The sequence below is a fragment of the Lissotriton helveticus genome, chromosome 5_1 (genome assembly GCF_964261635.1).
Source record: "Lissotriton helveticus chromosome 5_1, aLisHel1.1, whole genome shotgun sequence".
NCBI lineage: Eukaryota > Metazoa > Chordata > Amphibia > Caudata > Salamandridae > Lissotriton > Lissotriton helveticus.
Genome location: NC_136065.1, coordinates 110,839,640 through 110,911,728, shown reverse-complemented (window position 1 = coordinate 110,911,728; position 72,089 = coordinate 110,839,640).

Sequence of the window (72,089 nt, the reverse complement as noted above, 5' to 3'; positions counted from 1 at the left end):
ATCAATTTTTCTCCCTCAGCTTCCTTTTCTGGTATCCTCTGCTATAGACCCCCTGGTCCTAGAACTACTTTCTCTCAAAATATTCTCAAACTCCTAGAGCCCTTCCTTGATAAGCCCAACTTAAGCATCCTGGGCGACTTTAATTTCCATCTAGTGGATGTAGATGCCAAAGACACGACGTCACTAGTTGAAGGTCTCGCCGCATGTGGTCTGGGCCAACTGGTCAATGGCCCTACGCACTCTGCTGGCCATACGCTGGATGGCATATTTACTAATGACGCCAGATTAACGACTGGCACTCCCATCCCACTGTCCTGGTCTGACCATTGGGCAGTGTCATTCCTCATTAATACTAATTCTACGCCACCCAATCCTCCTAAGAGTAACCCATGGGAGACTAGAAGAAACTATAGAGAGATCAGTGATGCTACTCTTGCACCTTTCATGAATGCTTTCAGTTCTCTTACTTTGCCTGACCCCAACGTGGCGGCACTAGGTCTTTCCAACGCCCTAGCCAACGCTATAGACACCTTAGCTCCGGCAAAACAGCACTACTCAGCCCGAAAGAGTCCCTCGCATCCTTGGTTCTCCGACCGTCTTAGGCTTTTGCGTCAAAAGTGTAGACAACAGGAGAGGTCTTGGCATGCTCACCCGGAACCTCGGGGGAAAGCCCTACACACATCTCTGATGAGAGATTATAAGAAGGCTATTGCAGAGGAAAAAAAGAGGCACTTTACCAACTTGACTGCCTCTCTAAAATCATCGAGAGATCTGTTCAAGATAATTGACTCACTATCAGCTCCTAAAGTAGCCGATCCCACCACTGAAACGCGATAGTATAGCGAGCTTTTTTCATTCTAAAATTGCCAAGATTTATAACTCTCTTGAAGCTAGCAATATGGAGCTGGATGCCAATTTGGCACCCTCCTCTCCTCTGCTCTCCCCCGCCCATACTGAGGCCGCTGCAGCCAATCCAAAGCTGCGCTTCACCAGCTTCCCTTTTCTGACCCTTGAAGATCTTAACCACCTTCTTGATGCCACCAAGTCATGTTCGCCCTTGGATCCTTGTCCCCTAAAATCTTTGAAGACTTGCAGAGAGGTTGTCCTTCCACCTCTACTTGAGGTCATGAACAGGGCCGGACTGAGACCAGCAACCAGCCCTGGCAGGTTGCTTCTCCACCAGCCCTGGTAACGGGAGGGGAGGGAGTTGTTACCCGCAAAGCACTGCTACCGCTTTTCTTACAGAGGGCCGATTTTGCAGCGCTGCTACAAAACCGGCACTTTGTAAGAAAAGCAGCCCCCTGCGGCCACAAAACCGGCCCCCACCCCTCCAGCCCACCGGGGAAATGCCGGGTGCCCGCAAATGCTAGTCCAGCCCTGGTCATGAATATGGCTATCAGGGAGGGGATCTTCCCGTTATCTTGGAAAACCGCTGTTGTGAAACCTCTGCTCAAAAAGTTCTCTCTGGATCCGGGAGTTTTAAAAAACTACCGTCCTATTTCCCTACTCCCTGCCCCAGCCAAGATCCTTGAGGCCCACCTCAATTGAAATCTCTCCACTTTTATGGAGAGTTCTAAATTGCTGGATATTTCCCAACACGGGTTTCAGGCCGCACACAGCACAGAGTCTGCTCTCACAGTTGTGATGAATAACATCCGCTCTGAGGTTGATAAAGGACATTCCACTCTGTTGGTGCTGCTAGACCTCACAGCAGCTTTCGACACCCTGTCCCCGCCAATTCTGATTTCCAGGCTTGAGGAGATTGGGGTAGAGGGCACGGCTATCAGCTTACTCTCCTCCTTTTTACATCATAGAGAGCAGAGAGTCAAGATGGGCAACTTTCTCTCCTCCCCTCAGGCAGTGCAATGTGGGGTACCGCAGGGCTCTTCATTGAGCCCTCTATTATTCAACATCTATGTTACCCCGCTTGCCAAGGTGGTGAGGTCGTTCGGCTTTGATGTGCTATCATACGCCGACGATACTCAGATCCTGGTTTCCATCACTCAGTCAGCAAGCGAATCAGCCCTCAATTTCAGAGCATGAATGGAGGCAGTCTCCAAATGGATGGTGCGAAACTTCCTTAAATTAAACGGGGAAAAGACTGAGGTCATGATTTTTGGAGGAAACCAGAACCTGTGGTCGAAGGAGTAGTGGCCACCCTCTTTGGGGGAATATCTTCATCTTTCCCTCTCCGCCAGGAACCTCGGAGTGCTGACTCAGCTCTTTCATTTGACTCCCAGGTTAATAGAACGGTGCCCACCTGCTGCGCCATTATAAGAACTCTGAGGAAGATCGCCCCGTATCTGTCCCATGCAGCACGGAGACAAGCAACAGTTGCCTTGGTCTAATCGAGGCTTGATTACTGTAACGCCCTCTATAGTGGCATCAATAAGAGTTCCATCCATCGCCTCCAATTGGTGCAGAACGCTGCGGCCAGGATGGTCCTGAACATTCCTAGGTTAGCTTCGGTAACTCAGGATAGAAAGGAGCTCCATTGGCTCCTGATATCCTCCAGGATCTCTTTCAAACTCCTTTGTATGGCCCACAGAGCTGTACATGGTTCAGGCTCAGAGGGTATTAGGTCTCTTCTGTGTGTCTACACTCCCAGAAGAACCCTCCGCTCAGCCTCTAAGAATCTGCTCTCGGTCCCAAGATTTGCGAAGACAAGGTGGGGAGGGAGAGCCTTTTCCACCTTGGCCCCGAAACTTTGGAACTCCCTTCCTCCGGAACTTGCCAGCCATTCTTCCCTGTTGGTCTTTCGTAAATGTCTGAAGACTTAGCTCTTCTCCCAGGCGTACTAGTGGCCTTGCATTCGGTGGTTTGAGATCTTATGTCTGTTTGTTTCTCGCGCCTTGATGCCCTTTTGGGGCTAAGTTTGCGCGTTATAAAATTCTTTTCATTCATTCATTCATTCATTGTTTCTCACCCACCATGCCGTCTCAGTTTATAGCCAGCCATATGCAAATCATCCTTGACCCTGCTCCTATTGGAACAGTCCATCACGAACTGCCAGGCCTGGTCTTCACTGAATCAGAACAAAAGCAACCCTGGACCTGTTTTGCCCTTATAATGGGCTCATCAGGCAGTTATAGCTTAATTCCTGTGGCACAGTGAGCAAGGTACCCAGGTCTTGGCATACCCATCACACTTATGGCATCAACATACAAAGTGACAGGTGGAATGCTTGAATTAATCTCAACTGCAGGCCGCATCACAATCCATCATTTTCACCATATGCAAATTAGCATTGACCCTGCCCTATGGGAACAGTCCAGCCCTAACCTCCAGGCCAGGTCCTCCCTGAACTGGGACACAATCAACCCAGGACCCTTTTCGCCCTTATAACGGGCTCATCAGCCATTTGTAGCTTGAATCCACAGTGAGCAGGGGACTCACATCTTGGCATACCCGTCACACTTAGGACATCAAAAAATACAAAGTGATGGATGGAATGCTCAAATTAATCTCAGCCACTGGAAATGTCTCCGGGCCACATCCCAAGCCATCATTTTCACCCACCATGCCACCTCACAACTATGTATTGGGACATGGTCCTGAGCGATTGCCAATGTCTGAGATTGCTGTTGTTGCGATATCATCAGGTGGCAAGACATGATGTTGGAGAACATATGTAGTGATGAACTATTACGTAAAGTCGAGAAGTGAGTTCGGGGATGATGTATGAAGCAAGTGTGTGAACAGGCGTTGTCAGGTTTTTGGATGGTACAGGATGAGGTGAGGAGTTGATTTGTAGAGGTACACAATTGGTGCCTCCAATTATGCTAAGGGAAAGATTCATAGATTTTGGCCCTGTGGGTCATCAAGGCAATATTTAGATGAAAACAAGGGCGGATTGTAGGTGTTGATGGTCAAGAACAATGAGTAAGGGAAAATATTGATTCCCATATGAGTGAAAATAGTAGGAATATTTTACCTTTACCCATGACATGTGAGAAGCCATAGGTCAAGAACATTTCTCCTTTTGTTTTGGTTTTGGTGGATATTTCCTCAAGGTGGCCTGAGAGTAAAATCATAAATATTATAGAAACTAAGGGGGTCATTAGGATGGCGGGCAGACTTTGCATTCCCGCCATCCTCATGGGGATTGGGACCGCCCGCCATAAGGGCGGGGGTCCCGTAGGGGGTATTAGGATGCGCCCGCCACTGTGGCGGGCGCATCCTGCATTTTTAGCTGTCAGCACCGCCCGCCACAATGCCAAAAATGCACTTATGCATTTGCATAAACAAAGCGGCAGGCACCGTGCGGTGCCTGCCGCTTTGTTTATGCAAATGCAGGGGGGTACCACTGGTACCCCCCCGTTTGCAACCCCCACCTCTCCTTCACTCTGGGGGCCCCCAAAGCGAAGACCGCATGCCTTTCCGTGGCGGCGATGAAAGGCATCTGTTTTGGCCCATGTTAATGTGGCTGGCGTTGTCTAATAGACACCGCCACCGTATTAAACCTTTTCCGCCCCGGCCGCAAGGCGACCGGGGCGGAAAAGCAGCGGACCGTTTTTCCATCCGCCGATGTCCCCCCGCCATAGTAATATGGCGGGGGGGAAATTGGTGGCGGGCGGGTATGGATGTCTGGCGGATTGCCACCGCCCGCATGGCGGTGGCGATCCGCCAGACATCCTAATGGGCCCCTAAGAGTGAAATAGATTTTATGGAAGAGGTGTTTACCCTAGAGGGTTTCAATTTTAGTCTTCTCACTGATAATGGAGCCCAACTGGTCTAGCATTAGATACTTAAAAAGATTTGACCAAAAGAAGAATAGGGCACAGATCATCTGCATTGCCTAATCCTGTAGGGAATGGTCTTGTAGAACATTTTAACAAGACATTGAGGAACAAAATCCTGTTAGTCTAGGGGGCTGGAAGGAAGGGTAAGTAGAATCTGCAGAAGCTGATAATGGCAAATGAAGTAACTCAAGACAAAAGATTCCAACATGCGTCTTTCGCCAGGGTAGATGAAGTGGTCAAAGACAGAATATGTACGGTGGTCTATTTAGCGTTTTGAACAATGAGAGCTGTTTGATGTTTCCCAGAGGAAAATTAACAATGATATTTGAAAGGCGGCACTTGAACCCTGAATGAAAGTGAGTGACTGTTGGTCCTGGCCCTCTCGGCAGGGTCAACCCCAAAATGTTTTACCTTTACACCCCACTTTTTTGCTGAATTATTTTTTGTGCACTTTAACACTGCTAACAAGTACTTGGGCTCTCTCCTTTAACCCCTTCCAGGCTGATGACGAGCTCAGCTCGTCATGAGCGTAACCTGCCGTGCGCTCATGACGAGCTGAGCTCGTCATGTAACGCGGTATTTTTAAAATGACCACGCACAGCGGGAAAAGCCGCCGCAGCGATGCGGTCAACCATGGTAAGACTGACATGTTTGGCCTATTTAATTTACTTATAAGTCCCTTGCAGACTGGCATTACATATAAGCAGGGCCTGTAAATTAAATGCTACTAGTGGGCCTGCAGCTTCAATTGTACCACCCACTTAAGTAGCCCCTTGAAATATGAACCCAGATCTGCCATTGCAGCCTGAATGCAGGTTTAATCTGAAATTTTGACTTGCCAATATAATACTCTTGCTAAGCCTTAAACTCTTCTTTTATTACATATAAGTCACCTCTAAGTTAGTCCCTATGTAGCTCACAGGGAATGTTGCATTGTAATTAAAAGGATGGACATGTACTTTTAAGTTTTTCATGTCCTGGTAGAGAAAAGTTCCTAAAGTAATTTTTCGTTACCATGAGGCCTACTTGTTCAATAAGATAACATTGGTTTTCCTTATTACGTTTAACAAGTGCTCAGTTTTGATTTGGGACAGATAAGCATTTTCTGTTTGGTATCTATGAAACTGTAATAAAAAATCCCCTTTAATAGTAAAGTCAGATTTTAAATTACAATTTTGAAAATGCTACTGTTAAAAACTTGGTATTTTCCAGCCCTTAGCCATTTCGTGCCTGCAACCTTCCCTGGGTCACATGACTGGGTGTCACTGACAGTTAGACTTTGCGAATTCCTCCCAGACAGTCACAAAATAGAGAAATTAGGTGTGTTTGAATGGACCACCTGCTGGCAGGACGGGTGGGGTGGAGCTGGGCACAGCTCCACTTGCAACTGAGTAGGCTGTGCTATGCCTTCACACAAAGGGGTTATCATCTCCATTACGGGGCCGATTCTGATCCTGGATTTTTATTTTCCATACAAATAGGATTTGTATTTTTTTCCATACAAATTGTAAAAGTCCCTTCCAACCCGTGTAGTACGATTCGTACAGGAAAAATACATACAGATCGGCCCGATCCTTACAAATCGGATCGGGAAAAGCTATACGACACGGACTTGTAAAAAAGACCATACAATTTGTAAAAAGGCTGTCCAACTTGTCAAGTACGATTTGTATGGAAAATGACCTGTATACGGGGAATGACTCGTACCGGGCAACGAAGTGAACCCCTATACGCCTCGTACCCTGGTATGACTCGTTCTGGGGGTATGACTCATACCGGGGTACGGGTCGTATAGGGGTATGGGGTGTACAGGGGTCCAAAGAGCCGTACAGAGTGCCGTTTGTACGAATCGTACTTGCCGGGTTGTAAACTGCTGCCGGGAATACATGGGAACGTCGCGTACAGAGCAATCCGAATCGGAATCGCTTGTATATACAAGTTGTATGGTCTTTTTTACAATTTGTATGGAGTGCATCTATTTGTACGGATCGTACTTCCTAGGTTGTAGGGGCCTCCTTACAAGTACGAGTTGTATGGGGAAAACGCTCCATACCACGATTTGTACAGCGTTTTTCCAGGATTGGAATTGGCCCCATAGTCTCTGCAGTCAAATTAGCCAGGGCAAAAGAGTCAGGAAATTCCAAGCACTTAAAAAAGAAACCTCTAGAAACCAATCCCAACTTTAAAGAAGGTACTAGGTATAAAAATAGGGCCCCCAGACCCACTCTTCAGGAGCCTACGGACGGACTCTCAAAGCACTGCCTGTTGCTGTGGCCTGCTGTGTACTCCACAAAGCTGCTTTGCTGCACCTGAAAGGAATGCTTTGCTGCCTGGAGCCTGCTCGAACCCTCAGGGGTCAGTCCTGCTACTGAGCCCTGCATCTCCACCTGAAACCAGGACTACCCAAGTGACTCCAAGGGCTAGTTTGCTGGCTTCCTGTTCGGAGCTACAGGGACATAACAGGCTCCACCCATCTGAACAAGCACCAGGACAAGCTGGAGTGAGTTCCTGACTCCCAAATGGTGCCCCCGCAGGTCCAGGTCTCTTGTTGTGGCCTCAGTTGAGCTCTCCTGAAGTTTTTGGGCTCCTCACGAATGCGAACGGGCTGGTTGGTGCCAAAACTTTGCAGCTCCCGCCAGTTGCCAATGAGAAGTTCCAGCTCACAAACTCTTCTTTCTTCAACACCGAACACTCACAGTGACTGCCAAAGCGAAGCTCCAGCCCTGGTGTCTGCGGCGTCTGACAGGACCTTCACACTACTTCAACGGCCATTCAGGACCCTCTCCCTGCTCCGCATGGCTCTTGCCTCCCAGAACGGAACTCTTTGCGCTGGACTATGAATGTAACTCTTTCAGCGGAACTAACCTGGCCCTGAATCTGGTCTGCGCTCCATAACAGTTGTCCTGAACGTATGACGTTCACCCGCTCTCCCACTACCAGATAGCTACAAGTTGCGCTTTGTGCTCTTTGGCACTATTTTCACTTATATCTTGAAAAATCCAGAACTCCAGTTCTACTGATTTTGCTTTCAAATAATTTATTTTATTGTGCTCAAATTTTCTAAATTGGTGTTGGATTCTTCTTGTGCTGTGTTTTCACTTTTATACTCTTTGTGTGCTTCATATTTACTTTACATATTGCGTCCAAGCTAAGTCTGACTGCTTTTTTCTGCAGAGCTACCCAGAGTTAACCACAGGTTAATCTAGTGAATTTTTGTTGTGCACCCTGCTAGGGACTGTGGCTGTTGCTTGACCACGGCTCACACCCCAGCCAACCAACAACTCTATTTCTCACAGTGTCTCCTGTAGAAAATTTGCCTTTTATTTTTTGCTTTTTGCTGGATCCTATACTTTTGCTGCCCATGCACTTTATCCCTACTAACCACTGATAAAGTGTCTGTGATTTCCGCTTGAAACATAGTAAAATTGGCATACCTCTAAGTGGCATATTCAACTTTCCTATAAGACCCTAGTTCATAGTATAAAGTGTAACTGAGGCCTATAAGTTAAATGTCACTAGTGGGCTGCAGTACCCATTGTGTCACCCACTACAGTGACAGTGCAAACATGACTGCAGGTCTACCTTTTATAGCCTCTTTGGTATAGTTTTTAACTGCAAATTTGACCTGTCAAAATAACCCATTTTGACTCGTCAAAACCTTCTTTTTAAATGTTTATAAGTTACACCTCTGAAAGGTAAATATGTTCTTATAATGTAGCAAGGCTGGCTGCTCCATAGGAAAACACTGAGTTGTATTATTATGTTTAAAAATGCTAATTTCAGTTAAGAAACAGCTAGAAAAATAATTAAACAACTACTTTTAATAGTTATTAAAAATCCAATTCAATGGTGGAGACAGATTTCTGGTAAATACTGAGGAGAATGTACTTTTAGAAAATTACCTTTTTCGCTGCCTAAAGTCTCTGGAAACCCATTTGCATTTGCGCTCCCATTTCTGCCAGATAGTAATCATCTTTTGAATAGGTGTGACTGGGTGTGAAATGACTCCCAAGAGCAAACAATAGGTTGACCTGAATGGGCAGAGATGACCCCTCTAAGTGACAAAATATACATAGTGGGGCTGTGAGCATTCTTTTTTGACATTTTATTGTCAAATTTTACTTGAATTTCAATTCATTCTTGACATGTCTGCTGGGTCTTATATATAACCCTTGAGGCACACTTCAAAGGACAAAAATGGGATGCTAAACAATTTTGGTATATCACTGTCTGGTTGCTGAAAAACTCTGCTTCTTTTTGCCAGGCGTCCATGGAGGTATTGTTAGGGGTAATGTGACTGCCAGAAATTGGATTTTAGGGTTAGATGGGAAGTCAATAAGGTTATGACAATGCACCCATCAGACATACCTCCATTCCCCAGAGAGCAAGTTTAGTGTAGCGGAAGAAATCAACCATTTTTAAAATGCCCAAAGTGGATAGGACTGGCCCTGGGTACTTTTACTTCTTTGGTTATGGAATACCCAGGAGTCCTCACCATTCACTAGCTCATGCAAAACATAAATGTGAAACCTCCAGGCACACATGTTAAAACACTCCTGGAAAAATCAGAAGAAGACTAAACCTGCTGTCTGTGACTTGAGAAGAACCCTGAGAAACTGGACTTGCTCTCTCTTGTACCCTGGACAGAGAAGTAGACTTCAAAGGTCATAAGGCTGACCTCCTGTTAAAGCTACAGAGATTCAACAACCTACAAGAGGTACATTCTTAAACTACACACCTGGCCAGAGGAAAATGGACTGGACTAGAAACTGCTGTTTGGCCGTTGTTTGACACCTTGGGAGCCTCTAAGCGTTTCCCGGAGGGGTGTAGAAGTGTACTCCTATTATAGATTGGGGCTTACAGGACGAAAGTCAGAAGGTAAAATGGTAGACTAGGATGAACCTGATTGGTGTATCCATCCCATGCTTCATGCTGGTCAGTGTCCAATTGTGCCTAGGTCCATGTCTATCATGCCTATTGACTATCATTGGTACTTTATGCTTCTTGGAGCTATTCCTACTTAACATTTTGAATTGTGTACTTCTGGTTCCCTTAGTGGATTTTTGACATTTTGATGTAATTTTGTTTATTAAATTTGAGACTCTTTTTCAAATTTGGTTTGGGATTTTTGTTAGTGTTCATTTCGACTTTATTACTGTTTTGGACCTGCATAAATACTTTACACATTGTCCTAAGTTATAGGTGTCTGCTCTATGCCATAGCTACCAGGGGGCTGAGCTCAGGTTAATTTAGTGACTTTGAGGGTTCACCCTCACAAGGATTGTTATATTTCTTGAGGTGGTTAACCCCAAATAATAATCTCATTTATTATAAATTTGTGTTAGAGAAGTTATCTGTGACCAATGGTGGCATGAAAGTTTATAACCGCTTGAGTGCAATGAGACTCTTCAAAAGTGTAGGTACGAGGGACGATGGAAGAATATGTAACATGAACTGCCTCTACCACTATGTATAAGGAATCCTTCCAAAGTGAATATATCCCGCACGGTGGTCTAGTAGTGTTTGTGATGGTTTACCTTTGATCTTTGTGTTATGTTAAATTTTCCACGATTTTTGGATGGGAGTTTATTTTTCACGGGGAACATGGCTTTCTGCTCCTGGCATCTGGAGAGGTTGGCCTTTCGTGTGTCATGCAAGCACTGCTTTCCATGTTTTCATTCTGTACTCTCTGCAATTTGTGTTAGTTTGAACAACACTCTGAGTGGGACAGTTTTCCCCGAGGTTGTGTATTGGGTGCTTCATTAAAGAAGATGTCCACAGTGTCCTTTCTTTAGTAACAGATTCTTCAGTAATCCATGTAGCTTCTGGTTATGACTGTAGTTCTTATATAGTGATAAACCACTTACATATCCAGGCGCTTGAACTCATAAGTGAGGGGAGCAAGGTATAATTTGATGTATTATTTAGGTTATCTGCTAAAACTGAGTTCTAACTTTGATTTTTAAAAGGTTCAAGATGTATTCTAATTTCTGAAGTTATATGAGTATAGCATTCAGGGATTTCAGGGTGCATTCCTGTCACCTGTGAGGCATTGCATAATGCCGGTGCCTCTGAACTAACTTAGTGGTGATGAAAACCCGACTTTCCGTAGTGGCGCTCATGACTCAACTTTTGTAGGGCGAGTCACATTTTAACTTTTCTTTTCACTCAAATGTGACAGGCACAGCAGCTATTTCTGACAAAGGCACAGAGACATATTTCAAGATGCCTGTCCTAAAATATATGATGTCACTTTCTGTACCAATCCAAGATATATATGGTGACTAGATTTATGACGAAATGGATCATTCCAAGATGACCATTCCAAGATGGCACAAATTCCTGTTCCTGTTGGATCATAAAAAGGGCACCATTTCTGTCACTCAGTGCATCGGAATCCAGTCCGAGTCCTTCAGTAGTTCCATGCTCCTAGAAAGTCTTCCAGATTTCTATTCCTGTTGTTTTTCATGTCCTGTTTCTCCTATCCATATTTTATTGGTTCCTACTTCTGCTGCTACTGTCTGCTCCTGGTGTGTTTTTTATGCTGTTAAACTTTTTCCTCCAACAACTGTGATTAATTCTAGCAGACACTCACCCTTAACATATCATATTTTCCTTTGAAGGTGCAGTGGCTACTGGAAGCAGTTGCCCATACCTAAGGTAAGCTAGAGATAAGCCCCAGAAAAGCAGTTCATGTTCTGTCCTTGGCACTGATGTAGTGGAGATCCATTTTTGACAAATGGGTCAGCCCATATATATGGGTAGTATAACTGCAAAATGGTGGTACTGGCATATTGTATGTAATTATTGGCATAACGGGTTACCCATGAAAAAATGCTGGTATTGTCACACTGGAGGTAATTCGTAATATATAAGAGACACCTAAGTCAAATTTTGAAAAACAAATGGGGTGAACCCACGACAAGTATTACTCACCAGCACTTTCTGAAATCACCAGCCGCCACTGGTAGCATTCAATTTTTTACGTCATAGATTGAGAAGGGTTTTGCCTTCCATCGTCGGTTGGGTGTTGCTCGTCTCTTATTATTGTCTGAGTGTAATAAACACTCACTCAAGTAAAAACAGGTATTGATTGCGAGGATTAAAAAACCCTTTACTTAATCTCAAATCTAATCAGTATTCCACTATCAAACATATTGAAGAGAAGCAAAATTGTCTATTGAAGTGTCTATTAACTGAAGCAGGAAATTATTTATCTAGATTCTTGCTATAGTACGCCAAGGTACTGAGTGGGAGGCAGAGCATCTTACAGAGAATTGCATAGAAATAACACTGAACAAGCAACAAAACAAGGTTATAATAAACATAGGAGTTTTAGTCTTTGGAAAGATATGGGTCCACTCAATCAATGAATCAATCGTTCAAAGAAAGCTTAATTCTGCTACTTAAAAATGCCAAAAAAGCACAAACAACTAACCCTCTAGGGTTAGAGCTAATTGATAACCCTAATATAAAGGGAGCTAACAGAAAAAAATCCTCAATGAATGGCAGACCAAGCTTCTTGTAACAAAATATTGTAATTAATAGGAGGCAAACCCAATAACCTACAACAGAAGCGGTTTTCTCTTTGATGTAATTTTGCACTGAAGGAATAATCTGAAATACTGGTGCCATAGCACAAAACAGGAACACATTTGATTTTGTAAATCACTAATATCTGATCAAGTGGTATCCATCGCAGTTTAGAGGCCCAAAAAAGTTATTTTTCTGCCAGAAAGCTGACAAGAATTGTCTTACAGGGGAGGTCTTAAATGCAGGGCGATGGTTCATGAGAAGTCAACAGCGTGATAAAAGGACTCGTGTGATGCACTGAGATCTTTTTGCCTTGAGACCATACGTACTACTAAAAGGAGGACTGATGTGAGGGAAGCTGGTGATATTAAGGCAGTCCAGTCAGTAGTGTGTTTCTGTAGTCTAAACAAGAAATGACCAGAGTTTGAGCATCCACTTAAAGGTCTTGTTGTGTGATGGACAGCTTGAGACTCTGGAGAGGATTTAGGTGGAATATGGCTTTCTTGACCATGTCTGACATGTAGATGTTTGGTGTGAAGCCAATGCTCCTGAGTTTAGAAAATCACTTGACTGTAGGCTGCTGTCCTTTACTTGGGGAGTATTCACATCTGCCAATGTGTGAGGACACTGTGTACCCTGCCAGTGAAAATGATGCCATATTTTGAGTATTCCAGCATGGTGTGGTGGTGGGCATAGGTTCCCCAAAGTGGTTGTCTTGGTCTTGTGACAAACCATATTGGAAGCAGAAAACGTTGGTGAAGGCCCTGCCAAAATCCTTGTTACTTGGAAAATGTCTACCATTTTGGGGTCCCTGGCAATGTAATTGTCATTGCACAAATATCATTTCTCCCCATTAGGCCCGGGTTAAGAGAGAACATGGAATGTTGTGGACACAATATCTACCTTTCTGTGTAAGTATGACACATTTTTTATAGCAGACATTCTCAGGGCTAAATCTAACAGACACAATTGAGAATCGTGCACCCACATTCTGGTGGCTGCTTTGCCAACATTTATTGTGGTGACACCACTGCAGTATGCCTCATTCAGTATCTGAGGAGGAAGTGTTCCTCTGATGGATATGGAGACAGCTCCAAGTAGAACAAATCAGCCACCTGCAGAGTGGACAATGATTATGCCTTTTTTGGTGGAATTACTGTTAGTGCCCTCTTCTTAGTCAGTCTATTAGGTTTGATCTTGACACTTTGTCAAAACATCTAAAGAACTAGATAAAACTATTTTTTGACCTTGGACTAAAGATGTGGTCTTGATTCACAATGTTCTTTGAGCAACTACAGTCAACTTACGTGCCCAAAAGTGCATTTGGGTTTACAAATGTATATTCTGAGTTACAGAACCTGAATCTGGGTACATTTATTTGCACAGCCAGAACTAACTACCATGAATAATCCACCAGTAAATGGATTTTCTGAAGTAGTAAGTTTAGGGTAAGCAGTAGGCTTTAGATTCCTGTGAACTGACAGGTGTGGCCTTTGGGAACAAGTTGTACACCACACAAACTAATCTTTTTTCTGGTTACTTACAAACAGTCGCGGCCCGTGCAGGTAAGCACGGTGGGGCAGGGCGGCCGAGACTAGGGGTTTGGAAGTCGACATACAAAGGTATAGTGAAAGTAAAATAAATAAACAAATAAAACAATTTACCTTGCACTCACTGCATCCCTGACTCAGCAATACGGCGAGCACAAGGTAAGCGGTTTTATTTATTTTACATTCACTATCCCGTTGTATGCCGACTTCCACCCCCACAACCCCACCACACTTACCTGCACAGGCAGCGATTGCTTACAAATCATATTTCACTACCAATTTCTGCACTTCCATTTTTTAGGTTATGGTGTTCACAAAGAAATCTATAATGTACATAGTTTCCCATGCCAATTCCTGGAAATTTGTTCGAATCTATTAAGAGTCAGGAAACGTCGCAAACATATGATCAGCATCTTTCAGAGTTTTAAAATGAAATTAGTGAATTAGCTCCTAAACCACATAAGGGCAATGGGCTCCCTACTCTTAACTGCTAGTATGATCATGGAAATAATAAATAAGTTGAAGACAAATTTTGCCACAGTCCCTAATAGGATTTGCAACACTACTTGTAAGATTTCCTCTATGTTGTGAGCCGAGTTGGTGCATAATATATTCCAAGAACGGCGACCGATCAGAACCAATGACCTATCATCTTATTTCACTTATCATTTTTTATTCAAAGATTTCTGCTTGTTTGTAGCTGATGGTAGTTGAACATTGACAATATTCCCAAAAGAATCCTGAAAGATCTGGCATGGTTTAGGTCCACATTTTTGTACTCGATTAAGTTGTTCCTAAAGCCAGTACTAGAAATGGCCATCTGTTTTGAGGACGTCATATTTGCATTGGACATAGTGACTCAACTCAATACAAGAAAGATCTTCTTCCTCCTAATTATATGGAGGACGTCAACGAGCTTACAGAACACTCCAACTCCATGACGACAAAAAAGGTTGACTCCCTAGCCCGCCTAAACTCAAAAGGATACCGGACAAAGACAAAAACCTGTCGTTCAATGGTTCTCTCAATGAAGAAAGACGTAAACTGAGACTAACTGAATGGCAATGGAGACAACATCTCTCCTCCTCCCCTCACTTAAGACTGCTAAGAAAGTCCAAAACTCCTACAACAAAAGTATTCTAAAATCTAAAAAAGACTTCTTTTGGTCGGAACTTGACAACACCAAGAACAGACTGAGGAAACTATTCAAATATTAAAACAGCAATCAAACAAAAAGGCCAAATCAACACTCTAGACATCAAAATCACATCTAGGCAGCGAAGAATTCTCTTCCTTCTTAACAGCTGAAGCCACTTCCCTAGAGAAGGAACTCAAGATTGCAGCTGACAACCCCACTAGCCATTAAAATTCTCCAACCAATCATCCAACTCAACATACTCTATCAGAATCCAAACATAAAGCCCAGTGGTCCTCCTTCAAACTTTACAACTACGGAGACATCACCAAATTCTTATGGACTATAAAGCCGAACAACCACTACAAAGACCCCCTCCCGTCAAATTGCTTGTCATCTATCAACCATACTGTCATCCCCATTTGGACCAAGATAATCAATGCATCGCTTTCGCAAGGATCCATCCTGGAGTGCCTGAAAACCGGCCAAGTCATCCGACCAATAACCAACATTCCCATGCTAGCCAAAGTGATAGAAAAATGTGTTCAACAACAGCTTAACCAACACATTATAGAATTTGAGCTATTTGACAACTGCCAAGCAGGTTTCAGACCCGGGCACAGCACCGAAACAGCTATCCAACATATAGTAGATGACGCACTACTAGCATTAGACCATATTGAAACATGTTTGCTTGTGCTGCTTGACCTCTTGTCTGCATTCGACACTTGTCACCATGGCAAAATACTCGAGAGACTTGAGAACAGGATGGGTATATCGGGAATGGGCCTAAAATGGTTTAAATCCTTCTTAGATGACAGAACGCAAAGATTCCTGGTGAATCAAAATCTATCCAAACCATCCCCTAACCTATTAGGAGTACCACAAGGCTCAACACTATCCCATCACTATTTAATCTCTACATCAAACCCTTAACCAAAATACTACAACAGTCTAACATCTCCTACCACATGTATGCTGACAACACTCAGCTATATATTAAGATCACTTCCCATAAGAGATTAAAACAATGAACCAACCATTAAAAATATACCGTTCAATGGCTAACAAACAAACACCTTAAGCTAAACTCTCAAAAAAACAAATTCCTTCTTATCTCCTCCCAAAAAAACTCCACGGTGAGGAAGGATTGGACCAAGCTGAGCACTGCGCTAAACTGCACTCTGATCCTGGTGGACTTTACCAAGTCACCAGGAATCACTCTTGAAAAGAACCTTAATATGCAATCACACATCATCATGACAATGGCCGTTTTCACCTCAGCTATCTTAGACAAATTAAACCTTACATCGAACCTCTAGACCTCAAAACTGCAGTTCAGTCATTAGTCATCAAATAGGGATGTACTCAGGACAATCCAAAGTCTCAACAGCCCTGCTTAAATCCTGTCTTAATGCAGCCGCAAGAGTCTTAACAGGATCAAAAAATTTGACCACATCACCCCACATCTGAAAGCTCTCTACTGGCTGCCTTATGAAGCAGGAATCCATCTAAAGATGGCCTGCATCACTCATAAAGCGATCTATCACAAAATTCCCCTGTACCTAGCACAGAAAATTTCGATTTCTGGAGGAAGCAGACTCTCATGGAGCACCGGTACTCTTCTTCTAAAACCTCCACTACTCAATAGGAAATAAACATACAACATAGCCTTCTCCGGAGCTGCACCAAGAATATGGAACTCGCTCCCACCAAGCATCAGAAAAGTCTCATCTACTTCTATATTCAAAGAAGAAGCTAAGCACTTCCTAATGAGCAAATTCCTCCCTTAATCCTCAGCAGCCTGTTTCACTTCATGTCCTAGAAGCCCTGGACAATCCCTCTGCCTACTCAAGCCTCCTGAGTAACTCTCTCAGTAAACTCTTCCGTACCAGACTGCAGATGGAGCTCTTCACTCTATTACTAGGAGCATCGCGCTTATCCCTACTTGCACTGAGATTTCTGCTGGAGGACTGCAACATCTATAAATACCCAGAACAAGTACATATTTATTATAAGTTAATAACCTAAGCTCTTTTTAATTGTAACTGTGATTGTACAAATGTTTTTCCTTGTTTCACATTTTAATTGAGACAACTACAACTATTTATAGGTTTCAATTGTACTGTTTAAAACTACATTGCTGTGGAGAAGTGTGGCTCAATGGTTAGAGCGGCAGACCTTGATGCAGAGCTCTGGCCCGGGACCAGGGTTCGATTCCCGCCTCAGCGGTTATTGGGCTTAAATTCCTCGGACCTGATATTCTTGCCTCAGTGCCTATTCTAATCATGGGTCCCACTCTGCAACTCTGGGCAATAGCTTGCTTAATCTCCACAACGGCCCCAACAGCGCTGGGATGCCTGGCTTCACCCTGGGGATGCCCAGGAGTGGACATTTCACAGGGAAAAGCCAGGAAGGGTTCCACAGCGGTATGAGTACAAGCGCCGGGAGACCCCGGCCGGGGTAGCTGTACGCTATACAAGTACAACACATTTACATTTACATATATATATGTGACGCGCAGTAATACCCATTTCTGGGTCTTGTTTGCACCATATAAAACACTAAATAAATAAATGAGCTACTATGGTCTACGTTTAAAAAGAGTGATGGGCTTTGGCATATAATCATCATCAATGTTGTCCAAAGAAGTTATTGCCTTACTGGGAATGACCTTTTCACAGTTACATGTTTTGAAGAGATTAATAAGAATCAGATTGTGGTACTGAGAGTTTTAAGTGAGTCACAGAAAAAGCACAAACTTGTTAGCCGTAACTGCAGTAACTGATTTTATAAGACCGTCATCAAGTATAATGTGCTCCATACACTTGAGAACAACAACAAAATGGATTAGTTTGATAGGTAAACTTGCATTAATTTTGCTGTTCACCTTTTAGCTAGATTCATTGTCTTTTGTAATCTTGATGAATTGTTCCACCACACATCTGTTTTCCTCTACCTATGTGACATAGATGAATACATCAGACCACACTTATTTCGCAGTACAGCAGTTAAGCAGTGGGCTTTATCAAAGATGAAATAAAAACATTGGTGTAGATATGTGTGGATTTGTCGCACAGCAAATCGTAACACTTCAAAACATATATCAAGCAATATCAGAAACGTTAGTAAAACTATGTTGTGTGAGGGGGAAGTTGGAGGAGATATTGTGCATCAAATGTCATAAGATCATTTGCTTAAAATTGTGTTTATTAGCATTTTTTACATAGCATCAAGCTTACATATCGATGTTACGCCCCATTTATGGTGTAATAGATTGACAATATCTCACTACAACTCAACATTAAAACAACTGGTCAGTGCTTAAAGTGAGTCCACATGGATCAATTTACATTTCCCGCATTCAAGAAACAGATCTTTTATGTCATTAACAAAGTTCCTTTTACACAGTTCATTGTAGCACATTTAACATTGGAGAACATCATACCCATAGACATTTAAAGGCGAACAGTCGTATCATAAGATCATTTTTTACTCATTTTTTTACTAGTATAAAATTTAGTGTGTCACGACTTACTCTGTCACAAATCTATACATGTATAATAAATGTTATAAGTTATTTTTCAGTGATTTTAATTTTATAACATAAATGTTATATTAAGCCTTGAAAAAGTCCAATATTTTGGGTCAAATGTGTCGGCTAATCTATTCATGTACATACAATTGGAAGAGAAAAACGGATATATGATGGAACAATACATTAAGATTACAAACCACAATGAATAAAATGAAAAGTGCACAGTTTTTTTTATGACAACCAACCAATTACTTGTTATCTTACAATATGTATGGAACATATACACCTTAACAAGATACATGTCTTATGAAATCAATGACTTCAAAACGACAAAAACTTTTTGGGTTTTCCCAGGACTTTCTCCAAACTCTGCGACCCTGATTCTAATTAGGCTCTTCTGTGGTCTAAGCTGGCAGCGGTGGGCCTGCAGGCTTGACTCTAAAAGTTGGCACTGGGTCTAGACTCGTACACACTGGCACAGAGTAAGGCTGCCATGGTAGAGTTTAAACAGAGATTGTGGCAACAATGAACAAACTTAAGGAGGGTGATGTGCTCGCCTCCCTGCTATTGTCTTGTTAATTCATGACCTCCCTACTGCCCAGTGAAAGGCTAATGTCACTGTCCAAATCTCAATGTTGTGCCAACCAATGCATTGCTGTGTGCAGACAATCAAGCCATCTGAGACCACATCCATTGGCTTCCAATGGCCACTGGAAGGCTTTGAGCATTTTTGGAGGGTGAATTGTTTGAGCATCCCTACTAACAAAACAATGGTGATGCAAACTGGTCAAACTTGACTTTTACTTGGAAAAGTAATGTCCTAAAGCTAGAGGCGGTGACTATGTAATAATATTTAGGAGTGGTTATGAATGTTTTTAGTGGTTATAAATGTTTATATTGGTTATAAATGTTTATTTTTCCTGCAAGTGACCAATTCAAGCTGGTATTCTCTAAGGCGTGGGCAGCAACATACGGTCTTTGTCTATTTACTTTCTAAACAGAGGCTACTGCAGAAGTACCCCGTTGAAGGCTTGTCCAGCAGATGTTGCTCCATTTGCTACTTATGCACTCCTGGGACTTGTTATGGAGGCGCACCAGCTATTCAAGTCTTCCAAGGCTATGCAATGGTTCCACTGTGTTCCACCAGTAGTAGCAGGCCCGGACTGGCCGTTGCGGGCACCGGGCAATCCCCCGGTGCGCTTCAAGGATGGGGGCCGGTTTTGGGCCCCTTGGGGCTTTTTTTGTTACAGTTATAGCTGCAAAATCGGCCCTGTAACAAAATCGGCCGAAAAAAGAGCTCAGACCTCCCCCTAGGGGGGCTGAGCACTTTGCGGGCCGGTTTTGGTTCCCAGTCCGGCCCTGAGTAGTAGGAGTCGCGACTCTATGCGTTGACCTGGTCTTGTGCATCGCTTCTAAACAATGTGGCCTGCATAATGTTTACATCCTCACTAAGTAGGGCAGGCAGCTGCTCAGTTGATGCGGAATCCTTCAGGACTTACTAAAAGTGAAACAAGTTATGCTGAAGGGATACAAACGTATGACTCTGTGGTCCTGGAAGTACCAAAGAAGCGGCTGAAACTGGACCTGCCAACTTCCACAAGAGTCCTGCACGTCACCCAACTGCATAAAGTAACTCTAACCCTGAAAGCAGGAGACCCAGGAAGTCCCTTCTGTGCTACTTCCGGCAGCAGCTGTCCAGGTCCCTAGTGTGAAGCAGCTTTTGTTCCACCGTTTGAGACAATACATGCATTTATTCTTGTTTCGGAGTTATTGGCTTTCTGAAACACTGTTTAGGCCACAGATTTTATCTTAAATCATAGTATATGTTGTTCATTGACAACCACTATTGACAACCTTCTTAAACAGCAAAAAAAATCTCAGTTGCCCAAGGCGGTTCTGTTCTGCAGGTCCAAGCTGTATAGAAAATTAAATTGCCTTCTTAGAATAAATTATACAAATTTTACGGCTTTTCCCTTGTTTGATCAATGTTGCATGTAGTAAATTGATTTATGATAATTCATGGATGATTCAGCTACGGTATTCTGCTGCACCCGCTTTCAGGCCTTGCACTTTGGACAATCAGTATGTACTGTCCACAGTCAAACACAGTTTTTGTCTCCACCGAAAGCTATCAGAAACAACAGCTAAAACTTAAAATATCTTCCCAAGTGCCGTGTGTTGTTGCAGCACATGTGTAAGGGAAAGAAAATAAGAATTTATTCAGGATCTCCAGGGACTGTGACTGACCCAACTCTGAAGACAGCAAGCATTGGTAAAAATAAATCTTATTGCAAGTGTATGCAACAAAAATTAAAAAAGAGAACAAAATAAATCATTCGACCATCTAAACGTGGCTACTCTATGTCTGCAAAAAAAGCAATAAATGTAAAAATAGTTATTTAATTTTCAAAAACAGTACAAGTGCTTCCTAGTAGACAGGTGCACTTGGAACTGGTATAGAAACCCTTTTTATTTGTGATGTACATCACATGAAAATATGACTCTTCTTATTGGTGCAGGGAAAATACATAATTGGCTTTTAACTATATAACCTGAAGACATAGTTTAAACATGCAAGAGCAATCTAAAAAATATAGAGAAAAAAGTATATGCAAAGATCCACCAGTCGCTCTATACACATCTATTTAGGCAGATGTTCGTTCACATGTGATTGGGCAACGTGCTGTCACTCACAATGGAAAGGAGCCAATAGTACAAGTGGGCGGATTCAGTGCACCAGGCTGTATGCAGTGGTGGATGGAAGCAGAATGTGAATAACAGTGTTGGGGTAACCCCCCTTCTCCCCCCCACTGGCCACATGTGTTCCCTCAAGGGTGACCTGGAGTGGTTTTGTGGTTGGAGTGTAGCGCTTTGGCACAGCGGAGTGTGACTTCCTGCACTGGAATAGCACTAGGCGCTAGTGATCGAGCACTATTGGAATTACAGGCAGAACGTTAGTGAGATGCAGTGGAAAAGTCATCACATCTGACGGGCTGTACCCAGGCCTTTAAGTGGGATGAAAAAACTGGGGGGTCTCTCAAAGGGGTGTGGTCAATGTAATTAAGGGCGTGGCTTAAAAACAGGTAAGTTAAAAATCTGTGCTTAGCATTGTGTGCTTCCCAGCTTGTATGTTGCTGTTTATTTCATTGCATCCAGATATTTGATACAACAAAGAACATCATACCAACAACAAGTTAGGACTATTGGCTTTGTCAATGGTTGTTAGCTGCATAAGATAAATAAGCAGCAACTATGGCTTCTATATAATATTGAAAGGTTCCACTTAAAGGCAGCCCTGGTGACACCGCGACAATGTTGCTGCTCCTGAGTTTCAAAAAGAGAAGGGAAACCAAGAGAGAAAATCACTCTCTTTAAAGGATTTCCCTTCCCCTACAAGGCTCACCTGGCATGACGTCAATCAGTAACTTCTCCACTAGTGAGAAGTGAGCAGTGTGAGCAGGGCACATCGATGCCTGATCGATTTCCCAGACTGCAGTGCCTGTGTTCACTGCAGTCTGGGAAAAAAATGGACCGCCTGTACCAGGGCACAAAACAGAGCCCGATAGAGACCTGTTTCGAGGCCCCCTTTAAAAAACTGCAAGCACCGGTGAGACCCGGCCCACTTAAAGCCCTGGCTGTATCATACAATTCCATCAAGGTCCGGCTGCATCCTCCTTTCATGAGGCGGATGCAGTAAATGCTTGTCCGCCTGGGGAAAGTGCATTAGGCAAAGGCCTGCCATTGGAGAGAGCTCAGGAAACAAAGATCACCTCTGGGGAAGATTCAAAAGAATGGTTCTCCCATTCTGGAGGGTGCAGGAAGCACTCCCTTGCCAATGGGGACAATGCAAGAAGCACAGGCATTCCAGGTGTGATGTGAATGCTGTGAGAAGAACAGATCTGCTTAGTGCAGGGGTGTAGATGAGGTACAGGCCTTTTCCGTGGAGGATGGAGAAGGCACAGCCCTGCTCTACGGAGGATGCTCAGGTGTGAAGGAGTAGGCTGTTCTTTTGTACACTTTACATATAGAAGGGGAGAGGATCTAAGACTTCACTCTACCACCCGAACCCCCATTAATTCTCTTTTGAACATACAATGAGGGGTGGAGAGCACAAAACTACACATATAACGAAACAGAAAAACTCATCTGTTTAGAAAAACTGCCCTCACTCACATACCGAAGTATGTGACATGCTTCATCATTGGGCCTGCTTACAATACGCCCTGGTGTAGCCACACTCAGGGCGGAGCATAAGGGAGGGGTAAAATAATAAATCAAACACAACAAAACGTAAGACCACAAAACTCAACACTTAATACACGTAACATACAGAGTGATAGAACAGTGCATATCACCAAGTGGCTGGAACTAGTGATGTGACAGAAAGTGCAGTTAATAAGGACGTGATTTAAAACTGGTTTGAGGATACCAACCCAAACTTTATTCCAAGGTTCTCCCACCAGGCTTAAAAAAAGAGGGTTGGGTAGTGTCTAGAAGAGAAGGTGAGGTTTCTCAAGACATCCCTCCAGGTACTGCTAGTGTCAACATGTTTCGACCGACTTACTGTGCCTGAAAAGGTCACCCCGGTCTTCTTCAGGACTGATATCGTTCCCAGTACCACCTCTGGCCCCACCGTTTTTCGGTCAGTATGCCACAAAAAACACGAGCCGGTCTGACTAGATCCTGGCCCCTCTCGTCACGTGTGGAAAGTACTCCCAATATTATAGGAGGACATAAACAAGTTTATATATAAAACCGATTATCCGGCAGGAGGGTATCCCAGGAGCACAACTATTCCGTAGGCTTGCCCTGTCTCCTCTGCCTGTTGTCCGGATCACCGTGAAGACTGTGAAGTTCTTCTGTACAAACAGGCAGGCCCATCTGCAGGCCTCTCCACTTGAATGCTTTCATTTACAATTACTTTTCTGGAAAACATGATTACCTAGAGGTGAACGGCTCTAGACACTCCATTTACCATAAACATCCACAAAACTTAGCTCACTGCCACTAATCAAGCAATGTTTCATCATTGATCGTGATCTACAAACTTGTTTTTTTTTTAACTGTTTTTATTAACATTGCTCATACCAGTTGACATGTCAATCCATTGGTCACATTGCATCAGATAAACAAGCAGTGTACAGTGTAAAGAATAGCCAACATCAACAAACAGTTGGACACTCAAAGTAGGACCCCTATCCCAGGCCACCTCCCCCATTCCCCTGCATCTTCTCCAAGGCCCCCAGACCTTCTTCCATTTTTGGGGAACCCCCTACTTTTGGTGATCTACCAATTTTTTGGCTGCCTGGACCTAATTTTGGTCCCACTCTGACCCTGCCTGGAGTGACCCACTTACCTATGTTGTATTCTAGAACTTCTATGCATTGTTGTGTTCCTGTAAAGAGTTTGCAAAGAAGAATACTTCTCCTGTGAAATCAGGAAACTTCGCATCCATGAAAGTGGGTGAGGTTCCCTAACGGCGCTCGACTACTATAAGGCAAATATGACCTTTATTTCCCTTCAGCAATATGTTCTGTCTGAGAAGGGTGGGGAGACAGGCTGGAGTAAATTGGGTCCGTGGATTCTCCCCAGTGTTAATAAGTCCTCAAAAGCAGGATTTCTGGTGGGCGGGGCATGCGCCCCTCAGCAGATTGCTAATGGGCAGTGGCGGTTCCTCCTTTAGGGTGGAGGTGCATCACCCCGCCTGCTGTGAGCGCAGCAGCAAATATAAATTAATAAAATAGTCATTACCACTTTGTCATGAAGTGCCGTTTCTCAGTTGCCGGTGCCTTTGCGCCCTGCTTTGGCGTCCTCTGGTCCCGTTTGGTGTTTCCCATCTGGCTGACACGTATTTGAGCTGCCGCCCACGTCCGGGTTACGCGAGAGGTCAGATGCCTCAGGACTTCGTTTTCTTTTTAAACGAGTCATGTTCAGTTGCGTCCCGACCTCCGCAGGGTTACTTTGCCGCGCATGTGCTTGTTTGTTACTCTGTTCTTACACTGCCATGGAGCAGGGTGCTTCTAGCTGTGCTGCCCCTAGTTTGGATGCCCTGTGCCTCACTATCAATGAGGCTGTTGCTGCTGCTCGGGAGGCGGATGGCCCCCTGCCAAAGTTCCTTGTGGTGCTTTGAGTCAGCCTGGTCACTTGGCTGATGATGTCGGGACTGAAGAAGACGATTGTGTGCATGGTCGTTTTGTCCCGGGGGCAGAGCTGTCTGATTTGTTTAGCCATGTCCAGGGCAATATGGGTTTCACTCCTCCTGTGTTAGATGTCAAGGGCGACTTTTTTACTCAGTATCACCAGCCTGATCTTTTCCCTTACACGGCACAGTGCGCAAGGTACTTACCCATTAGTGGAAGAATGTTGATAAGTCCATTTTCATTCGGTTTTTGAGTAAGCGTTATCCGTTGGAGGGGTTTTCTGCTGAGTTCCCTCAGTCAGTCTAGGTTGACAATTTGATGGCTGACCTTTCCACGCAGGGCTTGGTTCTGTCGATTGATGCCCTTCCTTCTGACGCTGTTGATAAACGGGTGGAAGGGGCGGTGAAGCTTTCCTACGCCGCGTCCAACTTTGCTTTCTGGGCTGCGACCTGCTCCAACTATATGGTCCAGTCCCTGTTGAAGGATTTCCAGGACCGGCTCTTCTGTTGCAGGAAGGGTAAGATGCATCCTCTCTCTTGGCTCTGATGGAACTGCAAGTGCACTATTTATCTGACATTTCCTTTCATAATTTGTGTGCGTCAGCTTCTGGGGCTTCAATTGCTGCTCGTCGTCATATCTGGATGTGGTTTTGGAAGGCTGAGTCCTCTCAGAAGTCGGTCCTGCTTAAGTTACCGTTTGTGGGTTCAAAGGTGTTCGGGCCCCAGCTGGAGGACTAGGTCAAGCAGTCGGCAGAGAATCGTAAGCTTGTGAATCCTGTTCGCCCTCCTTCTCGGGGGAGTGGATTTGGATACCACCCTGCCTTTGGCGTTCCTTCCACCACGGGTGCTCCTCAGCCCTCTTGTGGCAGGTGTCATGTCTCTGTTCAGACAGACAACAAGGTTGTTCATGCTTATGTGAATCGGCAGGGAGGCATGTGCCGGTCTCTGCTTCTCCTTTCCAGGAGGATCAGTCTTTGGGCAGAGTGGAATCTCCTTTCTCTGATGGCAGTCTATCTTATGGGGAAGGATAATGGGCCTGCGGACTATCTGAGCAGGGTGTTTCCTTCCTCTGTGACCATGTGTCTGTCCCCTCTTCTGTTTGATCAGATTCTCCTCTGGTTCGGCCTTAGTTGGCTGGATCTACAGCCCTTCTTCCTCATTTTTGCTGCCTCGTTCCATCTCAATTGGCCTGGACAATCAATGCTTTCTCCATTCCATGGTCACTGGGTCTCCTGTTTGCCTTCCCGCCCTGTGCCTTGACTCCCGGGTCCTCTGGAAGATTCAGTTGGATTGGGCGGAGGTTCTTCTAGTGGTGCCGGAGTGGTCCCTGTGGCCTTGGTTTCCCCTTCTTCTGGACTTGTCGGTGTGCCCCCTTTGGCACTTTACCCTGTGTCCCTCCCTACTGCAGGTTCCTCTTCTCCGCATGTCCTCTCTGTGCCACCTCTGGCTGGGGGTTTGGCACTTGAGAGGTCCGGTTTGTTGGACCAGGGTTGTTCTGTCGAGGTGGCCCAAAGCATCCAATTGTCTCGTAGGCCTTCCACCATGAGGTCTTATGCCTGTCATTGGAAGAACTTCTCACCCTGGTGCCTGGGGAAGGGTCTGTCTTCCTCCTCCTGTGCTGCTATGCTGTAGTGTAGTTCCTATATTCCCAATAGGCTCTGCGCATTGGAATAATATATACTATAGATTAGACATAGGACTGAGGTCGACTAGGTCTCTATCGAATATATTAGACTTAATTGTGAGTGCCAGCTAGCTCAGAGATCACTAGAAACTTTCTTGAATAAACAAGAAGGGATAAGTTTCCGACAACCACTTAAAACATGACAACTTTGTTTCCCTAGATAAAAACGTATCTTCAGAGTCGCGGAAACAATAGATAGTTATTTCACTCAGTCAATCATGCATGCTTCGTTTCACCAGAGGTGCAGAGACATAGAGAGACGGGCGTTTTCAATAAAAGTATTTATTGAACAGTCTTCTTTCTCATGCAGAAGAAAGGAACTACTACAATCGTAATACTGGTTGCAAAGTACAATGCGTACAGGATGAAGAGTATTATAAAATAATACTGTAAAAGCATGGTATGGTTTCTAAGCCATAAAATACATAGAATACATACATTAATAAATAAAGACTAAAAGTACTCAACTGGTGCTTCTAAAATACGCCTACCCTGGTGTACCTAACCTAGGTCTAGTACAAGGGAAGAAGTAAGTGAGGTGTAGCTTAGTTTTAGTATTCTTTGCCAAGAATCTATCCAAGAATTCTCTAAGGGTCTAATCAGCTCCGTACCTTGGTTCAGAATGAAGGAGGTCTGGTATCTCTCTCTCAGGTCTCGATTTCCCAACAACCCGCAAGGGTAGCTTGGAAACACTGGAGCTGGATTTCTTGGAAAGAGAAAAGACAGCATCTCTCTCAGTGCGTCTGCTGGAGAGTCGGCTTCCTTCGGCACTTGCTTCAGCGAGCTGTGTCGTGTAGGTAGTTAGTCGAATTGCTCCAAACCACTATGTGTTTGCCTGGGCAAGTGCGGGCATATTTATACCTTGAAGGTGCCGAGTTTGACGTAAGGTTTGACATAATAATGTCATCAAAGATTCAGTTCTTTGAAAACTCCATGAGTTCTTGGATAAATCAATATTCAAGCAGGGGGAAGTCCCTGACTGCTGAAGGCGGGTTTTTCCAAGAAATCGTTGTGGATTTTCGGAACTAGTGGAAGTAGCCTTGCCGTATTTGGACTGCATAGGCTAAGTCTAAATATGGTTATGATTTCTATGCCTATATAAGGATAGGGTGATTTATACCTATATATGGGCATGAATCGGGAAAATTAAACTAGGGTCCTAAAACGCTGCACAACAATGCGGGCGCTGGACTTCTAACTTGATGGGTTTGTCCTGGGGCTAGCTGTCTCCACTCACCATGCTCAGTCTTCTGCCATTCTTGCCTTTAGGGTTTCTTCTGTGTCTTCTGTCTCCCCTTTGGTGGCCCGGCTTTTGCGGAGTTTTTTGATTCAGCGTCCTGTTTCTCGCTCTCCTGTCCCAGCCTGGGATCTTCCCATGGTTCTACAGGCCCCACTGCGAGCCTTTGCATTCTGTGGACCTTAAGATCCTTTCGGCAAAGGTTCTTTTTTGGTGGCTGTTTCTTCTTGGTGGCGGGTTGGTGAGCTTGGTGCTTTCATGGCTTCCCCCCCCTTTTTTATGTTTTTGCTCTGACGAGGTGATTCTTCGTACAAGTCAGTTTTTTCTGCCCAAGGTTTTGTCTTCTATCCACTGTCAGGAGGTTATTGTCCTTCCTGTTTCCTGTGGAGAAGTGTGGCTCAATGGTTAGAGCGGCAGACCTTGATGCAGAGCTCTGGCCCGGGACCAGGGTTCGATTCCCGCCTCAGCGGTTATTGGGCTTAAATTCCTCGGACCTGATATTCTTGCCTCAGTGCCTATTCTAATCATGGGTCCCACTCTGCAACTCTGGGCAATAGCTTGCTTAATCTCCACAACGGCCCCAACAGCGCTGGGATGCCTGGCTTCACCCTGGGGATGCCCAGGAGTGGACATTTCACAGGGAAAAGCCAGGAAGGGTTCCACAGCGGTATGAGTACAAGCGCCGGGAGACCCCGGCCGGGGTAGCTGTACGCTATACAAGTACAACACATTTACATTTACATATATATATGTGACGCGCAGTAATACCCATTTCTGGGTCTTGTTTGCACCATATAAAACACTAAATAAATAAATGAGCTACTATGGTCTACGTTTAAAAAGAGTGATGGGCTTTGGCATATAATCTGGAGTGGTTTTGTGGTTGGAGTGTAGCGCTTTGGCACAGCGGAGTGTGACTTCCTGCACTGGAATAGCACTAGGCGCTAGTGATCGAGCACTATTGGAATTACAGGCAGAACGTTAGTGAGATGCAGTGGAAAAGTCATCACATCTGACGGGCTGTACCCAGGCCTTTAAGTGGGATGAAAAAACTGGGGGGTCTCTCAAAGGGGTGTGGTCAATGTAATTAAGGGCGTGGCTTAAAAACAGGTAAGTTAAAAATCTGTGCTTAGCATTGTGTGCTTCCCAGCTTGTATGTTGCTGTTTATTTCATTGCATCCAGATATTTGATACAACAAAGAACATCATACCAACAACAAGTTAGGACTATTGGCTTTGTCAATGGTTGTTAGCTGCATAAGATAAATAAGCAGCAACTATGGCTTCTATATAATATTGAAAGGTTCCACTTAAAGGCAGCCCTGGTGACACCGCGACAATGTTGCTGCTCCTGAGTTTCAAAAAGAGAAGGGAAACCAAGAGAGAAAATCACTCTCTTTAAAGGATTTCCCTTCCCCTACAAGGCTCACCTGGCATGACGTCAATCAGTAACTTCTCCACTAGTGAGAAGTGAGCAGTGTGAGCAGGGCACATCGATGCCTGATCGATTTCCCAGACTGCAGTGCCTGTGTTCACTGCAGTCTGGGAAAAAAATGGACCGCCTGTACCAGGGCACAAAACAGAGCCCGATAGAGACCTGTTTCGAGGCCCCCTTTAAAAAACTGCAAGCACCGGTGAGACCCGGCCCACTTAAAGCCCTGGCTGTATCATACAATTCCATCAAGGTCCGGCTGCATCCTCCTTTCATGAGGCGGATGCAGTAAATGCTTGTCCGCCTGGGGAAAGTGCATTAGGCAAAGGCCTGCCATTGGAGAGAGCTCAGGAAACAAAGATCACCTCTGGGGAAGATTCAAAAGAATGGTTCTCCCATTCTGGAGGGTGCAGGAAGCACTCCCTTGCCAATGGGGACAATGCAAGAAGCACAGGCATTCCAGGTGTGATGTGAATGCTGTGAGAAGAACAGATCTGCTTAGTGCAGGGGTGTAGATGAGGTACAGGCCTTTTCCGTGGAGGATGGAGAAGGCACAGCCCTGCTCTACGGAGGATGCTCAGGTGTGAAGGAGTAGGCTGTTCTTTTGTACACTTTACATATAGAAGGGGAGAGGATCTAAGACTTCACTCTACCACCCGAACCCCCATTAATTCTCTTTTGAACATACAATGAGGGGTGGAGAGCACAAAACTACACATATAACGAAACAGAAAAACTCATCTGTTTAGAAAAACTGCCCTCACTCACATACCGAAGTATGTGACATGCTTCATCATTGGGCCTGCTTACAATACGCCCTGGTGTAGCCACACTCAGGGCGGAGCATAAGGGAGGGGTAAAATAATAAATCAAACACAACAAAACGTAAGACCACAAAACTCAACACTTAATACACGTAACATACAGAGTGATAGAACAGTGCATATCACCAAGTGGCTGGAACTAGTGATGTGACAGAAAGTGCAGTTAATAAGGACGTGATTTAAAACTGGTTTGAGGATACCAACCCAAACTTTATTCCAAGGTTCTCCCACCAGGCTTAAAAAAAGAGGGTTGGGTAGTGTCTAGAAGAGAAGGTGAGGTTTCTCAAGACATCCCTCCAGGTACTGCTAGTGTCAACATGTTTCGACCGACTTACTGTGCCTGAAAAGGTCACCCCGGTCTTCTTCAGGACTGATATCGTTCCCAGTACCACCTCTGGCCCCACCGTTTTTCGGTCAGTATGCCACAAAAAACACGAGCCGGTCTGACTAGATCCTGGCCCCTCTCGTCACGTGTGGAAAGTACTCCCAATATTATAGGAGGACATAAACAAGTTTATATATAAAACCGATTATCCGGCAGGAGGGTATCCCAGGAGCACAACTATTCCGTAGGCTTGCCCTGTCTCCTCTGCCTGTTGTCCGGATCACCGTGAAGACTGTGAAGTTCTTCTGTACAAACAGGCAGGCCCATCTGCAGGCCTCTCCACTTGAATGCTTTCATTTACAATTACTTTTCTGGAAAACATGATTACCTAGAGGTGAACGGCTCTAGACACTCCATTTACCATAAACATCCACAAAACTTAGCTCACTGCCACTAATCAAGCAATGTTTCATCATTGATCGTGATCTACAAACTTGTTTTTTTTTTAACTGTTTTTATTAACATTGCTCATACCAGTTGACATGTCAATCCATTGGTCACATTGCATCAGATAAACAAGCAGTGTACAGTGTAAAGAATAGCCAACATCAACAAACAGTTGGACACTCAAAGTAGGACCCCTATCCCAGGCCACCTCCCCCATTCCCCTGCATCTTCTCCAAGGCCCCCAGACCTTCTTCCATTTTTGGGGAACCCCCTACTTTTGGTGATCTACCAATTTTTTGGCTGCCTGGACCTAATTTTGGTCCCACTCTGACCCTGCCTGGAGTGACCCACTTACCTATGTTGTATTCTAGAACTTCTATGCATTGTTGTGTTCCTGTAAAGAGTTTGCAAAGAAGAATACTTCTCCTGTGAAATCAGGAAACTTCGCATCCATGAAAGTGGGTGAGGTTCCCTAACGGCGCTCGACTACTATAAGGCAAATATGACCTTTATTTCCCTTCAGCAATATGTTCTGTCTGAGAAGGGTGGGGAGACAGGCTGGAGTAAATTGGGTCCGTGGATTCTCCCCAGTGTTAATAAGTCCTCAAAAGCAGGATTTCTGGTGGGCGGGGCATGCGCCCCTCAGCAGATTGCTAATGGGCAGTGGCGGTTCCTCCTTTAGGGTGGAGGTGCATCACCCCGCCTGCTGTGAGCGCAGCAGCAAATATAAATTAATAAAATAGTCATTACCACTTTGTCATGAAGTGCCGTTTCTCAGTTGCCGGTGCCTTTGCGCCCTGCTTTGGCGTCCTCTGGTCCCGTTTGGTGTTTCCCATCTGGCTGACACGTATTTGAGCTGCCGCCCACGTCCGGGTTACGCGAGAGGTCAGATGCCTCAGGACTTCGTTTTCTTTTTAAACGAGTCATGTTCAGTTGCGTCCCGACCTCCGCAGGGTTACTTTGCCGCGCATGTGCTTGTTTGTTACTCTGTTCTTACACTGCCATGGAGCAGGGTGCTTCTAGCTGTGCTGCCCCTAGTTTGGATGCCCTGTGCCTCACTATCAATGAGGCTGTTGCTGCTGCTCGGGAGGCGGATGGCCCCCTGCCAAAGTTCCTTGTGGTGCTTTGAGTCAGCCTGGTCACTTGGCTGATGATGTCGGGACTGAAGAAGACGATTGTGTGCATGGTCGTTTTGTCCCGGGGGCAGAGCTGTCTGATTTGTTTAGCCATGTCCAGGGCAATATGGGTTTCACTCCTCCTGTGTTAGATGTCAAGGGCGACTTTTTTACTCAGTATCACCAGCCTGATCTTTTCCCTTACACGGCACAGTGCGCAAGGTACTTACCCATTAGTGGAAGAATGTTGATAAGTCCATTTTCATTCGGTTTTTGAGTAAGCGTTATCCGTTGGAGGGGTTTTCTGCTGAGTTCCCTCAGTCAGTCTAGGTTGACAATTTGATGGCTGACCTTTCCACGCAGGGCTTGGTTCTGTCGATTGATGCCCTTCCTTCTGACGCTGTTGATAAACGGGTGGAAGGGGCGGTGAAGCTTTCCTACGCCGCGTCCAACTTTGCTTTCTGGGCTGCGACCTGCTCCAACTATATGGTCCAGTCCCTGTTGAAGGATTTCCAGGACCGGCTCTTCTGTTGCAGGAAGGGTAAGATGCATCCTCTCTCTTGGCTCTGATGGAACTGCAAGTGCACTATTTATCTGACATTTCCTTTCATAATTTGTGTGCGTCAGCTTCTGGGGCTTCAATTGCTGCTCGTCGTCATATCTGGATGTGGTTTTGGAAGGCTGAGTCCTCTCAGAAGTCGGTCCTGCTTAAGTTACCGTTTGTGGGTTCAAAGGTGTTCGGGCCCCAGCTGGAGGACTAGGTCAAGCAGTCGGCAGAGAATCGTAAGCTTGTGAATCCTGTTCGCCCTCCTTCTCGGGGGAGTGGATTTGGATACCACCCTGCCTTTGGCGTTCCTTCCACCACGGGTGCTCCTCAGCCCTCTTGTGGCAGGTGTCATGTCTCTGTTCAGACAGACAACAAGGTTGTTCATGCTTATGTGAATCGGCAGGGAGGCATGTGCCGGTCTCTGCTTCTCCTTTCCAGGAGGATCAGTCTTTGGGCAGAGTGGAATCTCCTTTCTCTGATGGCAGTCTATCTTATGGGGAAGGATAATGGGCCTGCGGACTATCTGAGCAGGGTGTTTCCTTCCTCTGTGACCATGTGTCTGTCCCCTCTTCTGTTTGATCAGATTCTCCTCTGGTTCGGCCTTAGTTGGCTGGATCTACAGCCCTTCTTCCTCATTTTTGCTGCCTCGTTCCATCTCAATTGGCCTGGACAATCAATGCTTTCTCCATTCCATGGTCACTGGGTCTCCTGTTTGCCTTCCCGCCCTGTGCCTTGACTCCCGGGTCCTCTGGAAGATTCAGTTGGATTGGGCGGAGGTTCTTCTAGTGGTGCCGGAGTGGTCCCTGTGGCCTTGGTTTCCCCTTCTTCTGGACTTGTCGGTGTGCCCCCTTTGGCACTTTACCCTGTGTCCCTCCCTACTGCAGGTTCCTCTTCTCCGCATGTCCTCTCTGTGCCACCTCTGGCTGGGGGTTTGGCACTTGAGAGGTCCGGTTTGTTGGACCAGGGTTGTTCTGTCGAGGTGGCCCAAAGCATCCAATTGTCTCGTAGGCCTTCCACCATGAGGTCTTATGCCTGTCATTGGAAGAACTTCTCACCCTGGTGCCTGGGGAAGGGTCTGTCTTCCTCCTCCTGTGCTGCTATGCTGTAGTGTAGTTCCTATATTCCCAATAGGCTCTGCGCATTGGAATAATATATACTATAGATTAGACATAGGACTGAGGTCGACTAGGTCTCTATCGAATATATTAGACTTAATTGTGAGTGCCAGCTAGCTCAGAGATCACTAGAAACTTTCTTGAATAAACAAGAAGGGATAAGTTTCCGACAACCACTTAAAACATGACAACTTTGTTTCCCTAGATAAAAACGTATCTTCAGAGTCGCGGAAACAATAGATAGTTATTTCACTCAGTCAATCATGCATGCTTCGTTTCACCAGAGGTGCAGAGACATAGAGAGACGGGCGTTTTCAATAAAAGTATTTATTGAACAGTCTTCTTTCTCATGCAGAAGAAAGGAACTACTACAATCGTAATACTGGTTGCAAAGTACAATGCGTACAGGATGAAGAGTATTATAAAATAATACTGTAAAAGCATGGTATGGTTTCTAAGCCATAAAATACATAGAATACATACATTAATAAATAAAGACTAAAAGTACTCAACTGGTGCTTCTAAAATACGCCTACCCTGGTGTACCTAACCTAGGTCTAGTACAAGGGAAGAAGTAAGTGAGGTGTAGCTTAGTTTTAGTATTCTTTGCCAAGAATCTATCCAAGAATTCTCTAAGGGTCTAATCAGCTCCGTACCTTGGTTCAGAATGAAGGAGGTCTGGTATCTCTCTCTCAGGTCTCGATTTCCCAACAACCCGCAAGGGTAGCTTGGAAACACTGGAGCTGGATTTCTTGGAAAGAGAAAAGACAGCATCTCTCTCAGTGCGTCTGCTGGAGAGTCGGCTTCCTTCGGCACTTGCTTCAGCGAGCTGTGTCGTGTAGGTAGTTAGTCGAATTGCTCCAAACCACTATGTGTTTGCCTGGGCAAGTGCGGGCATATTTATACCTTGAAGGTGCCGAGTTTGACGTAAGGTTTGACATAATAATGTCATCAAAGATTCAGTTCTTTGAAAACTCCATGAGTTCTTGGATAAATCAATATTCAAGCAGGGGGAAGTCCCTGACTGCTGAAGGCGGGTTTTTCCAAGAAATCGTTGTGGATTTTCGGAACTAGTGGAAGTAGCCTTGCCGTATTTGGACTGCATAGGCTAAGTCTAAATATGGTTATGATTTCTATGCCTATATAAGGATAGGGTGATTTATACCTATATATGGGCATGAATCGGGAAAATTAAACTAGGGTCCTAAAACGCTGCACAACAATGCGGGCGCTGGACTTCTAACTTGATGGGTTTGTCCTGGGGCTAGCTGTCTCCACTCACCATGCTCAGTCTTCTGCCATTCTTGCCTTTAGGGTTTCTTCTGTGTCTTCTGTCTCCCCTTTGGTGGCCCGGCTTTTGCGGAGTTTTTTGATTCAGCGTCCTGTTTCTCGCTCTCCTGTCCCAGCCTGGGATCTTCCCATGGTTCTACAGGCCCCACTGCGAGCCTTTGCATTCTGTGGACCTTAAGATCCTTTCGGCAAAGGTTCTTTTTTGGTGGCTGTTTCTTCTTGGTGGCGGGTTGGTGAGCTTGGTGCTTTCATGGCTTCCCCCCCCTTTTTTATGTTTTTGCTCTGACGAGGTGATTCTTCGTACAAGTCAGTTTTTTCTGCCCAAGGTTTTGTCTTCTATCCACTGTCAGGAGGTTATTGTCCTTCCTGTTTTTTTTTCCGGACCCCTCCTCCCAGGTGGAGGTGGTTCTGCATTCTTTAGACGTGTTGAGGGCTCTCCGCATCTATCTGGATCGGACCAGTGCTTTTCGGAAGGTTGATTCCTTGTTTGTTATGTACGGGCTCCTGGGAAGGGGCTTCGCCCTTCCTTGCCCACCTTGACTCCCTTCTTCTGTCCAGGGTGGGTACTCCAGGTGTGTCTTCTCCTCCTGGGCCATGTTTAAGGGTGCCTCCTTGCATTACATGTGTAATGCTGGCACGTGGGCCTCTCCCCATACCTTTGTTTCACATTACCGTTTTCTGTTGGGGATGGCGGCCTCGGCAGCCTTTAGCGCTCATGTTTTGTCTGCTGTACATGGTTTGTGATTTGTACTGCTTTCTGATTAAATGGACCTGTTTGCCTCATTTCCTGGTCTTTTTTCTTACAATCACCGTGTGCTTGGGTATCGGCTCACTGTTAAGGAATGGGACGTGAAGATGTACGAGGAGGTAATGCCCAGTTATTCACCGGTAATCCTAATTACTCCCATTCCGGGTGTTCTCGTCCCATTCCTGAGACCTTCCCTCCCTCCCTGGGTTTTCTTTCTGGTAATTGTTTTGTTTCTGTGTTTCTTTGGTATTCTCAGGATGTTGTGTGACGCACTTTCCCCATTATGTTCGCCAGCTAGGTGGCTCCATATTGGGGGAAGTGTTAAAACTCTGCTAGGTATAGGGTTTCTGGGGAGCAGACAAGCTGCTCACTGTTAAGGAATGGGACGGGAAGACCAGGACTCAGAGTAATGAAGATTACCGGTGAGTAACCGGGCATTTTCTTACCTGGCAGTTTTTTTTTCACTTTTCACACCTCGTCGAGCTAGAGGAGTGTAAAAAAACTTCCCAAAGACCCGAACCTTTGAACTTCATGAATCGTAGCCTTAGCTCTTATTCAATTTGGAACGCACTAAACTGGCCCTGCAGTAAGCGGACAGTGCGATACTGCAGATAATTAAAAAATAAATGAAAAAAAATGTCAGAAAAAATTAATATTGCATAGAATTTTCGACCAGGGTTTATTTCCTCATGCTGTGCTACTGTTGGCAAAGGAAGCGTGCAAAATGTTTAATTAGAAAAAAGTGAAGCAGCCCAAAGTTCTTGTCTGGAGCCGGCCGTGCTAAAATCAGAGGCAGCTAGTCTTGATTCTACCTCAGACTCTTTCTATCACCTCCTTCGCATCCTTTCTCTTGATCTCATCTTTCTTTTTGCCCATTCCTCCTTATTCTCTTCATGACTGTCCTTCCTGTCTTCCTCTTCTTCTTTCTGCTTTTCTCTCTCCTGCTCTGGGTCAAAGTCTGATGAGGAGATATAAACCGCGGTCCTTAAAAATGAGGCCCGTTCCCGCCGACCACAGCCACCGGCACAAATTAACCACTACCTGTTTTTCGGGGCTATTCTCCGTGAAAGGCTGCGCCACATTTTGCTCCGACCACGGACAGGCCGGCGGAGGCAGCTGCCTCTTTCTTTCTTTATTAGAGGTGTTTTCTGTCGCAGTCGTCAATTTGTACCAATTTTGCAGCCCCTGCCGGCGCGCGGCAGTAAAAAGAAATATCATGGCAACAGATGCTCCTGTTTTATTGTAACACAGTTGTTTTCCTCTGCACTTGATAAAGTTTAAAATAAACAGTCTCTGGGGTGAATTACAGGCGTTAAAATTGGATTGGCATCTAAACAGCGCAGCAGTTGGCGCTGGTGAGTCTGGGGAGAAGTGACAGCAGGTTTTAGCTGGAGGGGACAACAGCTTTATTTCCCTCTAGGTCCTCCACAACCAAGCAGATGTCCTACAGTTATTGCTCTTCCTTCTAGTAATGTGTCGCCTCTCCCCTATCCTCTCAGGTATGTGCTCGGCGCTCCTGCAGATGTGCAGGTAGCTTTGGCCCCATTCTGCTTCACTGGTGCTTCGTAAATGAGCCGGTAGCGCCACCGTGCGGTGGAAGTTGGCTTTTCCTTTTAGTTGCCTCGTTCACTAACTGTTCATGTCCGCTCCTTCGCCCATCCATACGACTGGGGGTTTTATTATTTATTTATTTATGCATTTTTATATAGCGCGGACTTTACCCGAAGGCGTCAGAGCGCTTCACAATAGGAACAGAAATGAAACATCATGAGAAACATTACACAAGAACAGATTACAAAAGCATACGTTACGTTACATAAGGTAATAGTGACAATTGTGAGCAAACAAAATACATGAGGTAGTAAAAATTGTGAGCAACCAAAAATACATGAGGTAGTAAAAAGTGCACAAGAGGAAAAAGTGACAAGTGTGCAGTTACAAGAGAAAACAAAGTATAATTTGAGGTATAATACTGCAATAGGTGCTAGACACTCAGGCACAAAAACAAGCGTTACGTAGGTAAAGGTGGCACTTGTGCAAGTAGCAAAGACAAATATCTATGTAAGACAAAGTTTTATGATTGGCGTGTTACACAGTTGAGGAGCTCGAGCAAGTTATTCTACCAGCTTAGACTGTGGTAATTATTTATCGATGGAACTTACAGGAATGTGTTGCTTTTGAGTTGAAATGCATTTTTGACATCTCTGACGCAAACAACAAAACACTGCACAAGGAAAACACAAAAACAACAAAAACAATAACACTAAAAGTAGGATGTAACACAACCAGCAATATAACAACACAACGCAATAATTCAGCACAAAAGCGCAACAGAACAAAAAAAAATCACATCACCACTACCACAAAATGCAACTATATATATATACACACACGTTCTGGTAATACATTACAATCTTCACAGATCAGCTTTCACCGTATGATGTTAAAATATGTTTGCACCAATCATTTATTGGATTAGGACATGTGCTAGTGTCTGTCAAAACCGTTTTGTGATCTGGGCCATGTTGTTTTAGCGGCAGCACCTTTCTGTATTGTTTTTACATCATTGTAAAACCGTTTCTGTCTTTTTGCAGCAACAATTTCATGCGTTTAACAGGTGATACAAGTAACGAGTACCCCATCACCCCCATGTTACATTCTTAAAAATTGAAAATATGTCCAGTAATCTGGTTAGATTACATGTTTCTCTTCCACACCAGTGTGATAATTGCAAGAGGTTTGGCGCAGCGGGCAGTATGCCTGACTCTGGTCTACGCGGTTTACGGTTCGATCCCTGGTACCGGTGGAAGGTAAGGTCAGCACCATGTGACTCTGGGCAATAGCTTGCTTAATCTTCACGAGGGCCCCCACCCCCAGCGCCGGTACACTACTTTGGAGGTAGCTGTGTGCTTTACAAATACTGGTGCACCTCCATTTGTATTGGGAAAATTGGTATTAGTTTTGTCCAAATTGCAACCGAATACAGACCATGGACTTGATAAAATCCCGGGTGACCTGTTTAAAAGTGAGCACCAAATTTGGGCACCCTATCTTCTAACACTATTCAATGCAATCCAGTACGGTCTTCCTGCGCCACCAACGTGGGCAGGTGCCGAAATTGTCCCAATTTATGAAAAGGGATCCCCACTGGAACCATCAAATTACAGACCCATTAGGCTAATAGTTGTTTTGCAGAAACTATATGGGAGGTTACTGTTGGGGAGACTGCAAGAATGGATTTAAGATCAGGCCATACTAACTTCGCTTCAAGCTGGCTTTAGGGCCAAGATGTCCACGGTGGATCAAATGTTTAGGTAACAGCTGATCCACTGGAAGCATGTAATACTTGAACAGGGGAGCCTATACATTACGTTTGTTGACTTAAAGTCAACCTTCGATATGGTTGATCGAGGCCAGCTATGGAATATCCTGACAACCATGGGGGTTCCATCCTATCTTTGCCTACAATTGCAACGCCTCCATGAGGGTACTTATGCCAGAGTAAGGTATGGAAAAGATGCACAGCTGACGGACCCATTTCCGGTTGACAAGGGGGTCCGTCAGGGTTGTGTATTGGCGCCAACCCTTTTTCTCACTTTTCCTCAATGGTCTAGTGGAAGATCTTCTGCAAAGATCTTGATTCCCCAAAAGTAGGTTCCCGCAAATTTCCTGCATTGATGTTTGCGGATGATACCCTGCTCCTTTCAAAGTCACCTATGGGGATGCAGAGAGTACTAAGGGAACTCACTGACTTTTGCAAAAAGAGGAAACTCCAAGTCAACATCAGTAAAACAAAATATATGGTGTTTGGCGCTAAAGCATCTTCCTACCCCCATCCAGTTATGGATGATATTCCGCGGAAACGAGTCAACGTTTTTGAATATTTGGGATTGACCCTGAATGATAAAATGACCTGGGCTCCCCAAATTGAGAAGGCGAATCTAAGGCTCATTCAGACAATAGGTGAGCTGAGGAAAGTTCAAAAGAGTTGTTCACTAAAAGCAATTAGTCCTCAGTTGGAGAGCTATAAAGTTCAAGCCCGCTCAGCGGCCTTGTATGGGGCGGAACTTTGGGGTCACAGTAAAACCAACACACTAACTATGACTGAAAATAAATTCCTCAGAGGTATTATGGTTTTGCCAACTAACACCCCACTGGTCCCACTAAGAATGGACCTGGGTGTCCTCCCTGTGGCGGATCTTATTTCGAGTCGACCTCTGCTGTACTGGCGCCGGCTTTGGAGTACATCGGAGTTGGGCCACTACAGGGAGGAGCTCAGGTCGTTTCTACAGTTGCCAGGAGCGGTGGGTAAAATACCATGGTTGTCTTTTGTAAGAGATTCCTTTAAGGCAATTGGTAGAGAGGATCTCTGGGTAACCCCTGAGGAAGCATGTGTAATTACCCCAAAGAAAACCCTATCCAAACAATTGAAAGATTACAATCTGTGGCTTGTAAGCCAATTGTGTATCACTACAAGCTTGACCTGGGTGTTCTTGAACCATAAATCTTCCTACTGCTTTGAACAGGTTTTGGACGTAATACATCCACCCTCGGCAAGGAGGCTTTTCCTCCAATTCAGATATGGCACTCTTCCATTATTTGTAACAACTAACAAGTGGACTGAGGGGTCCTGCTACCTTTGCCCTGGTTGCCATCTGAGGGAAGAAACCGAAGCTCACGTGGTCTTTTTCTGCCCGGCCTATAAGCAGGCCAGGAAAAAATGGATTATACAATTATGCAGGAACCTCGGTATTAGGGAGTACTCTGCCACGCTAAGAATTTTAAAATCTGTAATGGATCCACTGTTTGTTATTACAATCTCCAAATTCCTTCAGGCAATATGGATTAAACGAGGGCGTCTTTTAGAAATCGATGTTTAACATCATGATTCTTTTACTTACTACTGTTCCTGGAGTGTTTTTATATTCTTAACATTACGTGTGATTCTGGGCAAATCACTTAATCTCCCCATGCCTAACAAAAAAGAAAAAAAAATGTATGTGTGTCCTAATGTAACCTAACTGGTGCTATGTAAAGCGCTCCGATACCCGATTCGGTTCGGGTCTAGTTCGCGCTATATAAAAACTTTGCAAAACGTGTGAGAATTTTCTTACTGGTTTTATATTAATTAATTTTTTTAAATAACTGAGATCTAAAATTTACTCTGCTTAAGCTTTCTGAAAACCATGGGCACTTTTTTGCACTGTAATCTAACTTGTAAAGTTACAACCGTAAATTAATATAGTGATGTAATTTAAATTGTATATTTTAACCTCTGTACTTTTATGACTTGAAAAGTCGAAATAAAGTTATTATGAATACTGGTATTTCATTTCATTTCATTCCCGGAAGTGAGCAGGAGCTCTGCCGCTGTTATCACACAATCCTGTGAATTTGCCAAACAGACTCGAGTGTCCACGGCAGGCGCTTTCAGGTGGGATACTTCTGCAGAAACAGCCGTCAGAAACTGTGTGTCGTCCACTTAGTCCCGAAAACTCTGGGAAAAGTTTAAAACATGTGAAAGAGTGGCTACTAGCACTGTTTATGTTGGAACAGTTGTTTCTGCAATGTTTCCGGGCATGTTTAACGTTGTCAATAAAGTTATTAATCATTTGGTTTGACCTCAGCAGAGGTGTGTATTCAATGGCTTATGAACGATGTGTTGATAGGAATTGATTCAGGAATGTTCTTTCAGAATGACATCTTAGTGTATGGCAAAGGCAAGCGTGCCATGAAGGTACCTTGAGACAAGTATTGTCGAAACTTAGGGAAAGATGGTTTACACTTAAAAAAGAAAAATGCAAGTTTGGAGTGGGTTCAGTTTCATACTAAGGGCATATGATATCAGGTGATGGTATAAGTCTGAAGTTGTATTTCGCCAATTCCATCATTGTGGTGCCTTCTCCTATCATTAAGGATCAGATTAAGTCATTTCTGGGCCTGGGAGGGTATTACTTCAAGTTTGTTCCAAACTTTGCCAGCGTTATTCAACCTACCAGACTCCAGTCAAAAAAGGTGTGCGCTTTGACTGGACTAAGGAGTGCAAGAAAGCATTTAAGCTTGTTAACCAAGGAACTGCCAAGATGCCTAGGACAGGTTGAGGTTTCCAGGAAAACCATTCTCACGATGGATGCCAGCTTGAGACATCTGTGCGTGGTCTTGTCTCAGGTAGTGGAAGGTGATGAAGAGGTGCTGGCCTTTGCCTCACTCTCTCTCCAAAGGTGCTGAGGAAAGATATTTAGTTATAGAACATGAGGCTTTGGCATGTATGTGGGTGATACACAATTTAAAGTTTTTTTTGTAGGGTTTACCATTCGTCCTTAGAACAGATCTATGGACCTGATTCACAGAACTAACTTAAGACAAAATCCTAAACTTACTAACATTTTGGTATTCACAGAAGGCACTTACTCATTCCGGTATTCACTGAAGTAATTTAGGAGTCCTAAAGATAGGAGTGCTAGCTTTACTATTCCTAAACTGAGAAAAATCCTAACTTTAAGACTTTCGGTATTCACAGAAGGCATTTAGGAGTCTTAAAGTTAGGAGTCTGAAGGATGGTTTAAGGAAGTTGATAATGGACTCTGTGGTGGGAGGTTGACATAGCCTTCGAGCTGCCGAGGAAGATACCAAGGCTTTTTGGAATTTCAGAGGGTAATTGAGTATTTTTATTGGGGGATAACTGTGGGGGTTGGTTAGTTCCACCAAGGGGATTGTGGAACAAAATGCTCAATTTTCTTAAGAAAATGAGGAGCTTGAGTGGGCTCGAATGTGATTGGACCGGAGGACGTCCTCCAATTTAGCGATACATAACTGAGTGAAGGCTGGTGGGCGGATGACAGAGTAAAGGAAGCAGATTGTTCACCTTGCACCATGAAAAGGAAGCATCTGATAGGCTGGTCCGCGCTTACAGAAATAGGAGATATAGAGTGATTTGGATTGGTGGATATGTGATGAAGACCACAGTGACAACAGCGATGAAACTATGTAAATTACAGGCTTGAGAGGGCTTGAATGTGATTGGACCTGAAAAGGTTATTTAAATGAAACGAAGCAGGAAGTGCATTGACAGAGGTATTTATCGAGCCGGCTGCAGTGAACGGGTTGTTATAGCGGAATATGGCTCAATTGGAGGTGAGAACGAGATAGTATGGCTTGCAGGTTCTACATAAGAGTAGGTTCATTAATGGGACATTGGAGTAATTGTATATTATTTTGTTCTATTTATCTTCACTTTAGATAATGTTTTGAAAACGAGGAAGGCATATATAGCTGAGGGACCACAATTCTTAAATTAATTGGGATACCGCAATATTAAGAGGTACGTTGGAGTAAAATCGAGGCCATCATACAAATGATAAACTGATCGTGATGTGTGAGTTGGGAATTATGAAATAATCACATTCATTTTTTTTTTTTAGATAAATTACAATCGATAAATAAGGAAGGAATATAATTAAAAATTTGCAAACATTCGTGACAAGAATTTTCAATTCTATTAAGGACTAGGAGGCGAGGATTATGCTATACTCAATTTCTTTACTGACATACAGCAGCCAATCACAGAACAGTAAAGAAACAAAAAAACTACATTTCCCATAAACCCAGGGTAACCATAGAGTACACCAATGGTATATAAACAGTCTTAGAGGTAACCACTTCCTCTTTCTTTGTCCAAAATTCATTAGGAAGAACAACTTGAACATCATAAATCCAGGAAGGATATCATCCAGAAGAACCAAAATCCGAACGAGGAGGCGAAGGAACTTCCCAAAACCACAGGAACAATAGCAGGCCAACGAGGAGAAGAAACTCGCAGCACACCTCCCACAAGGATGGAGCCGGAGGAACATCATTTGGGATCAGAGCCTGAAAAAAGACACAAAGCCGTAATACACATTCCGTGTAAGCATGAGCAAATAAAGGGTGGGTAGAGAAAAACAAAGTAGTCATCACAGTACAGTAGGAATAAGATCCATGAATCATTGCACAATAACACTATACGATATAGCAAATGCATATACAATGGGTGGGATAATCCTCGCCTCCTAGTCCTTAATAGAATTGAAAATTCTTGTCACGAATGTTTGCAAATTTTTAATTCTATTTCAGGACAGGAGGCTCCGATTATGCTTGTTTAAAGCTCCTCCACCACAACAGAAGCAACAGTAGTAACAGGCTTGAAGTAAAAAGTTTTAAATACTGAATCTGATGACCAGTCAGCAGCTTTCATAATATCGCATAAAGTGACACCCAAAGAGAAAGCTTTAGAGGCCATGGCCCCCCGAGCCGAATGAGCCCCAAACACAGAAACATCAATGCCCGCTTCACCCATGAGCCACCTTACCCACCGGGCCAACGTGGCCGGAGTAACGGGGCGAAAGGGCTTCTGCAAAGCAATCAACAATTGACCTTGCAAATCAGAGCGATGAAGAGAAGTACTCACCTCATAATCTTTAAGGCATTGGACAACACAAAGGTTAGGCCGAGCAGGAAAAGAAGGATAAGAAATGACCTCCGTATTAGTCTTAGTGCGCCTGGAAAGGCGAAAGGAAACCCCTTCGGGCGTGAAGCTACGTCCCGCAAGATCCAAAGCGCGGACATCAGAAATTCGTTTGCAGGAAAGCAAACACAACAACATAGTAAGCTTGGCCGAGAGTTGTTTACGAGATAATAAAGAATTAACCGGCCAAGCTTCCAGAAAACGTAAGACAACCGAAACATCCCATAAAGAGACATATTTAGGACGAGGGGGAGTAGCCATACGAATCCCCTTAAGAATTTTAGACACAAGAGGATGTTCACCAACAGGTTTCCCATCCACAGGAAGATGGCCCGCCGAAATAGCGGAACGGAAATTGTTGACTGTGCGGTAGGCCAAACCAGAAGAAGAAGACAGAGAAGCCAAAAAATTGACTATCAGAGAGACATCAGCCGATGTGGGATCAACTTGTCGTTGAGAACACCAATCACTCCAACGTTTCCAGGAGCTTCTGTAACGTTTGTGAGTATTAGGGGCCCAGGCGTTGCTGAGAAATCTGGTAGCGTCTGCAGAAAGGCCTGACACCGCCCAACGTTCCCCGAAATCCGCCATGCCAGGAGAAGGAGGGATCCGGACTGAACCAGGGGATGCGGATTCTGCAGTGGATCCAGCAGGAGATTCTTCTTCTGAGGAAGATGAAATGGAAAGTCGCACGCCATTTCTAGGAGAACTGGGAACCATGGCTGGGCCCTCCACAGAGGGGCAATCAGAATCAATTCCGCCCGAAATCGTGACACATACGCCAGAACTCTGGGGATCATCAAGAACGGGGGAAACGCATAACAAAGGGACGACGTCCACGGCTGGAGGAAAGCATCGGTGGCTAGAGCTTCCGGATCCGGTCTCCAACTGTAAAACCGGGGAAGTTGTGTGTTGAGACGTGACGCAAAAAGGTCGATCAGACACGGGCCCCAAGTGCGAAGAAGTTGGCGAAACACCCGAGGATGGAGTCTCCAGTCGCTGAAGTCCTTCAGGTACCTGGAGTTCCAGTCCGCCACAAGATTGCGAGAACCGGGAAGGTACTCCGCAATAACTGTGATCTTGTGCTGAAGGCAATAGTGCCAAAACTCCTTGGCAATCTCTGCCAGCAACCTCGATCGAGTCCCTCCCAGCTTGTTGATGTAACGTACTGCTGAGACATTGTCCATCCGGAGAAGGATACAGCAGTGGGACCGAAGAGGCGAAAGGCATTTGATCGCAAACGATCCTGCCAGCAACTCCAAACAATTTATGTGGAGTGAAAGTTCCTGCGGAGACCACCGTCCCCCCGTCGAGATCGGACCGCAACGAGCTCCCCAGCCCCAACGACTGGCATCCGATTCGATCACAATCTCCGGAGAGGAGCCGAAAAGAGCTCGGCCGTTCCAGGCCTCCATATGGTCCAACCACCATTGCATTTCCGACTTGGCCTCCTTCGAGAGAGGAATCAGGTCGGAATAACGGAGGCCCCGTTGAAGATGTTGAATCTTCAAACGCTGAAGGGCACGATAATGCAGCGGAGCTGGAAATATCGCTTGTAGGGAAGACGCTAAGAGACCGACAACTCGTGCTAACAACCTCAATGATACAGTCGGACTCGAGATAACGGAATTCAATTCCCGTTTGATGTATCGAATCTTCTGTTGGGGAAGCAGAAGTTGACAAGTGAGGGAGTTGACTTGGAACCCCAGGAAATCGATCACTTGAGTAGGTCGTAGCACGGACTTGGGAACATTTACCAGAAAACCGAGGGACTGAAGAAGGTCGATGGTCCAGTCCAGATGAGTCATCAGTTTGATAGGACAATCCGCCAGTAGGAGGATGTCGTCCAAATATATGATCAAGCGAACACCGCGGCTGCGGAGAGATTCCACCACAGGACGTAACAGTTTCGTGAAGCACCAAGGTGCTGACGAAAGGCCGAAGGGCAGAACTTGAAACTGATACCAAGTCCCCAGCCACTGAAACTGCAGAAAGCGGCGATGGGGACGGAAGATCGGAACGGAGAGGTAAGCATCTTTGAGGTCCAGACGAACCATCCAATCCCGTTCCCGCAGGAAATCCCGCAACAGATGGATGCCCTCCATCTTGAAGTGTCGATAAACTACTCCCGCATTGAATTCCTTCAGATTGAGGACCAACCTCGATCCCCCTCCCTTCTTCTCCACCAGGAAGATCGAACTGGCAAACCCTTGGGGATGGCGTACCGTCGGCACAATGGCTTCCTTCAACACCAGAGACTTGAGTTCCTCTGTGATGAACTCTTGACTTTGCTTGGAGAAATGAAGGGGAAAAGGAGGACGAGACTGATGTAAGGGCTGATAGAATTCTATTTTGAATCCCTGAACCGTTTCCAGTACCCAAGCATCGCCGGAGATTGCGCGCCAATTGGCTAGAAAACGGCGGATCCTGCCCCCCAGAACAACACTGCATGCAGGAAGAAGTCTCACCTGAAGTGGCGGAATCCTGATATCCACCGGAGTTGCCGTCCTTTGTGGTATTGTCCACGACCTTTCCTGGAAGGGTAGAAGTTGGAACGCTGGGCATAGCCTGAATTCTGCTGGCCACCCCTATGGGACTGGTACCCACGTTGATTGGGTTGGAATTGACCACGGCCGGACGAGCGTCCCCTGTTTCGTCCGGCCCTGTTGAAAACCGGACGCATGGCCCGTTTCAATGTTGACTGTGCCTTGTCAATACTGCTGAAAGTAGTGACAAAATGTGTGAGTTCCTTTAAGAAAGGCTGGCCGAAAAGAAGACCCTGAGCCGCAGCTCCTGCCTCAGAAGAAGAAAGTTCAGATAATTTTGGGTCCAACTTAAGTAGAATGGAACGCCGACGTTCACTCGAGAGTGCACAGTTGGCGTTACCCAACAGGCAAATGGCGCGCTGCGCCCATTCAATAAGTTCATCAGGATCAACAGTGGAGGAAACCTCTTTGGCTCGGAAACCCAGGTCCAACATTTTAGTGAGGGGGCCAAGAAGGTCCAAGACCTTGTCCTGGCAGGCCCGCCAGGAGCGATCCAGACCCTTTTTGGGGTCTTTAGAAAATTTCTTCATGTATGTTAACATGGTAGGGTCGACTTCAGGCGTGTCCGCCAGGTTATCTGCCAAATCGGGGCGCGGACACTCTGAGCGAAGACGCGCACGCACGTCTTTATCAAATGGATGGCGGATATGTTGTTGAACATACTCCGCCACAGCCGGGGAGGGGAGCCAGGCAGAGGAGTGAGGATGTATAATATCCTCAGGTTCAAAAGTCAAGACAGAAGGTTGAGAAGGAGCGTCAACAAAATGTTCTTTACATTTACGCTTTTTAGGCGGAGGAGGCAGCGCCTCTGAGGAGGATGAGGAAGCATCGTGGTCGTCACTCCCAACAACTACGGGAACAGTCTTCAACTTAGAGGAGGACAATGACCGTGCCAGTTTACGAAAGTCAGAAGAATGGGGATTACCAGGAGCTGACTTTTTGGAAGGCACCCAACCTTGCTTTTGGGCATAATGCGTTAAATGGCGCTTCAGGGGCGTAATGGCGCGAACCATCGCCTTGTTCATGGAATGCTGAACCCCTTTGTCCAGCGCCTCAACCAGGTCTTGTTCAAAAAATTCAGACCCGTCCTCCTCATAGTCACCTTCATCCTCATAGTAGTAGGAATCACTCATGATACACAGGGAAGTGTAAATATATATAGCCCACTAGGTGACTAGAAATCTGGTATGTCAGTGACACAGTCTGAGGGAGTGAAAAAACCTCACAGCAAGCCAGTACAAGCAGAAAAAACTGCGTGGAAACAACAATTAAAGCGTGGAGGGAGGCTTGCTGACAAAAAAAGAGAGTCACTCTTGGCAAAGCCTATGCAATTAATCAACCGGAACCTTATGACCAAGCTCCAGTGTCTGAAGGGGCCAGCTGAAAGGCAGTGGGCGTATTCGTCCTTCTGACGAGTTCAGGAGCCGGCGCTGCAATGTTTACAACACAGCGTGAGGGGAAAGGCAGCGTGACAAAGGTCGCGCATGCGCAGAGAAGCCGGCTGGCCAGACAGCAACGGAAACCGCTCGCGCTAGACGCGCGCGAGGCAGCACCACCCCAAAACTCCCTCCAGAATGAAATGCGGGACACGGGCAGCAAGCGCCCGACCCAGGGAGGTGACTCACGCTCCCCAACCGCGAGCGCCGCTCGAGCGAGGACACAAAACAAACGGCAGCAAGAGCGCGAGAGAAGCGCTTATCAAAGCGGTAAACAATGCAAATAAAGCGAAAACAGCATTAAAATGCACAATTTAACCAAGTAAGTAAAGAAGAATAACAATAATGCACTTAACTGGCTGCGGAGCAGCAAAGAAAGAGGAAGTGGTTACCTCTAAGACTGTTTATATACCATTGGTGTACTCTATGGTTACCCTGGGTTTATGGGAAATGTAGTTTTTTTGTTTCTTTACTGTTCTGTGATTGGCTGCTGTATGTCAGTAAAGAAATTGAGTATAGCATAATCGGAGCCTCCTGTCCTGAAATAGAATTACATTTGTCTTTATGAAGTCATTTGAGATCATACTTAGTTTATAGGTATGTGGTGATTACTCTTCTTGTCCTAGTATAATGGGAAGATTCAAATGTTGGGTTTATTTTGAGTTTTTAGCATAGAATGCTTTCTTAAATGGATTAGAAACATAGTTGGGGTGTCAATGAGGTAATTTGATCAATCACTTGCCATGTTTTACATAATTTTTTTAATTCAAAGGTTAGGAACTCAGAACTTGGGGGGGTCCATTTTGCGTTTTCTATTTCATAGACCGATTGGTCAAAGTATTCCCCAGTGAATTAATCAGATATGCTGACATCAGTTTAGTTTGTTATATAGGCAGGCTTCCTTTGGAGGGAGAATTAATAGATTATTAATTTGTACACATTGTGATGGTGAGGATAGCAGAAATGTATATAATTTTGTGTTATGTAATCTATGCAAATATTTTTACAGCCCTGATAACGTCCAACAACGGACGAAACGTGTAGGCTGATCGTGTTTTGAATTTTTGTTGATGGACTTTGATGAACTGTTGAAATCACTAACTTGATATAACGTATAATAAAAACCGGATTTGAACAAAGAAAGTCTGTTTGTAAATATTCACTACTGTAGAAGTCGCCGATGTCATACTAACAAAAGTCTGCGACTGCAACACAAAATATGCCGTAGATATGAAGGATATTAATGGGGGCATGACCGCTTAGTAAACTCAGTGTCGCGTTCTCTGTTTAGCTCATAAATCCCTAAAGGGGATTTCCAGCCATAAATCCCTAAAGGGGATTTCCAACTTAAAACAAAAACAAAAGCGGAATGGAAACCTGGAGTTTGTTTCCATGGGGTTCCAGGCAAGGCTTGCGTCGCCTCGAAACAATCACCAAGCCTGCATAGCGGTGCTGGCAGCATCGCGTGCTTTACGCGTTGCGAGGCTTCGTTCCTCACGACGAGCGGATGCAGGTAAAGGAAAGAGACAGCCTAAGTAGCCGTCCTTCCTTTATGTTGACATTTACTCCCACACAGCACATAACCAGGGAAACAGCACTGCTCGAGAGCTGCAACCACAACCGATTCTGATAGAGGACATCAGAAGCTTCGGCAGCTCCTCCGTTCTCTCATTTTTGTTTATAAAGGAGCTTTGCTTCCACCTAGTGGCAAAAGGGGCAAATTAACTGAAGAAGTTGTCTGTTCTTTTGCTTGAGAAATTGCTTTTATATTGTAAGCCTGACAACAGCACTTGTTGTTCTTAACAAACCATGTGTAGATTTTCCTGGGCACCCTAGGGACCCAAGACTTATAAATTCTAAGTTATGTACCATACCAATTATGGAGACCACCAACCCTCCAACCCATGAAGTATCTGAGCTCATGGGAGAATCCTTGAAAAGGTTTTTAGAGGAGGGACTTAGGTCCTCCGTGAGAGAGGGGGTCGACGCCGCATTAACTAAGAGGAAGAGGGCGACCCCTTTAGTTCTTTTTCCCTCTCAGATGGAGATTCTCCCTCTACCTCTGACCCCCAGAGAGGGGGCAAGGTTTCCTGTTAGAGGAAACATATTGAGAAGGCGTTCAACCATGCCAATGGCACCAGTAGTCTCTGCACTACAATAGAAAGTTGTGCACTTAGTAGAAAAGTTCTTCAAAGCAGCATGATGGGAAGGAGTGACCTTCATGGCACAAAAGATTCATGGTCCAGTTTTAACTCCTTGGCAGAGAACATTGACTATGATGATATGGAAATTGATGAATTTATATTTGATCCACAGGACAGCTATGATATCTTGGGAGGTCTAGACGAAGATCTGGAATAAGCCTCCACATCCCATGAGGTTAAGGATACCTTTGGACGTGAGATGTATGACCCCACTACAAATAAACATCCGCGTAGCGCGGAATGGTGGTCAATGGACCATGTGACAAAGTACCTTACTTATTGGGTAAGGAAGCAACTGGACAAGGAAACTCGCAATTTATTACACACTGAGTGTCCTAGACCCTCTACAGAGGATAACGTGTGCAATACCCCCAATCTGGACCCGGAACTTATAACCTTTCAGTTAAAATTCAGAAAGGACCCTAGAAAGTGTACCGAAAAATGTTTGAAACAATGTCACGATAAAGTCCTTGATAAATTGGGCCTGCTCACACATATTCTAGATATGGCAGAAGATGCCAGGGGCAAGATGGTTCAGTAAACATTGACCTTCTGAGGGGTTGGGCACAGCTTACGGTATGTATGCTGGGTAATGATAATGCTAACCTGGTTACGGAGAGACGGAAGGCAGTATTAATGAGGATATGGGGGATACGAAGGGTTTCCTTTTTAGAGAAAACGTTGTGAAATCACTAGGAAAATATGTTCCACCTCACACCTTTCAGTAAGGCCCAAACTAGCATGCTCAGAGTCTTTGGCTCACGGGCTATTTTTGGACGGACTGACAGGAGGGTACTGTATGTCAGCCACGGAACCTTTAGGTCCGAGTTTTACCCACAAGAACAAAGAGGCTTGGGTACCACTGGCAGAGGTCACTGCTAAAACTTGAACTTCTACCCCCAGAGAGGGAGAATATCAAGAAACATTGGAGGAAGGTCTAGGTCGTCAAAACAAGAATATCAAGGTGAGCAGTACTGCTTCTTCTCTTGTAGAGGTGGGGGGAAGGTTAAGATTATTCACAATTGAAAAAAAAATACAGGACTGTTGGGTGTTAGAAACTGTTGGAGGCTTCAGAATAGACTTTTGGTAGTATCCAGTTCAATTGATAAGACCCAAAGAGTTGGTTTTAGGATGCAGAGAAAATGTCTCTCATTGGCGCGGAATTGTCCCAGATGTTAAACAAAGGGGCATGAATTCAGGTCCCAGAACAGGGATTATTAGGGATCTTTCTGAGCACGATTAGTTTGGTAAAAAAGAAAGACAAAGGCTGGCCCCTGTTATAAACTGGACCTCAAAGATGCTTACTTCATGATACCCATGGACAGGGACAGCCAGAATTATCTTTGCTTCGCATGGAGGGGTGTTATTTATCAATTCCTCTGCTTACCCTTCAGGGTGTCCATCTGCTCTGAGGTGTTTCAGCAAGGATGATGTAAAGCATTATGTCCCAGGAAAGTTAGAGCTTCTGAAGCATCTGTCTTGGATGGAAGAGCTCCTTGAGAGCTTCGGTTTCATATTAAATAAAGAAGGAGGTGAGATCAGTTTTGTCCAAAGCATCAATACGTCTGGGAAATCTGGAGAGAGTACTGGGTCTTTTGTCATCTTCCATTCAGGCCATTTGCCCTGGCCTGCTACACTAATGGTGCCTATAGAGACTGAAAGCTATGGGCTTAAGGAAAGGCTTATGGTACGGGGATTCTCTCCCCCAATCAGAAGATGCTCAAGAAGATCTGGAATGATGGCTGAGGAATCTCGAAGCATGGAATGGCAAGGCCATTTTCGGGAATGTTCTAGACTTTGTTCTGGAATCAGATGCAAGTAACCAGGGTTCGGGAGCCCGGCTAGGCAATTCAGAAACTGGTGGAAAATGGTCCAAAGAGGAACAGCCACTCTACCTAAATTGTTTAGAGATGTTGGCTGGTCTGAATGCCTTAATGAGTTTCAGGGATTTGTTGGTAAATTCAAACATATTGATTCGATTACACAATTTCACAGCGGTTTAATACATAAACCAATTGGGAGTTGCAAGGTCGAAAGCCTTGGCAGAGTTGGGGAAACAAATTTGGTATTTTTGTTGGGAGCGCACAATTGTTTTAAGAGTGGAACAGATTCTAGGTCTTCAGAATGTAAGGACGGACTGGAATTCCACATTTCTTAGGGATTTCAGCGATTGGATGCTACAGCCAGAGGTTTTCGCACTGATACAAGACTTATGGGGGCCAATTCAGGTAGACGTATTTGCAAGCAGACTAACCTTCTAAGTACCATTGTCTTTCAGTTGGAGACCGGATCCAAAAGCACCAGCTGTGGATGCTTTTCTCCAGGACTGGGGCAAGAACAAGTGATATGACTTTCTCACATTTTCCATGATTCAGAGAGGGTTGTGGAAAGTAAGATAAGATCTTTTGGGGGTCTCAGGTATGGTTCCCGAGAGTGATCCAGCTTGTAGTAGATATTCAACACCTGGTCCTGGTATCTTTGGGTCTACTACAGGGTTCAGATAGATAGGAACACCTTTTGGTCTTAGAGAGGAAGATAAACCTTCTTGTTTGGAAGATTTCAGGGGATCAAGTAGATTACCAGGCCTTTCAGGAGTAGCTACAGTTTTACTGGATGAATAATGGGTCCCATGGACAAGAAAAAGATACAGGGGTTTTTGAAAAAAATTGTGTAGTTGGTGCGTGGAAAGGAATCTAGATCCGGTGGAAGTCCCTGTACAACAGGTAGCCAATTATATAGAGAAGCTTTTTAACTCTGGTCTTTCTTACAGGACGATCAATTGTTATAGATATGCAATTTCTTATGGTCATGCTCTGGTTAATAATTTGGCATTTGGTAGTAATCCTCTAATAAGAAGAGTGATGAAAGGTGAGAGACTAAAAAGACCCCCTAAGGCGCGTTATAAGTTGCTCTTGGATGTCAACTTGATTTTCAGGCTCTTTAGCTCTTGGCCAAACAATACTTACCTTTCCCTTAAACAAATATCAATAAAATTGGCTACCTTGTAATGTTTAATTTCCTTAAGAAGAGTCCCGGGCATCAAAGCACTGGAGTTGTCTAATTGATTCTACTCATCAGAGGGTGTACACTTTGACATTTGTAAAAGAACAAAGGCTACAACAGATTCAGTCTTCTACCCTTTTATTCAAGATTGTGAGAAATTGTGTGTGGTAAAATGTATGAAGGAGTACAAGAGCAAAGTCTCAGAGTTCATGTCACAGGACCAACTTATTTTATCCTATGTAAAACCTCATAAACCTGTATCTACAGCCACATTGGCCAGATGGGTACGCATAATTATGAGCAAAACTTGTGTAGACCTTTAAAGGTTTGGATCCCAATTTTCAAGAGGGGCCATCACTAGAAAAGTCTTTTGGGCAGGTGGTTCCCTGCCTTAAATACTTAAGACAGCCAACTGGTTGAAGGCCAATACTTTTGCAAAGTTTTATTTGAGAGCAGTGGAGTTTGAGTTTATGAGCTTATATAGCTCTTAAATCACCCCCTAAGGGGTATCTCAGCGCTCGCGGATTTGCACAAAAAGAAGTCACAGGGGGCTGATCTAGAACAGGGCGGTTTTTAAAGCCTTCCTAAATTTCAAGTGATCTGGGCATTGCCTTAAAGCTATGGGGAGTTGGTTCCATAAGGAGGGCGCTTGATTTGAAAAGGCCTTTCCTCCTGTCAATGCTTTCTTAACTCTGAGAATCTTGAGCAATGATTTCGAACCAGATCAAAGGTCCCTTTGGGGGGTGTATTGGTGGAGCCACTCCGCCAGGTAGGAAGGTCCATGTCCCCATATTGCCTTGTGCGTCAGACAGCAGATCTTGAACTTTACTCGTTTACGCACCGGTAACCAGTGAAGTTGTTGTAGAAGGGGGAGAGAAGCGGATCCGTAAGGGGCGTTTGAAACTAGACGTGCTGCTGTGTTTTGTACCATTTGGAGGCGGTTCAAAGAGGACTCGTTAGCCGCAATCATTAAGGCATTGCAATAATCTAACTTACTCAACACTAGGGTTGGATGAGGGTCTTTTGCAAGGAATCAGGGAGGTAAGGGAAGACTCTTCTCAGTAGGCCCAACACATGAAAGCATGAGCCAACAGTGTGTGTTACATGCTCTTTTATGGTTAAGGTCTGTTCAAGATGCACCCCTAGGTTCTTTGCCACTGATTTTGGTGCTGGAGCTGTTCCAAGCTCTATGGGCCACCAATCTGGTGTCCACAGTAGTGGAGCCTCTCTAAAGAGCATGATTTCAGTCTTTCTGGGTTCAGCTGTGGGAAGTTGCTTCTCATCCACTGTGAAATGGCCAGCATGCCGGAAGAGAAGGAAGCTTGGGCTGTCTGGGAGGTCTTATTGAAGGAGAAGGTAAGCTGGGTGTTATCTGCATAGGATATTGGGATAAACCCGTAGTTCCTCTTTAGTGAGGCCGAGAGGGCAATGTAGATGTTGAACATAGTTGGGCTTAAACATAGGCCCTGAGGTACTCCCTTGGTCAGTTCTTTCGTACTAGAACTGTATGTACTCAGATTAACAGCCTCGGTGCGATTAGAGAGGAAGCTAGCCATCCACTGCAATGCCACTCCTCCAATCTCGGCTTCCCTAAATCTCCTGAGCATAGTCTGGTGGTCGACCGTATCGAATGCGGCAGAAAGATCAAATAGCACCAGGAGGGTAGGTTGGCCATTATCTAGTGCAAGCCTGATGTTATCAGTGACGGCCACCAGGGCTGTTTCTGTGTTATGTTTTGGCTGGAAACCCGATTGAGATGGTAGCCTGCCAATTCGATATGGTCAGATAGATGTTTATTAACGTGTTTTTCCAGGACTTTGCTCAGAAAAGGGAGGAGGGAAATGGGGCGAAGATTTGAGAGGTCTTCCATGGAGGCTTTGGTGTTTTTTGGGGTTGGGAATGATCTGGGCCGCCTTTCATGTTAAAGGGAGGTGGTCTTCCTTCAACAATCGGTTCAAAAGGGAACAGATGGGGTCTGACAACAGTTTGGCAAGAGATGCTGTGATTCTTGCAGGTAGGATATCAAGAGGCGAACCTGATTTTACTTTACACATTAAAGTTTCTGTCTCTTTCTGGGATAAAAGGGGGAAATTCAACAATGATTTTACCCTTGTGCTGGGTGGTGTTATGTGTTTTTTTTTTTTAGGGTTTTATTGTTTATTGCACAGTTAATTAAAACCAATGTGATACAGTACACAATAAGAAAGTTAAAATGCTCATAAAAAAAAAAACATGCGTTTAAAATCGATTCTATACTATAGTGCAATCAGCATAAGCTATTTCGCATAAAAGGCAATTTTTTTTTTCCGGCCGCCCACATTAGGCCGTTCTGTGCTTCTCATCCGCTTTGTGGGCCTGTTAGTCTATTTGTGTTTTCCATAGAATTCATTATAATTTACAGCATAGATGATTCATCAATTTAAATTAAATCATATGTCCTGTTTGTAGGTTATTCATGGATCAGTTTTCGGTAGTTTTTTTTCCGCTGCTTTTAAAAATTTCACGAAACTACAGCTCAGCTGAGGGTCCTGTGCTGAGAAGCAGGTTAGCACTGCACTCCTTCGTGTGCGGACACCCTGTAGAATAAAATGGCGTTTCAGCAGGAGCTTCCTTTCTTCTTGCAGTTCTTTACATGAGCATAGTAGATGCATCATGTCTTCAGCCTCAATGCCGCATAGCCTGCATAGTGTTCCTGCTTTCAATCTCAGCCAGTGAGGGAGGTGTAAAATGCATGGTAGCAGGCCCAGTCTATATCTTAAAAAGGACAGTTAGATTTTTTTTGTATAACCTAAACCAAGATAAGACTGGGATGCTTGTGTCAGGTATGTGTTTAATACCATCCATGCGTGAGATCTTTTTGATAGGGTGGCTTTATCCTGGACCCATGACTGAAGCTTGATCGATTTCTTCACCAATGTATTAAGTGATTTGTGATCTGCAGGGGACGCCCAGAGTTCTGCCAGCCCGGTGTTCACTATGCTCTTTTCCAGATATTTTGCTGCTGGTGAGTTTTGAGTCTGCTCTAGCTCTTTCCATAAATATTCGTTCAGCGTTCCTTCAGTCGTTTTCCTTACTTTGTCCCATGAGCAGATATATGCCCCCTGTCATGCCAAAAGCTGTGACCGAATGCCAAACTCCAATCTGGTCTGTGCTGGGGAGGATCGCTTTGGAAGGCTGAAGATGATTCTATATGCCGACACGATTATACTGTCAAGTGTTGCGGCATCTCTGCCTCGGTGGGCCTCGCTCCCATAAGTTAGAGTTGGTAACAGTTTGGCCCGTATGACGTGTAGTAAAGGGGTCAAAGAAGGGCTGGAGAGGTTGTTATGTAGTGTTTTTAAGGCGATTGCCAGCGCGATACCTTTGCCTCTTATACTGGCCCTTTGTTCGCTAAATTGGCCACCACTGTCAAACTTCACACCTAGATATTTGTACGACGAGGTGTCTTTAATGCGAATGTTATTCCAGAACCACGAGAAGACTTTCTTGTTTTTTATTCTTGCTGATTGTCATTGTTTGCGTTTTCTCGAGGTTCACTGTTAAATCATTTAACTCGGAATATCGCTGGGTCGTATTTAAGAGATTTTGGAGCCCTACTCTTGTATGGCTTATTAGCACCAGGTCGTCTGCATATAAGAGGCATGGTAAGTTTAGGCCTCCTAATTTTGGCGAGTGTGAGTTGCAGTTGTTTAATAGGGGCACCAAGTCCGCCAGGAACAGGTTGAACAGTGTGGGGGCCAACACGCAGCCCTGTTTAAGGCCGTTGTTAGTTTGTATCCGCCTTGACAGCCTTGAGCCATCCCCCACCTTTATCTGAATCCAAGTGTCTGTATGTAAATTGATTAACAGCTCCAACAAACCTTTTGGGATACCCCAATTATTGAGTTTTATCCATAGTAGATTGCGGTTGATGTTGTCAAATGCGGCCTTATAGTCGATATAGCAGAGGTGCAGGGGCATTTTTTTCATCTCTGCCTTATCTATAAGCATACCCATTGTGAGTATGTTTGTTGTTGTCCCCACTGCTTTAACGAAGCCTGTTTGATTGACAAGTAGGAGAGACTTCCTCATGGCCCAAGCCTTTAGTTCTTCCAGTATTAGACCTGCAAAATACTTCGCATCATTATCGATTAGGGCAATCAGTGTCCCTGATCTCCCGAAAGAGGGGATCAAGTGCCGCTGCCCAATAGTCCATATCTTGTTTGAAGAGGACGGGCGGAATCCCGTTTGGACCCGGCGCACCTTCCCATCTTCCTTTCTTTATTTGCCGCTTTATTATGGGTTCCATTAATATATAATCTTCCTCCCCTACCGTGTCCTGGTCAATTGGGCACCTTTGTAAGCTATTGCCGACGTCATGGGCTCGTACAGGGAAAGGTTTACTCATATTCTGATTGGCCGACAAATCTCGGTTAAAGTGGTTTTCGAGATATACTGCTCAAGTTGCCTCTGTGATGTTTGATGTAAACTCCATTCTTGCAGGGTGCGTTAATGAGTTTATTGATTTCCAAAAGCTTGCACCGTCATTCTTTTTTATATCCTCATGGAGCTTTGCCCAGAGTTGTTCCTCTTTAGTTCTGTTTGCTTCCCACTTTAGTTTTTTTAATGAAGCTTTTAATTTGGAAAGTTGATGCAGCATCCCTTTGTTGTTATGGTCCTGCTGTACTGCTCTACTTAACTTAGAGATTGAGTGTTTAATTTCTTTTATTTTCCCTCTATATACTTGGGGAAGGGTGCCCAGCTTGTTCGTCCTTGTGCGTACTTTTGGCTTTGTTGCATATTGTCCCAGGGTAGTAGTAAACTGCACCCATTTCGCTACTTCATTGGGGCCTGTGCGCTCCATATAATGTTGTTTTGCCAGTCCAATCAAAAATTCACCCATTGCAGCCGAATATTTGATCTTTTTAAAATTTACGGTGTAGATCGACTCTTTAGGAGCCGTCGGACACTCGTAAATTGGTTTTGCAAGGTCCACAGTGATTTCCTGAGGACAATGATCACTATCTGTTTGGTTCCCTATCCGATAAGATATTATGAATTGGAAGAGTAAAAGTGACATGAAGGTATAATCTAGTGTACTATCCGCTGATCTTGAGTGAAAGGTTGAAGCTGGCGGATTATCCCCTGCAAACCTGCCATTTAGTGCCCTGATGTTAAAGTTTTCTAGTGCTTCGAGTACCTTCTTTCTCAGTTTTGATTGATTGGCTGTTTGTAGCTTGCCTTGTTGTGGCAGGACCCAGAATGTGTTTTGTGCCATGATGCCCTCCTCCTGTGTTGTTCCCATAAGATTGAGGTTGAAGTCCCCAGTGAGTACTAAGTTCGCTGTTTTTTCCCCCGTGATGCACTCTTCTATATATGCATATAACTCCTCCGCTGCTTTTTTCTTTTCTTTGGGGTGAATATAAGCATTGACCAGGATGCAGTTATTAATTGTTTTTCCTTGTCCTGCTGTCAGAGTCAGGTTAACTGCAAGTGCAGCTGTCGCAGAGGTCCCGATTTCTTTAGCCATCACAAAGCTAGTTGTAGACACATATGTTACCAAACCTCCTCTTAAGTGACCGTACTTGGTTAAGCTCTTTGCGCCGGAGAAAAAGCGTAGGTACCCCTGAAGGTGCGGGGGCTCGGCAAGCCAGGTTTCTTGTAGCGCAATTAGATCAAACGATCGAATATAAGCTATGAAGTCCGAGTCAAGCATTTTGGATACTTGGCCATTTATGTTCCAGGAACAGAAACGCAATTGACCCTGTGGGTGCTCCGTTGTTGTCCACTGCACTTGTCAATTGCTGTGGGTGGTGTTATGGTGTCTGCCGGCTATGAACAGCTTACCGCGGTGATCCTATTATAGATGGTGTCGATTTTCTGCAAAAAAAACAACTTATTTTATCACAGAGAGACTGAGAGAAGTTTTCTTCCAAATCACAGGCTTTGGGGCTAGTAAAAGCTTCCAGGATCTGGCTTTGGGGGTGTTCCCTGCCTGGCTTAGTTGTTGGGCTACATGAGCTTTTCGAGTCTGCTTAAAGTTTTTGTGGTAAAGTGTGAGGGCTAACCTGTATTTCTCTTTATCTTCCATGAGAGGGGTTCAGCGCCATCTTCTTTCCAGGTTTTTACATAAGCTTTTTTCATTATGAAGATTAGGAGTAAACCAGGCTGCCTGGGTTTTTCTGGATTTATTAGATCGTGTTTTCAGTGGGGCGATCTGTTCAATTGCAGCTAAAGCAGTTTTGCTGAAGTGGGCTAAACCCTCTTCAATATTACTAGGGGCAGAGTCCCCCGAAGCCTTAGAGAAGGTTTCTGGATTGATTTTATGCCATTGTCTATACAATGATTGAGTATGCGGGGCGAGCAGCTCTAATTCTATGGGTCCATGCACTCGAAAGTCAATAAGTGTGTGGTCAGACCAGCTTAAGGGCTTTGGGGCTTTACATTTGAGGAGAGGTGAGTTAGAGAAAATGAGGTCAAGAGTGTGCCCTGCTGTATGGGTTGGACCATCATTAATTTTTGTGAGGTTCAGAGTAGATAGGTCAGCCAAAAAAGATGATATTTCTGCCTTATCAGGGCATTCACTGTGTATATTGAAGTCTCCCAGCAATATAAAGTTGCTGGAGGAGTTCACATATGGGACTATCAGCTCCATGAGTTGGAGAGAAAAATCGGCTATGTGGCCTGGTGGGCGGTATATTAGTGCCCCTTTCCAGCTATTTTGTGGCGTAAGATGTTATGTTATGTTATGTTATGTTATATTGTGTTTATATAGCGCACGGCTACTCTAAAAGAGTGTCCCGGCGCTTTCCACATGCAGCTCAGTGTAAATAACACAACAGACAAATAACAGACCACACAGCAAAAAAAAGGGGAGAGAATAAAAGGCCTAGAGGTTAAAAAGCCAGGTCTTTAGACTCTTCCTGAACTGAAGCAAATTAGAGGTGCTACGTAAAACCATCGGAAGCGAATTCCAAAGCTGAGGGGCCTTGAAGCTAAAGGAGCGACCCCCAGTGCGGGCCTTTCTCACACGCGGAACCACGGCCATGAAAAGAGATTCTGACCGCAGTGAGCGGGCAGGACGGTAAAAGGACAGCCTCCGTTGCAAATACCTAGCGCCTGAGCCAAAAAGTGCTTTATGCATCAGCGTCAAAGATTTAAACATGATCCGTTTCCGGATGGGCAGCCAGTAAAAATCAGGATTTCGATCTTCTCATTGCAACGTTGTTCTAGGGATGTAATTTTCACTTTATCATGATGGATGATGGCTATCCCTCTTCCTATTTTGATCTGCCTGTCAAGTCGTTGGATCCTGTAACCCTCTAGTATAGCGATGGTGATGGCGGATGTGCTGGTAGGTTTATGCCATGTCTCCGTATTAGTAAAGTAACTTTAGATGGCTTGAAACGTGCATAATGGTAGCTTCCGGTCTTGTAATGAAATGGTGATTCTCTGATTAGTATGCTGAGAGACTCTTGATTTCATTAAAGACAACGGAGGCTAATATTATCCCACCCTACCCACCCTTGAGGAGAGGGATTTAAAAAGGTGAGAATTCTAAAAGTGTGGATTTCATTATATTGTGTGGAAAAAGTTGAAGAAAATAAATTTCTTTAATGAAATCGGTCTTCTACAACTTTGAAGTACACAGTTTGGATTAGATTTATTGTGAGCTTTCTTCTCCATTGTCTTTAGATAGTGTTTAGTAGAATGTGACAGAAATCATCGAGTTGGTTTGTTTCTTGTTTTGATGCAACAAAAAGAGAAGTATGACTTAGTGCACTGGATATTTATAGACCCTTATGAACATATTAATGTTTTATTATGTATTACTATTCTTTAAAGGGTGGCATGTTTGGGCAGCAATAAAATCGCATTGCATAATGTTAGCCTCCGTTGTCTTTAATGAAATCATAATTCTCTCAGCATACTAATTGGAGAATCGCCCTTCTTCTGATTGTCCTGGATCATCCTGGATTGTCTTGATTCTCCTGGATTGTCTCCAGGGACTCATCATTTAGTAACCCCAGCTGAAAGGCACAAAGATCTACCAGTGACATGAGAATTTGTATTACATGATCTTGGAAATGGAAGTAGCATATGTTCATGGTATAATTTCATCATAGATTTACTATAAGAATAAGTCCTACTTTTTCAGGGCACCCAAAAGAATTGCATGAGCCTGCAGATTTTCTCATATCACATTTGAGATGGCTTTCTCAGTTTATTTAAAGAAAGTCCAATTTTCTTTGCCCCGTGTAACATGTAGGTTAATATTTAGCCAGTTTGGTAGCTTCTGCTAAGGGTATACAAGGTGGTTTTACCTTGTAGAAAGTGCTGGGATGATTCGATCATTGGCTTTGATCTCCAGTTATAATCTACTTTCAACATAATTGCCGGGTTTCCTTTTCCATGGTGTTTTGATGCCTTAGAGCCCCATTTAAATCTTAGCAAAGAGGGTACTCTGTCGCAACGGTGACACATTTCCCTGGCCGCCAACTTTGTGGCTCTACCACCTGATAAAAATTCAGGCAGGCCATAGTTTGAAGACAAGGGAGTCTACTTTGTTTCTACAGAAGTCAAACTCCTCTGACGGGCCTTACGGAGGATTGGCTATATATCTGCCCACCTAGTTTAGATGGATGGACATACAGTCGATTTTCAATGCCAGAAAAACAAGACGGTAAGGGGCACAGCATTTTTTATTTTCAAAAAGAAAACCAGCTTTGGCATTTTCTTTTTTTAAACTAAAAAAAGTTGTACATTTGATGCACAGTTCCATCATGTTGACAGATGCTTTTGTGAAACTTACAATATATTGTCAGGAACCGCCATGATGATGGAAACTGTCAATGCTAGAAATATCTGCTGTGCCAGCGGACATTTCTAAATCTAGCGGGTGGCACCTTCGTCAGGCCGATGAAGTAGGTAAGACAAAGAACATGTGTCTGTCTGAAAACAGTGCAATGGGGCTCCAAAGTAATAGTTTCAATGTTCAAACAGACAATTTGGATTTATTACGCTTAGTTTATAACTGGGGACATTTACAGGTTTACTTGATGTAGAATGATTTGTAACCAACTCCATCTAGCAACATGCCATATGTCTCAGCACTATAATTACATTCTGCTGGTTTTTAGTTTATTTGTTCCTCACAGGGATGCATATTTATTCAATCCCTCCAACCCCTTGATTTGATTTACATTTTTATTACTATTTGTTGGATTTTAATAAATGTAAAAACCAGCAACATGAGCTTCAGCATTTTGTAGCATCATCTTTACAATTTCATCTGTTTACATTTTTTTTATTACAGTTTCCTTCTGTGGGTAGACACTGTTTTTTACATCTCACGGCAGTTTAATGATTCCTATATCTTTACTATTCAAAACTCTTTGTAGAGGTGCAATATGCAAAATCTTTGATATGCCCATTTAATTAATGTAATAAGAGGTATCATTTGCAAATGTATCAATAAATCTTCTAATTTGTGAATCATAATTTACCTCTTGTTATGTTATTTTTTTGTCTTTCATTGCTAGCTGGTAATTTATCGGGTGAAGTTTGAGTATTATTAATCACGGATGACTCTTTCCTGGACCAAAAAGTATAGAAGAGTTTTTATCCTGCACACGATGACCGAAATCAAACATAATTTAGAGTAAAAATCTGAAGTATCTATTTATTACTCTGGCCTGGTCTGTATATCTGATACAAGTCATGACAGAACCCTTGGCCAAAGAGTTCCTATTTCAAATTTGACTCGCCTTTCAAAACGTTTACACAGCCTTTCACCTCCCTCGGTGCTTTTACTTTTATACTAACGTATTTGATCAGTTTCACGTTTCTCTTACAGTCTTCAAAATAGGTTAGAGCTATTATTGCTTAGTTTCACTGTTCGTACTTTATACATATGTACAGCACTGTTTTTTGGCATGCACTCTTGCTTGTATTTTCTTTAAGAACTTCTGAAACCTGAAATGGAATTGTATTGAAGTTAGAACCAATGCACCACATTTTAATTAATGAGGCCTACAAGTAAGCACATCAACCCAGTGAAAAGAAAAGCTTACTTAAAGTTCTGTTAATATTCCCATCCATAATCAAGTAGAGCGTCTCCATTAAGGTGGATTGTGGTTTAGATGTGGACCCCCAGTTCCCCTACTAGTTCTCTGCCACTCCATCTCCAACCTCATCGCCTCCCGCCACTAGATCCTACTTGGCAAATTAAATTTCCAAGTCGATGACGCTCAACAATGCTAACACCATTACTCTCCTGGAGAACCTGAACAACCTTGGCCTCATCCAACTGGTCACCAAACTGACATAGAAAGCCAGATACACAGTCGACTTCATTTGTTTCTCCAGTGACAGAATCAAATTCAGCCACATCACAGAACCCACCTGGACTGAACACGCCATCGTTCACTTCACCAACTCCGACTCCCAGCAAACCGTCACCAAGCTCCCCAGCTCCTCCCACCACAGCTGGGGCAAGGTAAACGGGACTCCGTGGACACAGGCCCTCAGCACCACCCAACCCGAAGCTTCAGCAGAACCTGACCAGGCCATCAAGCATTTCTCCGCCTGGATCACCAATTGTGCCAACAGAATTGTCCCGCAGAGACCAGCAAAAGCCAACATAACCCCAAAACAAGCCTGCAGGTATACCCCGAGGCTCAGAACCACCAAGCGCAACTGCTATCAACTCGAGAAGCGATGGCGCATCACTAAGAGCTCCTCCGACAGAGCTGCTCACAAAGCAGCCCTCAGCAACTATTACCTGCAAGTCAAGGAAGCCAAGATAGCAGCCATCACTGCCCGTATCGATACCACGGCCAATCACATGAAGGAACTCCATCTCAACAGCAACCTTCCCGCACAGATGGAAACACACAGAGGTCAGACTCCTCCTAAAGAAACCCTTGGCTGACTCCAGTAATATAAAAAATTATTGACCAATCTCCCTGCTCCACTACCCCGCCAAAGTAATCAAGAAAGCCATCAAGCAACAACTCACTGAACTCCTGGAACAAAACCACATACATGACACTTCACCTATCAGGATTCCGTACCAACTACAGCATTAATACCATGCTGATTGCTGCCACAGAAGACATCAGAACTCTCTTCGACTGCAGAGAAACTGTGGCCCTGATTGTCCTCGACCTCTCTGGTGCATTCAAAACCGTCTCACACCACACCCTCATCAACAGATTTCAGAACATCGGCATACAGCAAAAAACCCTCAAGTGGATCGCCTCTTTTCTTAGAGGGCGCAAACAGACCAACTGACTGCCTTTCTTCATCTCCCCACCCAAGACTAGGGGGTGTGCCCCAAAGATCATCTATTAGCCCCACCCTGTTCGATGTCTACATTACCCCCTTCACCGATGTTGTCAGATCCCACGGACTCAACATAATCTCTTACGCAGATGACACTCAACTAATCCTCTCACTCACCGAGGACCTCTCCAACGCCAAAACTAACTTCTACAACACCATGACCAACATAGCCAAGTGGATGAGAAACAACTGCCTCAAACTTAACTCCTATAAAAGGGAAGTACTGATCTTGACGTGGACCAACACCCACAGCAACAGCCCACGCACATCATCCTCGACAGCTACCTGACCATGAAACTGCAAGTCAACGCAATCTCCTCCTCCTGCTTCCACACCCTCCGCATGTTCCACAGAATCTTCAGATGAATCCCAATCAACACCAGAAAGACCATCATGCAGGCCCTATTCATCAGCTGCTTTGACTAGGGCAACGCTTTCTATGCCAGAATTTCCTCCTAGCTCCTCAGAAGACTCCAGACCATAACGAACAATGCTGCCAGCCTCATCCAAGACCTCCTGAAGCAGACCCACATCACCTTCCATCTCAGAAACCTCCACTGGCTCCCCATCCAGAAGAGATGCCAGTTCAATATCGTTAAGCATGCCTACAAAGCTCTGCACGATCAAGAACCATCCCACATCAACCATCGACTCCACTTCCATCTGCCTGCAAGTCACCTGCGCTCCTCCTCTCTCACCTTTGCACAAGCACACACCCAGCATCCATCTCAGCTGCTATGGGGGGGCCTCTTCTTCTCCTACATCGCCACCAATACTTGGAACGACCTGCAGTTCCACCTCCGAACAGACCCCTCCCTGGCAGACTTCAGGAAGTAGCTCAAACCCTGGCTTTTTGACAGAGACATGACACTCTCAGTGCCCGATACCCCTAGGGGTGACAGTGCTCCACCATACAAATGCTGATTGATTGATTCTTAAAACATGTAATATTATCTTGAGGCACTAATTTTTCCAATCCCATCTTTAACACTTCAATATTGTGACCTGACCTCACATTCCAAAATAATTTGGCAAATTTTCAGAACACCGAAGTAGTTTAAGTTTCTAATACATAAAGAATATTGGCCCGATGTACTAAGGTGGGGTCTCAAATTGGTGTATTGTTTGTGCCTCACCTGCTTTGTATAATGAGAGTATTTAATCCAAACAATTGTTCAAAGTATTTAAGAAATTACAATTGCACAAACAAATACTCGCAATAAACAATTATTTAAGACAAAAAGCATCAGTGCACACATGAAAAAAGTGAAAAATAAAGAAACAGCAAGAAGGCCCATATAGGAAATATCTGGAAAAGCATACAACATTTATTCAGTAAAATACATTTATATCATAGACCTCAGAGGTATAGACTGGTACACATAACAGTGGATTATAAAATACCAAACCAGACAGGTGGCAAACAAAAGGGATTATATAAAAGAGGGAGTTTCAGAAAAACACTGAAACTACAACAAACAAGACAATGCGTCCTCCATTAATTACAGCCACAGTTGCGTCAACGGCGTTTCGACCTTTGTTATAAATACACGGTCATCATCAGGACAGAAAAATTAGCTGAGCATCCAAACAAACAATTTCCAGTCACATGATAGAACAAGCATAGCAATTACCAATGCATGGGGGAAAATCTTAATAAAATGATGGGTGGTTGAAAACAATTTGCTCAACCCCTGTCGCTATGTTGCCCCCATGGCTGCTTTGAATGAATCCGGTAAAATTAGCCACGGGATAGGAGAATAATTCTCCTCTATGCTTCCATCAAGCATGCAGGCGAAATTGTCCCTTCACGTGGCAATAAAAATGTTTTTCTGAACTTTCTTGCAGTTTCTTTATTTTTCACTTTTTTCATGTGTGCACTGATGCTTTTTGTCTTAAATAATTGTTTATTGCGAGTATTTGTTTGTGCAGTTGTAATTCCTTAAATACGTTGAACCATTGTTTGGATTAAATATTGATTGCACCTGGTTCAGGTGTATAGGGCTGCCCTTGTGGTGGTTATTGTATTATGAGAGAGTACTTTTGCACTAGTCCTACCACTAAGTAACCCACCCACTGCAGGTAAAAAGAACTGCTTACCCACACAGCCCTGTCACAGTAGAAAAGGTGGCACCAGGAGACCGGAGAGGCAGTGATGTACGCCATGGAGACTGTGGGCACTGTAGGGGAAAGCATTCAATATTGTAAGTGGCTCAGGAAACACCAACATCATACAGTGAGGTAGTAGCTGCTGGCAAATAAGACTTCCTCTTTAGCACAGGTCACTGTGGTGTGCCCTGCCCTCTCTTTCACACACCAAGCAGGCACTCCTGACACCAATTAGCAATAAGGGAAAGCCCTTAAACAGGGCATGGCCAAGGAAGGGCAGAAAGATTTAACCTGAGCAGATTTGGTTGAACCCATGACAGACATAAGTCTAGGTAAGTACCTCCAAAGAAGTGACTGGAACAATCTATGTTTAATGCATTTTGTGCAAGAAACTGTTGCATTGCTAAGAGTAAATAGTAACATGGCTGTTGTTATGCCTTAATAAACCCAGAATTATGTGGTCCCAAAGCAAAGAAGGATTTGCTGCAAAGAAAACATGATCAATCCACAGGTTTGAATCATTGTCAGGGAAGATGTGATTTATATCACAAAGGAGGGCTAGAGGAGGTTTAGCGACCTGCAAGGATTGGCTTCCCTACCTAATATATCAAAATACAAAAAGGAACCCTTGGGTCTATGTACCTTAATGGCCTAGATGGGAACTTAACCACCAAGAAGTGTCACTTTTATTGGATGTTTTCCCTCACCCACCATATGTGGCATGCTTCATCATCAGGAACCTCCTTGTAACGCGATGCAAAGTCACAATATGGGATACAACCCTCTCTCTGAGAGGGAGGAGCCCAAGAATGTTTCTGTTCTAAGAGGAGCATATACTAAATATCCAATTGTGGAGCTCGAGGTGATGAGGGCAGCAGAGCAAGTGAAAAGGGGATGGTTAAAACTAACTCTAGGGTTTGCAACAAAACTTTATTAGAGCGACTCTGGCTAGGATTAAAAGCAGCATGGCCTCTGTGAATGATTAAACCCGCTTGTGTGTCACAGAGGTCGACATGTTTCAGTCTATGACCCATAAGGTGTCAGGGCTTTCTTCAGGACCGAAGAGTGCTGCTGCTCAAATGCGCTCAAATCAAAAAAGCATAAATCGTATTTGCAATATATACAAAACCATCCAGTGATTCCATTGAAGATCATAGGGTGAAGGATGCACTGGTGGTACCCGCTGTGGTCGGGAGCCACTCCTCAACCAATCTTGGCATGGGGCTCAAGGAGGGGAGGAGGGAACTCGTCCAGTGATCTCATAGAACATCAGAGGGTGAAGGATTCACTGGAGGTTCCCGCTGTGGTTGGGTGTCACGCCTCATCCAACCTTCTTTGTGGGGAGCATTCTTTGGCTTGGCTAGCTGCATGCTAGCACTCTGTTAAGAGGAAAGAGTCCCATTCCATCCCCCATAAGCCCTATGCCAAGGTTGGCTGAGGATCACTGGATGGTTTTGTATATATTGCAAATACAATTTATGTTTTTTATGCTGTTTTTAATCCTAGCCCAGGATTGCTCTAATAAAGTTTTTTAGCAAACACTGGAGTTCGTTTTAACCATCCCTTTTCAAGTGCTCTGCTCCCCTCACCAACACGAGCTCCACAATTGGGTATTTAGTATATACCTCTCTTAGCACAAAAACATCCCTAAGCTCCTCCCTCTCAGTAAGCCCTTATCGTTACCAGGAATCACGATACGAGGAGGTTTCCAATGATGAAGCATGCCTTCTACGGAGGATGAGAGAAACCGCCCTATATATGGGGAAGATGTCATCCCATCAAGACTCAGACGTTTCAGCCAAATCTGCATTGTTTCAGCAAACAGCTACAATCCTGGTTGTTTTCTTTCCCACTATAAATCCTTTCATTACAGTTCAGAATTACCACGGTTGGACTGCGCCATCCAACAGGGTAGTGGTGGGTGTCACGTGACTCCCGCAGCTGCTCCTAAACATCCAGGTGAGTGTATATTGACAGTACCTTGGGGGCATCCTACTATTTTCACTTTGTCTCGTTTTAGCTCCCTTTTGTCCATCTATCTGCAGTCTGAGACACTACAGACCAGTGGTACCTTGAGGAAGGAGTTGGCTCTCTAGGGCCACTCCAGAGGGTGCATTTGTTTCCAGCTCCAGAACTGAAATGACCTCTGTCACACCCACCTTTAAGATGTGACCAATCAGTTGCAGTGCAAAATGCATATCTGCAAGAAGTTGCAAAGTCTGCTAAATTAATATGTATGCGTCATTTGCTTAACTTAGCAACCGTAGCAGTGACTTGTGTGCACCTCGTGAGCACCTGACCCCTGGCCACTTTGAAAGCATGCTGAAGAAGTGCACAGAATAGCATTACTATTCCAGTGCCCAATCCATCACAGTGCAGAATCCATAAAAGCATCACCCATGTTGCGCATACTAAGCAGGCCCGGATGGAGAGATCTCTGCTCGCTCAGCCTGCACCGCGCGCCCGGACCCGGAAGTGGCGCTCTCAGGTGGATAATTTCCATCCCCGCACGGAGACAATGCACCTGTCTGCGGAAAACACAGGCCCTTGATTAATTAAAGGGAATATGTGAAGAGCTTTCATGCCGCACAAAGGGGCGCATCTGCGAGCAAGAGATTAGGCTTCACGTGCAGGAGGACGAGGGGAAGGCATCTGTGTACGAAATGTTTGAATTCGGCGTGAATAAATTCTGCGTTCTGAGTTAAAAATTCCTGATTGTAGCCGCAGAGGAAACTCGGATCCAAGCCAGTGTACTCCTGATTCTAAACATGGCCGCGCACAGTTTACAGTGGGGTTTCTAAGGGAAGTTGGTCGCATTGCTGCTTGCAATTGAGCTGGTCTGTAGATGACAGGAGGATATAACCTTATGGATCAGTCATTCCTCCTTCTGGGTATTCTATGATGGCTCCAACAGTTGATGGACTTACTTTGGCATTATTGTTATGCACAATTCAATGCTGTGCGACCGGATTGGGCATCAATACGCCCCAGTGATTGAAGTGATTTCAGTAGCACGTGATCGGGCAGTTCACGATACCGGGCTTGCACGCAAACAGGTTGAAACAAAAGGCACTATGTCATTCGCTTTTGACTATTGTGGACTCTACATAGCATGCCAACGGATGGCACCGGCCAAGTGGGGCATCTGCGGAATAATAGAATCAGAATTAACTATTCCCTGAAGAAGGGAAGGCAAAAGACCTAGTTCATGTGGAATTTTTAGAGCAAATGGGTCAGACATTGCCTCCAGGGAGAAGATTTTCTTTGAAACTCAAGGGGGTGAACTGGGGAGGAACAAGGGCTGGTTATACACAGGGATAAGGAATCATAATGTGGAATATTTGGAGTATGTGACTCTGGAATCGTTTTGATGTCACAAAGCACGTACACAGGAAAAGACGTTCATCAATTTGCTTCCTGTATCTGGGAATTTAAGTTGGACTGACTAAATAACTCCACATATATTTACCATTTAAGACATTCTGCTGTATCTAAAGAAGGTTTCTCTCCTATTGAACTGAAAAAATGCTGCCATTTGCCTGTTCCATTAGAGAGAGGTATCTCTACTTCACTTCTTCTTTCAGTAACTTGCTGCAATACTGGTGTTCCCAGTCTTTTGCTGATCTCCAGAGTTGAAGAGGGCCAACTTCCTGCCAATGAACTCCGCCTTTCCTTGGGAGACGAGAGTGTTCAGACGTTCCAGAGACAGCGGCAGTGACTGCCCAACTGGAGGAACTCCTGTGGTCTAGTTCAAACCAAATATTGAATGTGGACCTGGAGGCTGTGTTGTGGGGACCTCCTGCTAATGGATAAATGAAATGGAGTTTGAGGGACCAGTCCTGACAATTTGATGATTTCTCTTGAAAGTTAGAACTTGTGAGCACACTTTCGGCTTTGTTAGAAAAACGTTCCACTGGAAAACCAGAAAAAAACTGCTAATCCTCCACAAATAAATGCAACCGTGGCAGCTCCAACTATGCTGCTTGCTTTACTCTGTTGTTTTTTTTTTTTGCAGGAAGATTAAGGCTAATGTAGGATGATGCCTTCATTGTCACTGATGTTTAGGAGCACTCGCTGACTACAGTATTATTTTGCCTCACTGCCGAATTTCATCCTCCACACATGCTCTTAAGTTCAAAGACAAGCTGCTTACAATGGGACCAATCACAAACTTTTGCCTGACTGCATCCACTCGCAGGTTGGCCACTGCGGGTGTCTCAGTTCTGGTCACCTGCATGAAGCACACTGTAGTTTTTTTAAATTGCCAAAGGATAACATTGAACACCTTTGTTTCAATGCTTTCCTAGCGAGATTATGGGAGAATGAGCGGCCTCCACACCTAGCTCTCTTGAACCTGGGTATTACGGCAAGGAAGGAGGACCCTGACCTGAGCTGTCTGGTGGGATGGTAGGCGGTTATCAGGGGGCGAGTATTAATGGGGCCTGTTCCCCAGTAGGATCGATGTGCAATGCACATTGCCTTGAATTCTATCCTTGCCCTTACTGGGAGCCAGTGAAGGTCCTTCAGTCTGGATTTGACCGAGATTCGCTGGGGGATTTAAAGGAGGGTTCTAGCGGCACAGTTCTGGATTATCTGTAGCTTGTTTAGGGTGGCCTTGGGAGCCCCAAGGTATAGGGCATTCTCAAAGTCTAAGCGGGACAGAATTAGACCTTGGACCATTATCCGTCTGGCATGAAAAGGTAGGGGAGGAAGGATTTTGCACAGCAGTGTTAGAAGGCCGAAGCAAGTGGCTGATAGTTTGGTCGCCTGGTGGTTGAAGTCGAGTGACTTATCTAGCCAGATGCCCAAGCTTTTGATCGAATCTTTGGGTGCAGGGGGTGGTCCCAGACAGTGGGGCCAGAGTGGATCGATGGCCTTATTAATGGAGACAGGTGAGACTGTAGCCTCTCTCCCCCCAACAGTCTCTTTCTTTCATCCTTCAGAAATGGGCATTCTGCAGTATGTTTCCACTTTTCCAGCATATGTGAAAATTCCTCTGAATGAGAAGAGGTAGACTGCATGGAACCTGAGTGCACCACATTGAGTGCTTTGGAAAAATATGCTATGGAAATCTTGGAGTCAGTAGCATTGAGTTGTAGAATGAGATGAGGTAAGATGTGATGATAAATCATGTAAGCATGTTTCTCTATATGCTTGATAATGTTAAATTGCGTCAGAGGTAATGATGCATGTTAACATAGCCATGGTTTGTGCAGAGAAAGGACTTGAGAACGGTATTTGGTCAACATAGATGTACTAAACCTGATGCAGGCCTCTCTTAACATGAGTTTGTTAGTTTCATCTTTTGTGTAGACTAACAGAATTTGAATGTGCAAAATTGTCGCACATTTTATCCTGCTTGGTTATAATAGCTAGAGGGATTTTACATTCTTTGCTGTACAGTAGCTAGAAATCTTCTCACAGATTCGCCATGTGCATGTTTTGCAACAGCTGAATCACAAATGTACAGCACAGTGACTGTAACTTCCATATGCCTCCCAATAAACTAACATAAGCATTGTCATCTTTCGGGTATAACATGTAGCTTTCAAGTAAAACAGT